Source organism: Hylobates moloch, unplaced genomic scaffold (genome assembly GCF_009828535.3).
Source record: "Hylobates moloch isolate HMO894 unplaced genomic scaffold, HMol_V3 SCAFFOLD_11, whole genome shotgun sequence".
In the NCBI taxonomy this organism is placed as follows: Eukaryota; Metazoa; Chordata; class Mammalia; order Primates; family Hylobatidae; genus Hylobates; species Hylobates moloch.
The window spans coordinates 98,275,561-98,345,323 of record NW_026652286.1 but is presented as its reverse complement, the minus strand read 5'-3'; the positions used below and the strand labels follow the sequence as shown (position 1 = coordinate 98,345,323).

The window sequence follows — 69,763 nt, the reverse complement described above, 5'->3', positions numbered from 1 at the left end:
AGTTTCTTAATCCTGAGTTCTAGTTTGATTGCACTGTGGTCTGAGAGTTTGTTATAATTTCTGTTCTTTTACATTTGCTGACGAGAGCTTTACTTCCAACTATGTGGTCAGTTTTGGAATAGATGTGTGGTGCTGAAAAAAATGTATATTCAGTTGATTTGGGGTGGAGAGTTCTGTAGATGTCTATTAGGTCCACTCTGTACAGAGCTGAGTTCAATTCCTGGATATCCTTGTCAACTTTCTGTCTTGTTGATCTGTCTAATGTTGACAGTGGGGTGTTAAAATCTCCCATTATTATTGTGTGGGAGTTTAAGTCCCTTTGTAGGTCACTGAGGACTTGCTTTATGAATCTGGGTGCATATATATTTAGGACAGTTAGTTCTTCTTGTTGAATTGATCCCTTTACCATTATGTAATAGTCTTCTTTGTCTCTTTTGATCTTTGTTGGTTTAAAGTCCATTTTATCAGAGACTAGGATTGCAACCCTTGCTTTTTTTGTTTTCCATTTGCTTGATAGATCTTCCTCCATCCCTTTATTTTGAGTCTCTGTGTGTCTCTGCACGTGAGAAGGGTTTCCTGAATACAGCACACTGATGGGTCTTGACTCCTTATCCAGTTTGCCAGTCTGTGTCTTTTAATTGGAGCATTTAGCCCATTTACATTTAAAGTTAATATTATGTGTGAATTTGATCCTGTCATTATGATGTTAGTTGGTTATTTTGCTTATTAGTTGATACAGTTTCTTCCTAGCCTCGATGGTGTTTACAATTTGGCATGTTTCTGCAGTGGCTGGTACCGGTTTTTCCTTTCCATGTTTAGTGCTTCCTTCAGGAGCTCTTTTAGGGCAGGCCTGGTGGTGACAAAATCACTCAGCATTTGCTTGTCTGTAAAGTATTTTATTTCTCCTTCACTTATGAAGCTTAGTTTAGCTGGATATGAAATTCTGGGTTGAAAATTCTTTTCTTTAAGAATGTTGAATATTGGCCCCCATTGTCTTCTGGCTTGTAGAGTTTCTGCCGAGAGATCAGCTGTTAGTCTGATGGGCTTCCCTTTGTGGGTAACCCGACCTTTCTCTCTGGCTGCCCTTAACATTTTTTCCTTCATTTCAACCTTGATGAATCTGACAATTATGTGTCTTGGAGTTGCTCTTCTCGAGGAGTATCTTTGTGGCATTCTCTGTATTTCCTGAATCTGAATGTTGGCCTGCCTTGCTAGATTGGGGAAGTTCTCCTGGATAATATCTTGCAGAGTGTTTTCCAGCTTGGTTCCATTCTCCCTGTCATTTTCAGGTACACCAATCAGACGTAGGTTTGGTCTTTTCACATAGTCCCAAATTTCTTGGAGGCTTTGTTCGTTTCTTTTTATTCTTTTTTCTCTAAACTTCCCTTCTCGCTTCATTTCATTCATTTCATCTTCCATCACTGATACCCTTTCTTCCAGTTGATCGCGTCGGCTACCGAGGCTTCTGCAATCTTCGCGTAGTTCTCGATACTTGGCTTTCAGCTCCATCAGCTCCTTTAAGCCCTTCTCTCCATTGATTATTCTAGTTATCCATTCGTCTAATTTTTTTTCAAAGTTTTTAACTTCTTTGCTATTGTTTTGAATTTCCTTCCATAGCTCGGAGTAGTTTGATCGTCTGAAGACTTCTTCTCTCAACTCATCAAAGTCATTCTCTGTCCAGCTTTGTTCCGTTGCTGGTGAGGAACTGCGTTCCTTTGGAGGAGGAGAGGTGCTCTGCTTTTTAGAGTTTCCAGTTTTTCCATTGTTTTTTCCCCATCTTTGTGGTTTTATCTACTTTTGGTCTTTGATGATGGTGATGTCCAGATGGGTTTTTGGTGTGGATGTCCTTTCTGTTTGTTAGTTTTCCTTCTGCCAGACAGGACCCTCAGCTGCAGGTCTGTTGGAGTTTGCTAGAGGTCCACTCCAGACCCTGTTTTGTTGGGTGTCAGCAGTGGTGGCTGCAGAATAGCGGATTTTCATGAGACCACAAATTCAGCTGTCTGATAGTTCCTCTGGAAGTTTTGTCTCAGAGGAGTACCTGGCCGAGTGAGGTGTCAGTCTGTCCCTACTGGGGGGTGCCTCCCAGTTAGGCTGCTCGGGGGTCAGGGACCCACTTTAGGAGGCAGTCTGTCCATTCTCAGATCTCCAGCTGCATGCTGGGAGAACCACTACTCTCTTCAAAGCTGTCAGTCAGACAGGGACATTTAAGTCTGCAGAGGTTCCTGCTGAATTTTTGTTTGTCTGTGCCCTGCCCCCAGATGTGGAGCCTACAGAGGCAGGCAGGCCTCCTTAAGCTGTGGTGGGCTCCATCCAGTTCGAGCTTCCTGGCTGCTTTGTTTGCCTAAGCAAGCCTGGGCAATGGCGGGTGCCCCTCCCCCAGCCTTGCTGCCACCTTGCAGTTTGATCTCAGACTGCTGTGCTAGCAATCAGTGAGACTCCATGGGCATAGGACCCTCTGAGCCAGGTGCGGGACACAATCTCCTGGTGTGCCGTTTTCCAAGCCTGTTGGAAAAGCACAGTATTAGGGTGGGACTGACCCGATTTTCCAGGTGCCGTCTGTTACCCCTTTCTTTGACTAGGAAAGGGAACTCCCTGACTCCTTGTGCTTCCCGAGTGAGGCAATGCCTCGCCCTGCTTCGGCTTGCGCACGGTGCACTGCACTGACTGTCCTGCACCCACTGTTTGGCACTCCCTAGTGAGATGAACCCAGTACCTCAAACAGAAATGCAGAAATCACCCATCTTCTGTGTCGCTCAGGCTGGGAGCTGTAGACCGGGGCTGTTCCTATTCGGCCATCTTGGCTCCACGGGCAATTCATTTTAAACACACTTACCAGATATCTGTTAGATCTGAGTTCCTATGCTGAAGAGGTCTGACAGGTTTCAGTGTCCTGAAGACAAGTTGGTCATCCACTTATTCCAGGTTACAAGTGCATGGGTTTAGCCCAGTTGTGCACTGGTAAATGTTCAGCAGCTGACTTCTGGGGAGCAGGGGGATGGGGAGAGTCCTGGTTTATAGCATTTGCAGACTCTTGAGGTCTAAATGGCAGCTTCGAGCTGCCACACTGACATCGCTGATGGGATCACCATGCAGGAGCACAGCATTCTCTAGTATTTAGAGCATATTTAGTATTTAGAGCACATGGTTCCACTAGCACTAAATAGCCCTCAGAGCAAGACAATAGTAAAATGCCACAAAATCATGAAGAACTGATGAGGATTTAGGGATTATCTTTGTTTCTAATACAATTTATTTGTCAGTTTCTGTAATTTAACTTTTAATAATTGCTATGCTCAGTCACCAGCTCATCAGATTCCTGAAACTGTCACAGGTGGCTCTCACAAGCTGGCACAGGCCAGGTCCACACACCACTGGTAGAGTCACAATTATGTGAATCTGGGCAAGGAAAAGTAGAAGCTGCTTTACCCCTTTATTCACACAATTCCTAGAGATATTACTCGTCCTATCCCTGACTTAATTTATCACAGAGAAACAAACCTATACAGACAGCCAAACAAGAAATTTCCCCACCTTTGAATAGGCTGTTTGTTCCCTTTCTGGGTTCATGAACCATGACAATGGAGAATGCATTGTCTCAAAAGCGCCGTGCAGGAGTGTCTCACCAGCTGTGTGCTTGCTGTGCAATTGGCAGGGATGGAAGGCAGTGAGAGCTTAGCTGGAGAAGCCCCGATCTTGGAGATCTGTATTTGGAGTTTCTGCAAAAGACTGAGAACTTTACTGCTCAGGATCCTTATGTAGACTCACTGTGAACAGTTAGATGTGACTCACAACCTCTCTGAATCTTCCCGCAGAGTAAGCTGAAGTGAATATGTCAGAACAGCTGGTGGGAATTTTATCCTGAGACCCACAGAAGCAACAGTGCAAAAGTATCCCTGTCCTCTACTCTGTGAAACATTGTTTCTAAACCCTCTGGTCCCACCTCTCTTGTGTTTATGTGATAGACTATCATTAAGATAAAGTTGTGGGAAACAAAAGTGTGGAGCAAGGTTCCTGATGCTTTCAGCTGAAAAAAAAATGGTTATTAAAAATCCGCTAGGCAAATGTGCTTCAAAATAACCTAAGGGGGAGTTTGCAGCAATGAGAGGGGAAAGGAGATAAAATAAGATTGGTCACGTCTGCATGACTGTTGAAGACAATCACGTAGTTGAAGCAGAGTTGTTGAAGCTGTGTGATGGGTACATGGGGGTACTCTGTACTTTTGTATGTTTGAAACTTCTGATATTGAAAAATTTGAGGGTGGAGGGCAGAAAAAAATCCCTATTTAACAGCCTAGATGATCAATGCCTTATTTAAAATGGCTTCGGGGAGGTGGAGAAGTCTTCTCTTTAATATGTGTGCACATTAGGGCCTAGATAGTAGCTTAACTGCTCCCTATTGTACAGGTCTCCTAGACCCAGGGCTGGCTTCCTGAGCAGGCACCCCTGGTTTCATGCTCTGCTACCAACCACTGGAAATTCTTCATTGCTTTCCAACAAAGGCACCTCGTTTTTGCTTTGCACTGGGTCCCACAAGTACTGTCTCCAGTCCTGCCTAGACCTCATTTTCCAGTCTCTTTAGGAGCATCACCATCTGGTGTTGGAAAACTTTGGCCTCTGAAACCAAGTTGAGGAAGTTTCCTTTTAGGAAGAGCTAGGGCACCCCTAAGTCCAGGCTGCTGGCTCCAAGTAGACAGTTCTTCCTCTTCTTGCACTCTTCCCTACTTGACGAATATGTTCCTCGATAAGTTTTTCCTAGTTAAGTTTCTTTGTGCTCGGATTTTTAGTAGATATAAGGATCTGAGTGAAGAACTGCAACCTGTGGCTGCAGCACAGGCAGCCTCTGCATCTGCCTCTGGCTGAGTCAGGACACTGGTAGCTGACAGTGACTCCCTGAGGTGCACTCGCAAGCATGCCACTTCTGCACAGCTAGGGCACAGACCTGGCCACTGGCAGGACCCTTATCATGGTGTCCCTGACTGGGTTTCCATGGGAGGAATCAGAATTTATTTGATCACACATTGAATCCACAATGACTTGGTGAAGCTGCTGTCTTGGAAAGCATTGAGGAGCAAGAAAAAACCCCCACTACATTTTTCCCTAGCAATGTTTGTCTCCACGTATTTGCCAGATGCGGAGGGTGGAGCGGGTGGCAGTGCAGCTTCCACATATGCAGAGAGCTGAACTTGGTGGTGTGCAGCCTCCTGATGTGTCCCTTCTGCCTCTGCATGCTTCTCTCAGGGCAATCCTGTGGCACAGGCACTGGCAGTGAAACCTTTCAGGATGTCACCTCTGGCTCCTCCTGATGTCTCTGCAGCTTCTTCCATGGGATTCGGCCTTGTCCATTTTTTGGCCTTTGTGTTCTTGGATGTAGTCACCACTTCTTCACTCTCTCAGCTGCAATGCAGAGCTCATGCTTGCCTGGGTATGGCCTCCTAGAGTACAGTTACAATCATTTTACTCTCCTGCTCAAAATGCTTTCCTGGTCCACCTGATGAAACAGCAACTCCTCGGTGTGGCATTCAAGAGTCTCCCCAAATGAGCCTCACCTCATACCCAGTCCTCCAGGATTGCACTCCAACGGCAGCTCATCCCCAACTTGTGCAACTGATGATCTCTCCAGACATTGCCAAATGTGCCCTGGAGGGGAATTCACTCCCAGAGGAGAGCCACTGCTGTAGTCCCACCCCCACGACAATTTTACACAAAATATTTGATACTCTTTTCTCCTACCTTTGCCTCCAATATTTCCTGTTTCCATTTTAACCTCCCTTATAATGCTGAATCCTATTCTGCCTTACCACGAACATTATCTGTAAATAGGTATTCCCTTTTCTTCCTTTTACAATGTTCTTCTGTCCCTAGGAGACCACAAGGCATAATTGAAAAAGAAATCTAAACAAGAATATCCCTTAGGCTCTGAAGTCAGCTGTCTGTGTATTTGAATCTCAGATCTACCACTTATTCACTGTATGGTCCTGGAGAGGATATTGAATCTCTCTAATCCTTTCTTTGCTTGTTAAAAGGGGATAAAATGTTAAGCTGAAGATGAAGAAATTAAGTTATCTCTTTTTGCACAGCACTGTCTCTGGCAGAAGTTGCTGCCGCAACAGGGTTTTAGCAGTGGAGGCCTCCGCATGCTCTGGGAAGACGGCACTTGCTCCTGTGCCCTGAGCTCTGAGGTTGTGAGGGCCAGGTGTGTGCTCAGGTTAGGGTGGGGAGCGGTGGGAGGAGGCTCACAGTGAGGAGCTGGCCTCAGGCCTGTGAAGAGAGGTTCTCAGAGTTCATAGACGCCTCCTCCCTCCCAGCCACCGCCCTGGTCATTCTCCCTGGAGCTGTGGCCCTGGAATGTGTTCAACACACATTATTACCAGTCATGGAGAATCATGCACTCCTGAGCACGATGGGATGTCAAGATAAATGGATCACATCCTATGTAGTTTCTCAGAATCTCCTCTATAAAATAGAGATAATATATGCTTGGCAGTATCACTGATATACAAGGTAAACTCTAAAGTGCCATGTGCAAAAGGAGTAAATTAAACAGTTATTATAATATCAGCAAAACGGAAACCCTCAAGGGAAGGAAAATCATACTCAGTGGCTACTCTGTGAATGCCTGCCTCGTGCCAGGCACTGTGCTGAGTATGTTCACCTACATGGTCTCATTTCATCCTCAGAAGTCTGAAACATGGAAATGGTATTATCTCAATTCTACAAATGAGGCCACGGAGGCTCAGAGAGGGTGATTCTCTTTCCAAGGTCACATAGCCAGAAACATTCAGAGCAGGTTCCAATTCAAGTCTGCATGGTGGCCCTTCCTTGGTGGCACCGTGCCAGTGCAGCCACATCAGTGGGGGCAGCACTGAAACACATGGAGGGATGCACACGAGACACAACTGTTGCTCTTTCTGTTCTCTTCCTCCCTCTCTGGTTGCTCTGGCTCCAAGTCAGCACAAACTTGAGAGGCCTCCTGGTGCCCATGTGGGCTTCACCAACCTCCAGGAAGGGATATTTCATGCAGAATGGACCAGTGGTCTGGGCCTGCGGAGGTCAGGAAGGGATTTCTGCGAGAGGCTAGTGGAATTGGAGCTCCTCTATGAAGCTTGTCCAGATTTCTCCGAGTTTCAAGTGGTTAAGTAACAGCACACATGCATGGACTGCTGCTTATTGAGAAGCTCGGCCATCCTCCCCCAATCTCCCATCCACTCCACCCAACACCCACACGCCCCCTCCCCAACCACAGTCAGCCCTGGGTGTAGGACACTTGTATAATAGGGAGCAATTAAGCTCCCATCTAGGTCTTAATGCACACACACATTAAAAAGACTTCTCCATCACCCCCTGAAGCTACTTAAATAAGGCATTGATTATCTAGGCTTTCCAAATAGGTATTTCTGCCCTCCACCCTGAAGATTTTTCAGTATAGAAAGTTTCAAACATATACAAAAGTAGAGAGTACCCCCATGTACCCATCACACAGCTTCAACAATCATGCACACAGGACCAATCTTATTTTATCTTCTTTTTTTTTTTTTTTTTGAGACAGTTTCTTTCTTGTTGCCCAGGCTGGAATGCAATGGCACAGTCTGAGGTCACTGAAACCTCCACCTCTCAGGTTCAAGCGATTCTCCTGCCTTCACCTCCCAAGTAGCTGGAATTACAGGTGCCCGCCACCATGCCCGACTAATTTTTTTTGTATTTTTAGTAGAGATGGGGTTTCACCATGTTAGCCAGGCTGGTCTTGAACTCCTGACCTCAGGTGATCCACCCACCTCAGCCTCCCAAAGTGCTAGGATTACAGGCATGAGCCACTGCGTCCAGTCTTATTTTATCTTCTTTCCCCGTTCATTGCTACAACCCCTCAGTTAGGTTATTTTGAAGCAAATTTACATAGGGAATTTTTAAAAACAATTGTTTTCAGCTGAAAGCATCAGCGCTCCAGAGCCCACTGTCTGTTTTTCTATGTTCTAAGTTAGGGTGGAATAGATAGCACCTCTTCCCTTCTACTAATTTCCACTGCTTCTGTCAACAAAAGTCAGACCCAAGGCTCATAGCTGTTCTTCCAAACTCATCCTGGAGGAAAAGAATTATTGATAGCATGCCCTTTCATACCTTTCTCTACTTTAAAGGAACCTGCCTGAGGCTCACAAATCCTAGTTTTATCCTCTAACTCAAGTCAAGTAACTTGATCCCTGGTGATCTTGCTATCTTCAACTGACCCAGAACCTTAATCCAGATTCTCTTCTATAGATTCTCTTACATGATTCTCTATAAATTCTCCTCTATGAGGCAGAGAGAGGCCCCAAAAGGTAATTCATTCATTCCTCCCTTCAGGAAAAGCTTAGCAGGCATGCTGCTAGGTACTAGGACTACAACAATAATCAAGACAGGGTCTCTGCGTTCAAGCTTAGAGTCCAATGGGGAGTACAAACATGAAACAAATAATTATAACAGTGATAAAGTGTTAGTCCAAACTGCACGATTTTGTAACCTTCCCTCTGCCCCCCCCGCCATTTTGCAGACCTTGGCTAAAGTGAAGCATTCCATAGGGGTTTGGGCCCTTGGAAACAGCCTGTCCAACTGCCTGCCTGACTTTAATCATATTCTGCTGGGAAAAAGTTCAAGGAACATCAGCATCACATTCTGCGGGAACAAGGTCCAAAATGCCTCATTATGGGAACATCTTCCCAGGCAGCAAGCCATACTGCCCAGACCTGTCCTGCTCATACCTACAAGTACCCCAGCCTGTAAGAAGCAGTGGGCACTGGCATTAAGCTAGTCCCCCTCCTCTGTAGGTCTTACGCTAGACAGAAAGTCTGGATTTGACGTACAGCCGCCACTCTCTAACCCTCACCTTCCTTTCAAAATGTAACAATAAGTACATCTATTCTAGATTTAGCATTCAGTGGTATATAAAACAAAGTTGTTCAAGAGAGCTGAGCAGACAAGCAGCGAGAAATGGAAGCTACCAGATCTTTGCCACTCAATCCCCCATAATTTCTAGCTTTGTATCAGGTGGATGCCTCACTGTAACCATCTTCTCAGCTTGGCCACCCCCTTGGTAGAAGTTGCAGCTCAAAACGCAGCTTTCTACTGTCTCTTGTTCTCTTTACTCTGCCCATATCTGTGTAAACTCTCCTCAGTTACGCATTTGAGTTTGCCACCTGTTTCCTGCTAAAACCATGGTTGATAAAGGTCTGTATGAAAAGACTGTTTACAGAAGTGGGCAAGGTTAAGGAAACAAAACAAAAAAAAAAAAAAAGGAAAGTTTGGGCATCCAGATTTTAGTAACAGCAGGAAACTATTATCATCCCTAGGCCTAAGAGGGCAGGGGGAGAGAAACATATTACCATAGCATGGATGAGAGCTGGAGCCATGGAAGAGAGGATACCCAACAGGAGCTCTGTCATGTAGACTCAGCCAGTGTCAACTGTGGCAGGAAGGGAATAGGAAGAACAAATATTCCAGTCTCTCTTTCTCCCCATTCCTTCCTTCCCTCTTCCTCTCTCTCTCTTCTCCCCTCCAATCCTGTATAAACCCAATCTGAAGCCAAATCCAGCTAGCATTCAGGTGATGAAGTCAACAGAGGTCAGCCTTCCAGGGTACAGATCAGAGCCAAGAAAGGCTGATTCAGAAAGCCAAACAGAAAATAATCAACAATCACACCTCATTGTCAAAAACACTTTTAAAAGAGAGTAGGTATCTTTTAAACTGTATTACAAAAAATATGTGCTTTTTGGTAATAAATACTTTTCTTTTTTTTTTTTTTTTTAAAGTTAGGGCAGATAGCCCCAACACACCACCCTGCACACAGAAAATACTCATTGGTCTTCGCTAGTGAAATAAGCAATGGGTTGCTAAGGGCCAACTTGCCTGAACAGGCTACACAAGAACCTCAGAGCCCAACCCATTGTGAAGAAACATGGGTTACTTCTGAGGTTCTAGAATTCCCAGCTCTGCTTCAGCACTGGGAGCTTTTGCTCGCAGTTTGCTTCATAGCTCTGTGAAGAAGCTGTGGCCCACACTGGGGTCCCCTCTTTTCCTAAATCCAGATGAACATGTTTCTCTTACTAATGAGTCTTTATCTGCTTGGATCTGCCAGAGGTGAGTGTTTGATCTAGGCTTCAGGTAAATACAAAAGGGGTCTCCCTTAAGACATTTCAGGCCTTGCAGAAGGAAGACCAGTCTCTCAGTCACCCAAACCAATCTGAGTCAGAATCAAGAGCAGCTGAACAAGTCCAACTCGGAGAGCTCCTGAACCAGTTGATTTCTCTAGTCACAGCTTTACAGTCAGAGGGTCCCACTGGCTTGACAGTCTTGTTTCTACTTATTTTAGCCACTCAACATGAGTGGCTGATGCTGCATGAGATGAAAAAGTAGGCGTAGGGGTTCTGTAGAAGCCCAATGAAGCTTTGTCCCATCAATTACATGTGAGGGATCCTTGTGTGGTTAATGTGCCAAGGAAAGACGGGAGATGGGAAGATGTGATGTGTTCAGAAAACAATATCAGAACACGACAGAGCTATAGGCCAGAGACTTCATAAGTCTCTTCTTCATGGCTGTGTTATATCAAATCAGGTTTTCTGTATCATCTCTTCTTTCGGGATCCCCCATTCATGGTGTGCTGTGTTCCCTCCTGCCTCCTACAGCAGAAAGAGGCCATGAGCTCTGAGCTTTTAGTGAAATAACAATGTATTTTCTATAATGTTTACTGTCAGAGGTTTTGCTTTTTGCTTTGTTAGACCTTCAAAAGTTGACGCAAAAACGCAGATACACAGCCACCAGGTGATAGTATGTGCCAGTCACATGGTGACACGAGTCATAAACTATAAGATCAAGAAATTAGCATGCTTTTTCATGCCTCCTTTCTATATCAGAAACATCTCTTTATCAAAACTTGTGTTAATTATTGAAAAACCAGTCAAGTAGATAGTATTTATGTAATAAGTTTAAAAAATAAAAACCTCCTAAAAGCTTTACTAAATCTTACCTTTCCTTTATCAACATATTCTCACCCTAGTCATTTAGAAAGTCATTGATTATAAGTACTGCACTGTGCCAAGAAAATATATCTATCGCAAGATTCTTTGAGTTCAACTCTGGGGTTTGAGTACTCTGGGGTTTTAGACTACCTCAGCCTCAAAGATCCAATAATTCCTCTCAGCTTTTGGCTAGAATTAAATAACTTGGTTGTTGTAGTCTATTTCTCCTCCTCTAGGTGGCTCAGTTTAATCAAAGAGTAATAATCAAATTATCTGTTTTGTGCTTCTGTTCACTTAAAATATACTTAAGGAATATTTGGCTGACAGTCGATGAGATGGATTGGCCAGACACAGTGGCTCATGCCTGTAATCCCAGCATTTTGGGAGGCCGAGGCGGGCAGATCACTTGAGGTCAGGAGTTCGAGACCAGCCTGGCCAACATGGCGAGACCCCGTCTCTACTAAAAATACAAAAATTAGCCGGGTATGGTGGCACGCACCTGTAATCCCAGCTACTCGGGAGGCTGAGGCAGGAGAATCACTTGAACCCGGGAGGTGGAGGTTGCAGTGAGCCAAGATTGTGCCACTGTACTCCAGCCTGGGCAACAGAGTGAGACTCTATCTTTGAAACAAACAAAAAAAAAGAGATGGATTAAAGGTAGAAGAGACTTGCCAGAAAAAAAAACCATGTAAGAGTTTTGTAATTCCCAGTGTAAGGTGGGAAGAAAAGAAAAATAAAATTGAGTACTAGGCAATGGTGCACTTCACAATTTATCTTATTAAGTACTCAGGACAACTCCATGAAGTGAATGTAAATGTTATGTCACAATAATACAATTCATATATGTGTGTCTATATATATATATATATATATATATATTAAATATGCCTAGACTTTTTTTTTTTTATCTTAATAGCTTATAGCAACTTTGCTCTCTGAATCCCCAACCCACATGGATTGGGGATTGACTGTGAGAAAATACTTGACATTACCAAATACAGGTGGCTTAATCCCTTCTGATAACTTGACATTACCAAATACAGGTGGCTCATACTTGTCATCCTTGTCCAAAGGTTAACTCTTCCACCCTTAATTTAGATTACAAATACTCAGGTATTGAAAACTACTTGCTTTCTCTCTCCCTCTTCTATCTCTACTCTTCTTGTCTTTCACCCATAGAGGAATGGGAGGGAGGGTTGGTGGTGAACTTCTGATTCTAACAGTGATGGTACATTGACTTCCTGATGCTGACTTTGTCAGGGAGGCACATTCATTTTCCTTCAGGTGCTTTTTGTACATGGATGAGTGGATTCTCCTACGTAGTTCTTAATATTGGGGAACTTAGGATTCTTCTCTTCAATCCCAGAGGTGGCCTCTGTTTGTTTCACTAAACACTTCTGTCCTCCATGGCCTTTTGGGATACTTAGTTGATTTTTCCCAACATCTGCAGTCTTCAGGTGCCCGATCTAGGCCCACAGGAAACCTAGGAGTCTCATAACATTAGCCTAACTCCACAGGAAGATAGTCTTTATCCCATTCTCTCTCTCAGCTTCACCATCTCTCTTCTGTTCCTTCTCCATCCCAGGAACATCAAGTCTGCCTGATGAGCTTTCTGGCTCCATAGATCATCAAACTTCAGTTCAGCAACTTCCAGGTGAGTTCTTTTCACTTCAAAACCCTTCTGATGCTGAGGCTTTATATGAGACTTCTTCAGGCCTGAACACTTTAAGCCAGCATGGTTCCAGTGAGCATGGTTCAAGGGAGCACACTGTGGCCGAGCACACTTCTGGAGAACATGCTGAGAGTGAACATGCTTCAGGTGAGCCCGCTGCGACTGAACATGCTGAAGGTGAGCATACTGTAGGTGAGCAGCCTTCAGGAGAACAGCCTTCAGGTGAGCACCTTTCCAGAGAACAGCCTTTGAGTGAGCATGAGTCAAGTGAACAGCCTTCAGATGAACAGCTTCCAGGTGAACATGCCTCCGGTGAACAGCCTTCAGGTGAGCACGCTTCAGGTGAACAGTCTTTGGGTGAGCGTGCTTTGAATGAAGAGCCTTCAGGGGAACAGGCTTCAGGTGCACCAATTTCAAGCACATCTACAGGTGAGCCATGTTTGGATGGGTGCCAGTCATTGACTTCAGGTGGGAAATGGGGACCACATCAAGAAAACCCAATTTTAGGGAAGGAGTGCAGAAGAATTGTTAACACTTCACAAACAGCTCTCTCAAAGACTCTCTAGTTCTCTTCACAATCATACCAAGAGGCATGTGGGAGCCTGAAAGCTAAACAATATGGAGGGCCCTCTATAAGAAAAATAAAACAAATACAAAATGCCAGTACCCTTCCAACTTCACTCTCCATAAGAAATTATGAATACACAGCCCTTCCGACTTCCCTAGAAGGGGGTCATGAAAGTGCAGAGTTCTGAAGACTAACCTTCATTAGCTTTATGCTAACCCTGCCTCTTAAACCATGTTAGAATGCTATAACCTTACGAATTCTGTAAAGAGATGTGTACAGCTGGTGGTTCCTTTTGTTTGAACATGGAAAGTAAAGCTATTTTCTTTTAGATCCAGAAATGAGTTCCTAGGACAACTGCTAGTCTGTGGCTCTTAATTAAAAGGGTTTGTTCTCGGAAAGAAAACAAGACCCAAAGTTTGATGCCTCAAGTTATTACCAGACGTAGTTCACATTTCACTCTATTGTATAAATATCATTATTCTAAATTTTCAGATGAAAGAAGTGAGACGAATGTAATATGTCCAATGTCACATGGCTAGAAAGTGGCAAACTTTGGATTCAAACTTAGGACTGTGCAAAGCCCATAATCTTTCCACTTCTTTAGGCTTCCCAAACTGGGAATTAGCAGTAGAGATAGTAAAAGAGGCAACATGGAAGTATTTCAAAGATAGTGCCGTTAGTGACCTTCAATAAGGTAAATTTGAAAATGGAGAAGGACACAGACTCTTCACAGGGTTTGCAATGTTAGAGCATTCTAGCATAGCTTATTAATCGGTCAAATATGACTCCAAGTGTTTGTGCCTTGTGGGTGAGAGCATGACGGGGAGTAGAAAAGGGAGATGAAAATCACACATACATTTTGCTCCTATGGTGTCACATGACAGAAGGGTATCTAATGATAAATGCCCAGGAAGTCAATGCGGATATGGACTGGAGTAAAAATATTAGAGAGAGAAATTTGGGATTCATCAGCAATGAAGGTCAGAGATGAAGAAGAATGAAGAATTTCCTCTGGCACAGGTCTATCAGACACAGGGCCCTCAGATCCCCAAAAAGAACTAAGAAATAAATGTGTAGTATCCATGCTACCTATTGCTCATTACCCCTCCCAGATGTGAATCAAGGCTACACATCTGGTCCACAAGGAAATGTCACATTGCAAACCCTGTGAAGAGTCTGTGTCCTTCTCCATTTTCAAATTTACCTTATTGAAGGCTTATCTTAAATTTTCAGGCACAATATTAAATTGCTACACATGTGCTTATATGGATGATCAAGGAAAATGTCTTCGTGGAGAGGGAACCTGCATCACTCAGAATTCCCAGCAGTGCATGTTAAAGAAGATCTTTGAAGGTATATGGGGACTTCATGAGGCAATTTCTGCCTGAGAACACATCAACTTACTTCTGGTAGGGGGCAGTTGGAGTGAGAGGGGCCCAAGAAGAATCAAGGAACTTGAAGATTCAGAACTTTATTTTTTCAAGGACTAAGAACAGAATCCCTTGCCGGGCGAGGTGGCTCACACCTGTAATCCCAGCACTTTGGGAGGCCAAGGCAGGTGGATCACTTGAGGTCAGGAGTTCCAAATCAGCCTGGCCAACATGGTAAAACCCCATCTCTACTAAAAATACAAAAACTAGCCAGGTGTGGTGGTGGGCACCTGTAATCCCAGCTACTTGGGAGGCTGAGGCAGGAGAATCACTTGAACCCAGGAGGCGGAGGTTGCAGTGAGCTGAGATTGTGCCATTGTACTCCAGCCTGGGAGACAAGAGTGAAACTCCATCTAAAAAAAGATAAAAAAAAAAAAGAAAGAAAATAAAGAATAGAATTCTTTATTCTATCACCAGGTACCGATGACGAGATACATGCCCTTCCCATTAGGCCTAAGAGAAGGCAGTGAGACTAGCTGTCTCTTCCTATTAAAGCAATGTGTCAATTGCCCCATGAGAAATTGAGACATTGACTGTAAGCTATAGCTATATATTCCTGGGACCTAGCACAATGTCAAGCATATGGTAGGCATTTAGTAAATATTGAATGGATAAACTAATAACTGTCTACAAGTCTGTGTTCACAGGTTACCAGACCTGTCTGAGTATATCCCCATACCTCTTTACCCTTACTCTCAGTTCCTCATCCCTAAAATAAGGGATACTGGTTATTTCCATCCCAGGAACCACACTGCCTGACTCTTCTTGTAGTTTTTCTTCTTCCTCACTAGAAATGTCATTTTCCTATTTCTACATGCAGGCATTCATCCACCACCACTCGGAAAACATTAATGACACATACCATGAACCCCTACAGAAAGATGACTCAAATATAAACTGTACAAAGAGATTATTATGTTCTAATGTAAGAAATAAGAAACAATATCACAAGGGAGAAAATTGTGTCTTAAGAAAGGTACATATAAAGTGCAGAGAGTTCACGGAAAGGAAAGATTAGAGGTGCGTATGGGGAGAAGGTGGTATTCAGAAAAGGCTTTGAGGGAACATTTATGATTTGGGCCAGTAGTTCTCAATTTTGTTTGCACATTACAATTACCTGAGCAGCTTTAAAAAATCCTAATATTCAGGCTGCACCAAAGCAATTAAACCAGAATCTCTGGGGATAGAATCCAGGCATCAGTATTTTTTTTTTTTTTTTTTTTTTGAGACGGAGTCTTGCTCAGTCGCCCAGGCTGGAGTGCAGTGGCGCGATCTCGGCTCACTGCAAGCTCCGCCTCCCGGGTTCACGCCATTCTCCTGCCTCAGCCTCTCCGAGTAGCTGGGACTACAGGCGCCCGCCACCGCGCCTGGCTAATTTTTTTGTATTTTTAGTAGAGACGGGGTTTCACCGTGGTCTCGATCTCCTGACCTCGTGATCCGCCCGCCTCGGCCTCCCAAAGTGCTGGGATTACAAGCGTGAACCACCGCGCCCAGCAGGCATCAGTATTTTTTTAAAGGCTCCTAGACAATTCCGATGTGCGGTCAAGATTAAAGAGATACTGATTTAGTCATACAGCAATGGTTGATGGGTATTCCAGAGACAGGGAATGAAAGCAAAAGTCAGAAAAGTGCAGGATGTAAATAGGAAAAAGAGCAAAGAATTTTTTGAGGATGGTGAACAGAGACATAGAAGATAAACTTGGAAAGGTTGACTGGAGCCAGCTGATACAAGAGCTTCAGTGTCAGTTAAAAAGAGTTTGAATTTAATAGTTCTCCTTTATTTATTGCTCCAGACAGTATGATATACATTTTAAAATACCCTTTATCATTTAATCCTCACAGAGTAGGAATTTTTTCTGTTAACAGAAAGGGAACAAATTTAGAAAAGAGAAATAGCTTGCCTAAAGACCTGTTACTAGGAAAAGGCAGAGCCAGTAGCCCATCCAGGTTGGTCAAAGCGCTTCTTCAGGAAGATTACCTTAGAAGCAAGTTACAGTGGACACAAGAGAACCTGTTAAAGGGCTATTGTAATATTTCAGTAAAAGGTAATAGGAGTGACTGATGGAAAGACTTATTAACATCTCTCCCATGTCTTTTCACTCATTCTGCATCCGTTTACACTCTACACTTACTCCAGCTACGCAAGTCACCATTTCCTGAACAGTTTCATGTTTTCATGTTTTTTTCTCCAGTTATGCTTCAGCCTGAAATTATCCTCTTTCCTTTCTAATCAAAATGCTACCAATTCTTCATAGCTTAGTTCAATCTCACTTCCTTCCTAAGAATTTCCTTGATACTATGCCCCCCTTAATCAAAATACCAAAATCATTTATTTGCCAGCATAGCATATAACATGGTTTTTCCATTTCATGTAATAATTGGCTATTTTTGTTTATCTCTCTCAGCTCTTGACATCAAATGATGTTATTAATCTTTGCATTCTCCAGAGTCTAGCATAGTTCCTTACTAGGTCAGTTAATTTTTTCTTTTGAGATGGAGTCTTGCTGGCACCCAGGCTGGAGTGCAGTGGCGCGATCTCGGCTCACTGCAACCTCTGCCCCCCAGGCTCAAGCAATTTTCCTGCCTCATCCTCCTGAGTAGCTGGGATCACAAGCGCCTGCCACCATGCCTGGCTAATTTCTGTATTTTTAGCAGAGATGGTGTTTCACCATTTTGGCCAGGCTGGTCTTGAACTCCTGGCCTCAAGTGATCCACCCACCTCGGCCTCCCAAAGTGCTAAGATTACAGGCGTGAGCCACTGTGCGCAGCCAAATGTTTGATAAATGGAAACCGAGCGACAGAAACAACCTAGATTACAAGTAGAACTGACAGACCTTCACAACAAATTGGATGGAAAAAGCAAAGGGGGCCGGGCGCGGTGGCTCACGCTTGTAATCCCAGCACTTTGGGAGGCTGAGGCGGGCGGATCACGAGGTCAGGAGATCGAGACCACGGTGAAACCCCGTCTCTACTAAAAATACAAAAAAATTAGCCGGGCGTGGTGGCGGGTGCCTGTAGTCCCAGCTACTCGGAGAGGCTGAGGCCGGAGAATGGCGTGAACCCGGGAGGCGGAGCTTGCAGTGAGCCGAGATTACGCCACTGCACTCCAGCCTGGGAGACAGAGCAAGACTCTGTCTCAAAAAAAAAAAAAAAAAAAAAAAAAAAAAAAAAAAAAAAAAAAAAAAAAAAAAAAAAAAAAAAAAAAAAAAAAAAAAAAAAAAAGCAAAGGGAAGAATCAGAGATGACAGAGGTTTTGAAAGAGCGGTACAGGAAGTATATAAAGGAAACTCACAAAAACAAGCAGGTTTGGGGAGGAAGGTAATGAGTTTCATTTTGGGCATAGTAAGTTTTAGATGCCCTTAGCATATTGGCATGGAGGTGATCATCAGTTAGTTGGTAATGTGACAGTTCAACTTGGGAGAGCAGAAATAATTGGATCCAGAGGAGTAGATGAGCAGTGGGGAAGACCTTGTCAGAAGCAGAGAGTATCAAAGTGTGTAGTTTCAGGCCAGGTGCAGTGGCTCATGCCTGTAATCCGAGCACTTTGGGAGGCCGAGGCGGGCAGATCACAAGGTCAGGAGATCGAGACCAGCCTGACCAACATGGTGAAACCCCGTCTCTAATAAAATTACAAAAATTAGCTGGGTGTGGTGGTGCGCCTGTAATCTCAGCTACTCAAGAGGCTGAGGGAGGACAATCGCTTGAACCTGGGAGGTGGAGGCTGCAGTGAGCTGAGGTTGCACCACTGCACTCCAGCCTAGGTGACAGAGCAAGACTGTCTCAAAAAAAAAAAAAAAAAAAAAAAAAAGAAAGGGTGTAGTCCACAGTATGATGTGCAAGCAAAGAGGTTAAAAAAGTCCTGAGAAAAGGATGCAGAATTTGATAAGTAGATCTCTATGACCTTTGAGAGAGGTTTCAGCATAGTAGGGTCATGACTGACTGTGAGGGGCCAAGGTGAGGAGGCTAGGCAGACTCTGGGAAGGCTGTAAGGAAAGGAAGGATAGTGCTAGCGGAGTAGCACAATTAAGAGAAAGTATTTTAAATTTGGGGTAACCTGAGCATCCTTGTAAACCAAAAAAGGAGTCCATAGAAACAGGCTGACAATATAAGAAAGGAGTGGGCAACTGATGGGGGGCAAGGTCCCAGAGGAAGCAAATAGAAGAGAGAGAAGGGATAATGTACAAGTGGAGGTCTTGACCATCCTGCATGGAGACACTGAGCATTACAGGTAAAGGCTAAGGTTGGAGGACGAAGCTTTCTGCTCACCAGTCTGTCTGTCTCTGCTCCTTCCAGGTGGAAAACTCCAATTCATGGTTCAAGGGTGTGAGAACATGTGCCCATCTATGAACCTCTTCTCCCATGGAACCAGGATGCAAATTATATGCTGTCGAAATCAGTCTTTCTGCAATAAGATCTAGAAGCCTGGGCCCTTGCTTGTATTGACTCAGGCAGTAAAAAGCCTCCGTCACTCTATTTGGCTCATTTTATATTTAGTTCCTTCCCCAGTCAAGAACTGACCACATCTCCCTCTGCCTGAGCATTAGGATGCTCAAACATCCTATATTTCTTCTTCTATTCATGCTTTTATCGATTCTTCTCTGTCCTGTCTTCCCTGCTCCAACTCTCTCAATATTCCTGATTTTTTTTCCAATAAATTTCACACGGTTAAAGCACACGGCTCAAGACAGACTTTTTTTTCCCCATTAATCTAGTTGCAGGGTCAACATGAGCTTCCTTCCATGCTGACACTAAAGTGGGTGCATTTTGTAAGCATTCTATATTTATGAAAGTAAACGAGTCTCCAAGGGCAGAGACAACAGAGGAATGCAAAGTAGGTATTAATCTTTTACAGGGTGTAAACGTTGCAGGTACTTCTGACACCCCCACTTTTCCATCCCTACATACTCTTCCATTTATTATGGCATACAAAAACTCAACTCTTTGGCTCTTGAGAGTTTCCAGTCTTCAGTAGTCCACTACTAACATAATGATAATTAATAGTATAATGATTCCTTATTTGCTATATATTGCAGCAGTTCATAATGCTTAAATCATTTTTTTCACACACAATGTTACTGAATCATCTATTCAGGATAGGAGGGCAAATGGAAATACTAAAAAGGCTCTCATATAAGTGTTACATTCTTCAAGGTGTTTTCACATACATGGTCTCATCTGATCCTCAGGAAAGAGCCCAGAGGGGTAGACAGAAAAGATGGCATCATGTTTTTTTGCAAATAAGGAAATGTGACACAGAGATGTTTTCTTTATTCATACTCCATGTTTTTCCAAATTTACCAAGGCTACAGAGCTAGAGGGAGCTATAGGCAGATTCCACAACCAAATCTGCAAGATCTAAATCTGAGCTGTTTCCACCACAATGAAAGTAGCCTGAATGGTTCTAAGAACTCTTAGAACAGTAAAACAAGAAGTAAAGTCAATTTTACCGTATATAAAATTTAAAATTTCAACATACATACACATCATGACCCCTTCCCCAAAATATATTGTCAACAAGCTCTTCACTGGCAATAATGGTAAGCTGGAAGAAAATGGAACATCTTTAAACTTCTGAATGAAAATTATTTTGAACTTATACTCATATCCCTAGATAAAATAGTACAGAAAAATAAAATCTCCAAACCAGGAACTAAAATCCTAAATGAATTTTCAGCTTGGCCAGAAGGGAAATGAAAGCCTGCCAACATTGTCAACACTAATTACTTTTTTTTTTTGAAGGGAGAAGATAGATAAATAATAGTCTATTAGGTATATGTGTTGAGGGAAAAATGTACGTTCAAATATGTTGTTAAAATTTAAGGAGCCAGCATCGCCAAGTCAGTCCTAAGCCAAAAGAACAAAGCTGGAGGCATCATGCTACCTGACTTCAAACTATACTACAAGGCTACACTATAACCAAAACAGCATGGTACTGGTACCAAAACAGATATATAGACCAATGGAACAGAAGGCCCTCAGAAATAATGCTGCATATCTACAACTATCTGATCTTTGACAAACCTGACAAAAACCAGCAATGGGGAAAGGATTCTCTATTTAATAAATGGTGCTGGGAAAACTGGCTAGCCATATGTAGAAAGATGAAACTGGATCCCTTCCTTACACTTTATGCAAAAATTAATTCAAGATGGATTAAAGACTTACATGTTAGACCTAAAACCATAAAAACCCTAGAAGAAAACCTAGGCAATACCATTCAGGACATAGGCATGGGCAAGGACTTCATGTCTAAAACACCAAAAGCAATGGCAACAAAAGCCAAAATTGATAAAAGGGATCTGATTAAACTAAAGAGCTTCTACACAGCCAAAGAAACTACCATCAGAGTGAACAGGCAACCTACAGAATGGGAGAAAATTTTTGCAACCTACTCATCTGACAAAGGGCTAATATCCAGAAACTACAATGAACTCAAATTTACAAGAAAAACACAACCCCATCAAAAAGTGGGTGAAGGATTATGAACAGACACTTCTCAAAAGAAGACATTTATGCAGCCAAAAAACATGAAAAAATGCTCATCATCACTGGCCATCAGAGAAATGCAAATCAAAACCACAATGAGATACCATCTCACACCAGTTAGAATGGCTATCATTAAAAAGTCAGGAAACAACAGGTGCTAGAAAGGATGTGGAGAAATAGGAACACTTTTACACTGTTGGTGGGACTGTAAACTAGTTCAACCATTGTGGAAGTCAGTGTGGCGATTCCTCAGGGATCTAGAACTAGAAATACCATTTGACCCAGCCATCCCATTACTGGGTATATACCAAAGGACTATAAATCATGCTGCTATAAAGACACATGCACACGTATGTTTATTGCAGCACTATTCACGATAGCAAAGACTTGGAACCAACCCAAATGTCCAACAACGATAGACTGGATTAAGAAAATGTGGCACATATACACCATGGAATACTATGCAGCCATAAAAAATGATGAGTTCATGTCCTTTGTAGGGACATGGATGAAACTGGAAATCATCATTCTCAGCAAACTCGCAAGGACAAAAAACCAAACACTGCATGTTCTCACTCATAGGTGGGAATTGAACAATGAGAACACATGGACACAGGAAGGGAAACATCACACTCCGGGGACTGTTGTGTGGTGGGGGGAGAGGGGAGGGACAGCATTAGGAGATATACCTAATGCTAAATGACGAGTTAATGGGTGCAGTACACCAACATGCACATGTATACATATGTAACAAACCTGCACATTGTGCACATGTATCCTAAAACTTAAAGTATTAAAAAAAAAAAATTTAAGGAGCCAGGCATGATGGCTCACACCTGTAATCCCAGTGCTTTGGGAGGCTGAGGCAGGAAAATCATTTGAGACCAGCTTGGGCAACACAGCAAGACCCCATCTCTACAAAAAGTTAAAAAATTAGCTGGGTATAATGGCTCATGTCTATAGGCCTACCTACTTGGGAGGCTGAGGTGGGATAATCACTTGAGCCCAGGAGTTCAAAGACAGCCTGGGCAACACAGTGAGACTCATCTTAAAAAAAAATTTAAGGGCAGGAAAATTCTGGCTTCCATTTATAGTGGAATAATTTGAAGTAACCCTCTCACAGATAACAATTATATGTTCTGGACGAAACATAAAAAAAAAGATTTGAAAGCTCCTCCAAAGGAACTGAAGAGAAGTTACCACTAAAAAGAGAGATTTGTGAGCTTATGCTTGAGGGTACTTCTCAATCCATGCATCACAGGCTGGCAAAAAGCCACAGGCTCATTGGTTTGAGGTTTCAGAGAACATAGGTTGGGACTAGCAGAGCAGCTGCAAAATTAGGGGGTACTCCTGAAAAGAAGACAGCCACAGAGAAGCCCCTAAATTTGAGGATAACCTCTGACCAAATTCTTGTCTGGTCACTGACTCCAGGAGGCTCAAAAACAACATCTGAAAGCTGAAAAAACAGGGCAGAGATTTTAGCTTCTGTCCACTTTGAAGGAGACAGACCTAATAGAACAAAAGTCAATACTCTTCAGAGGAACAGAGAGAGTCCAGAATCTCTACAATTCCTCATTTACTATGTCTGCTATGTAATAAAAAATTATTACACATAGAAAAAGCAGGGAATTGTGACCCATAGCCAAGAAAAAAAAGCAGTCTATAGACCTTGACCCCCAAATAATCACAGATATTGGAATAAAGTGAACAAAAGGCAATAAACAGCTATTACAGATATATTTAAGAATGTAAAGGAAAATAGTGCCGTATGAATAAACAGACAACGAATCTTACACAGATACTGAAACTATAAAAATGAACCAATAGAAATTATTGTATTTATTGTACTAAGAAGTGCAGTAATTGAGAAAAATCCCTACATGGTTTAATAGCATATTGGAGACCATGTTTAGTCACCAAATCTGAAGACACATCAATAGTAATTATCAAATCGGAAGAACACAGGAAAAGAATTAAAATAAAGCTTCAATGAACTGTGGAACATAACAAATAATATGTAAGATATTGCAGTTGAGAATAGGAAAGAGATGAGACAGAAAAAGGCATTTAAATAAATAACTAAATTTTGCCAAATTGGGTGAAAAACATAAACTTATAAATCTAGGAAGCTCAATAAACCCAAGGCAGGATAAATACAAAGAAATATGCCTAGGCATGGCCGGGCACAGTGGCTCATGCCTGTAATCCCAGCACTTTGGGAGGCCGAGGCAGGCGGATCACGAGATCAGCAGTTCAAGACTAGCGTGGCCAACATGGTGAAATCCCGTCTCTACTAAAAAAATACAAAATTAGCCAAGTGTGGTGGTGGGCGCCTGTAATCCCAGCTACTTGGGAGGCTGAGGCAGGAGAATTGCTTAAACCCGGGAGGTGGAGGTTGCAGTGAGCCGAGATCACACCACTGCACTCCAGCCTGGGTGACAGAGCAAGACTTCATCTCAAAAAAAAAAGAAAAGGAAAAAAGAAAAAAAAAGAAAAGAAAGAAATATACCTAGGCACATAATAAGCAAATTACTGAAATTCAAAGACAAAGAGAAAAATTCAAAACTGGTCTAAAGAAAAGATACATTACATATAGTGGAACACTGATACAAATGTTGACTGATTTCTCATCAGAAACAATGGAAAGCAGAAAACAAGAGGAGATACTTCAAAGTAATGAAGGGAAAATACTGTCAGCAGAATGTTATCTCCAAGATAATAACCCTTGGAAAGCGACAGTAACACATTTTCATATAAACCAAAGCTAAGAGAATTCACAACCAGCAGATGTACACAAGCTAAAAGAACTTCAGGCTAAAGAGAAACAATACCACGTGGAAACCGTGACCTACAGGGAGAAATGAACAGTCCCAGATATAGTAAAGATGTGGGCAAATTTAAGACATACATACTATTTTTCTGAATTTTAAAAGCCATGCCTGCTTAAAGCAGACTTTTTTTTTAATGTAAGTAGATATATGTGACAATAATAGCACAAAGGATGAGGAGATAAGTGGACCTATACTTCTGAAAGGTTTTTATTTTTAAGTGAAGTAGTACAATATTAACTTTAAACTGTGATAAGATATGATAATCCTTGGAAAAAAGAATTTAAAAAAATACAGAAAGGTACAGTTAAAAAGCTAATAAATAAAATGAAGGCTGGGGATGGTGGCTTATACCTGTAATCTCAGAACTTTGGGAGGCTGACATGGGAGGATTGCTTAAGCCCTGAAGTTCAAGACCAGCCTGGGCAACATAGCAAGACCCCCTCTCTAAAAACTATTTTTTAAAAAATTATCCGGGCATGGTGACGTGCGCCTATAGTCCCAGCTACCCAGAGACTAAGGCAGGAGAATTCCTTGAGCCCAGGGATTTGAGGCTGCAGTGAGCTATGATTGTGCTACTGCACTATACCCTGGACAACAGACAAGGTCTGTTTTTGAGACAACAGACCTTGTCTCAAAAATAAATAAATAATTAATTAAAAAAGAGAAATTAAAATGAAATTTTAAAAACCCCAACAATTAGCTGGGTCAAAGAAAAATGTTAAACAACAAAAAAAATGGCAAAAATCCCAACATAAATAATTGAGTATACATCATCACTACAGTGGTCTTGTGAAAATGCATAATTTGAACCCAATAATGTGAGAACATGAGATAAAACAAAATTTAGGGAAATTATACAAAATAGCTGGTTTGTATTTTTCTAAAGTATCAAGGTCAAGAAATATAAACATCAAGGAACTATTCCAAATGAAAGGAGACTAAGGGGACATGAAAACCATGCATGATCTCGGTCTGAACACAGGCAAGGGGAAAAACATTTTTTTATAAAAGACATTATTAGAACTGATAAAATTTGAATGCAGACCTTGAACTAGACAATAGTGTTATATCAATGTTAAATACCCTCATTTCTGTTAACAAAACCAGGTTGTCTGTGAGAAGGCCTTTATTCTAAGGAAATACATAATCAATTAGAGGAAAAATACTAGCAACTGAGACTTAATGATGGGATACATTATTTGGACTAATCCTTACAATGAAGATAGTAACTAAAACTTACTGGAAACTCTTTTAAAAATCAGCCGGGTGTGGTGGCTCATGCCTGTAATCCCAGCACTTTTTGGGAGGCTGATGTGGGTGGATCACTTGAGGTCAGGAGATTGAGACCAGCTTGGCCAACATGGTGAAACCCCATCTCTACCAAAAATACAAAAATCAGCCAGGCATGGTGGCACGCATCTGTAATTCCAGCTACTTGGGAGGCTGAGACACAAGAATTTCTTAAACCCGGGAGGCAGAGGTTGCAGTGAACTGAGATCGTGCCACTGCCCTCCAGCCTGGGTGACAGAGCAAGACTTTGTCTCAGAAACAAAAAACTTAGTACTGGAAGTCCTAGCCAGAGCAATGAGGCAAGAAAAAGAAATGAAAGAAATTCAAATAGGAAAAGAAGTCAAACTATCTCTCTTTACTGACGATATGAGTCCATACATAAAAAACCCTAAAGAATCTGACACAAGGCTCCTGGAATTGACAAAATCAATGTACAATGATCACTAGCATTTTTATAAACCAACAGTGTTCCAGCTGAGAACCAATTCAAGAGCACAAGTTCATTTACAATGGAGAGGAATCATTTACAAGGAATAGTATTTAGCCATGAAAAAGAATGAAATAATGACCTTTGCAGCAACATGGATGGAGCAGGAGGCCTTTATCCTGAGTGACCTAATGCAAGAAGAGAAAACCAAATACAACATGTTCTCATTTATAAGTGGAAGCTAAATATGGAGTATACGTGAATGTAAAGATGAGAACAATAGTGGGGATCAATAGCAGGGAGAGAGAGCAGGGGAAACGGACTGAAGAACCATCTGTTGGGTACTATGGTTACTGCCTTGGTGACAGAATCACTGGGACCCCAAGCCTCAGCATCATGAAATTATCCCATGTAATAAACCAGCATGTGTACCCTTTAATCTATAACAAAGGTAAATTTTTCTTTAAAAAAAAACAAAAACAAAAACAAAACAACAACAACAACAAAAGTTGGCTGAATGGATTGAAAAAAGAAATCAAGATTCAACTATATTCTGCCCACAAGAAACTCACTTTACGAAGATACATATAAACTGAAAGTGAAGGGTTGGAAAAATATATTCCAAGTAAACAGAAAGCAAAAAAGACCAGGAGTACCTGTATTTATATCAAATAGACTTTAAGCCAAAACTGTAAAAGGAAATAACATCCTTATAGATTGTTAAAGAGGTCAATGTAGCGAGAGAAAAATAGTAAATACACATGTACCCAGCACCATAGCACCTAAATAAATAAAGCAAATATTACTAGATCTCAAGGAAGAGACCGACTGCAATACAGTAACATTAGGGGTCTTCAACAACCCTCTTTGGCAGTGAACAGATCATCCAGATCATCAAAGAAACATCAGAGGTAAACTACACTTTAGACCAAACAGATCTAACAGAAATTTATAGAACATTTCATCCAACTACTGCAGAATACATGTTCTTGTCATCACATATGGAACACTTTTCAAGTCAGACCATATGAGAGGCCACAAAACAAGTCTCAACAAATTCAAAAAGGTCAAAATCATATCAAGTATATTGCCCAACCACACTGGAATAAAACTAGAAATCAATAATAAGAGGAACTTTGGAAGTTGTACAAATACATGAAAATTAAAAAATGTGCTTCTGAAAGACCAATAAGTAAAAAGAAAAAAAAATTAGAAGTAAAATTAAAAATTTCTTAAATGAAAATGGAAACACAATATATATCAAAATCTATGGGATCCAGCAAAAGTAGTGCTAAAAAGGAAATTTGTAGCAATAAATGCTTACATAAAAAAATAGAAAAAAAATAAACAACCTAAAAATGCACCTCAATGAACTAAAACAAAGAACTAAACTTTTTTTTAAAAATCAAATCCAAAGTTAAGCAAAGAAATAAAGATCAATGTAGAAATAAATAAATTTAGACAAAAGTGCAATAAGATAAATGAAACAAAAAGTTGTTTTTTGGAAAAGATCAACAAGATTCAAGAAATCTTTACCTAGACTACAAAAAAAAAAGGGGGGTGGGTGGGAGTGAAGACCCAAATAAATAAAATCAGAGACGAAAAAGGAAAAATGACAAGTGGTACCACAGAAACACAAAAGATCATTAGAGACTATCATGAACAACTATATGCCAAAAAATTGGAAAAGCTAGAAGACATGGATAAATTCCTGGATACAAACAACCTATCAAGATTGAACCATGAAGAAATAGAAAACCTGAACATATCAATAATGAGTAGCAAGATCAAAGCAGTAATAAAAAGTCTTCCATCAAAGAAAATCTCAGGACCTAATGGATTCACTGCTGAAGTCTATCAAACATTTAAAGAACAACTAATATCAATTCTACTCAAACTACTCAAAAAAGTGAAGAGGAAGGAATACTATCAAACTGATTTTAGCAGGCCAGCATTACCATAATATCAAAATCAGGCAAAGATGTAACATAAAAAGAAAATTACAGACCAATATCCCTGATAAATATAGATGCAAAAATCGTCAACAAAATACTCTAAAACAGAATCCAAAAAACACATTAAAAAGATCTTTCCCATGATCAGGTAGAATTCATCCCAGGGGTGTAAAGATAGTTCAACATATGCAAATCAATAAACATGACATATCAACATCAATAGAATCAAGGACAGAAACCAAAAAAAAAACCCAAAAAAACAAAGCTGGAGACATCGTACCACCTGACTTCAAATTATACTACAAAGCTACAGTAACCAAAACAGACCAATACTAGAATACAGATACACATGTAGACCAATGAAACAGAATAGAGAACCCAGAGATAAATCCACATTTTTATAGCCAACTCATTTTCAACAAAGATGCCAAGAACCTACACTGGGGACAGTCTCTTCAATAAATGATTCTAGAAAAACTGGATATCCATAAGCAAAAGAATGAAACTAGATCCGTATCTTTCACCATATACACACAAAAAAATCAACTGAAAGTGGATTAAAAGATCTAAATGTGGGCCGGGTGTGGTGGCTCACGCCTGTAATCCCAGCACTTTGGGTGGCCGAGGCAGGTGGATCACGAGGTCAGGAGATCAAGACCATCCTGGCTAACATGGTGAAACCCTGTCTCTACTAAAAATACAAAAAATTAGCCAGGCATGGTGGTGGGCGCCTGTAGTCCCAGCTACTCAGGAGGCTGAGGCAGGAGAATGGCATGAACCCGGGAGGTGGAGCTTGCAGTGAGCCGAGATCGCGCCACTGCACTCCTCCAGCCTGGGCAACAGAGCAAGACTCCGTCTCAATAAAAAAAAAAAAAAAAAAAAAAGATCTAAATGTAGGACCTGCAACTATAAAACTACTAGAAGAAAACATCTGGAAAACACTAAGAGGACACAGGTCTGGGCAAAGGTTTTTCTGTGGAAGACATCACAAGTACAGGAAACAAAAGCAAAAACAGACATAGTATTACATCAAGCTAAAACATTTCTGCACAGCAAAAAAAAAAAAAAAAAATCGGAATGAAGAGACAACCTACAGAATGGGAGAAAATATTTGCAAAGTATCCATCTGACAAGGGATTAATAACCAGAATTCATATGAAACTCAGACAGCTCAATAGGAAATAAAACAAAACAAATCTGATTTTAAAATGGGCAAAAGAACTGAACAGACATTTCTCAAAAGACATACAAATGGCCAATAGGTATATGAAAAAATGTTTGGCCAGGCATGGTGGCTCACACCTGTAATCCCTGCACTTGGGGAGGCTGAGATGGGTGGATCACTTGAGGTCAGGAGTTCGAGACCAGCCTGGCCAACATGGTAAAACCCTGTCTTTACCAAAAATACAAAAAATTAGCCAGGTGTAGTGGCAGGCGACTGTAATCCCAGCTACTTGGGAGGCTGAGGTAGGAGAACTGCTTGAACCCAGGAGGTGGAAGTTGCAGTGAGCCAAGATCGCACCATTGCACTCCAGCCTGGGCAACAGAGTGAGACTGTGTCTCAAAACAAAAAAACAAACAAAAAATAGTTCAACATGACTAATCAGCAGGGAAATGCATATCAATACCACATTGAGATATCTCTCGTGTTAAAATGGCTATTATCCTGGAGGCATCATACTACCTCACTTCAAACTATACTGCAAGGCTGCAGTAACCAAAACAGCATAGCACTAAGTACAAAAGCAGACACATAGACTTGTGGAACAGGATAGAGAGCACAGAAGTAATGCTGCACACCTACAACCATCTGATCTTTGACCAAGTTGACAAAAACAAGCAAGGGGAAAAGGACTCAAATGGAAAGTGGATTCAAACAAGCAATGGAAAAAGGACTCAATAAATGATGCTGTGATAACTGACTACCCATATGCAGAAGACTGAAGGTGGACTCCTTTCCTGTACCACAAACAAAAATCAAGTCAAGATGGATTAAAGACTTAAACGTAAAACTAAAACTATAAAAACCCTGGAAGATAACCCAGGAAATACCATTTTGACATAGGCCCTGGAAAAGATTTTATCATGAAGACATCAAAAGCAATTGCAACAAAAACAAAAATTGACAAATGATACCTAATTAAACTAAAGAGCTTCTGCACGGCAAAAGAAACTATCAACAGAGTAAAGAGACAATCTATGGAAAGGAAGAAAATATTTGCAAACCACGTATCCAACAAAGGTCTGATATCCAGAATCTACAAGGAACTTATAAACAAAAATAAATATATAAAAATAAACAAATAAAAATAAAAACTGCTCTCTAATATTAAATTTTAAAAAGCAATTCAGTGGAGGAAAGATAGCCTTTTCAACAAATGGTGGAACAACTTAAGATTCAGAGGCAAAAAAATGAAATTCAATCTAAGGTTCACACCTATATGAAAATTAATTTGAAGTGCTTCAGTTTTAAACTAAAAATTTAAGAAAAAACACTGGAAAAAATCTTCAGAATCTAGGCTTATTCTAGGATAGACAACAGAAACATGATCCATATAAGAAAAAATTGGTAAATTGGATTTCATTGAAATTAAAAACTTCTGCCCTATAAAGCACCCTGTTAACAGGATGAAAAGATAAGCAACAGAATGGGAGACTATATTTACAAATGACATATTTGACAAAGGACTAGTATCTAGACTACATAAGTAACTTTAAAAACTCAATGTATATAAATCTAATTGGAACACGAACAAAAGACATGAAGAGATATTTCATCAAAGATACATAGATGACAAATGAGTACATGAAAAGATGTTCAACATCATTACCCACTAGGGAAATGCAAATTCAACTCACAATGAGATATTACTACATACCTATCAGAATGGCTAAAATATGGCTAAAATAAAAAATAGTGACAACATTGGTGAGGATGTGAAGAAACTGCATTACTCATATATTGGTGGTGAGAATATAAAACAGTACAGCCATTCTGGAAATGAGTGGCAGTTTTTTCAAAAACTAAACATATGACTACCATATAATTCAGTAGTGCCACTCCAGTACATTTATCCCAGAGAAAAAAAGACTATATTCACACAAAAGCCTGTAGATATTTATAGCACCTTTAGTCACAATAGCAAAAAAGTAGATACAACAAAGACGTCCTTCAGCAGGTGAATGGTTAAACAATACCATGGGTACCACATAGCAATAAAAAGGAATGAACTTGATACAGGCTAACAACCTGGATGATCTCCAGAGAATTATGTTGAATGAAAAAAGCCAGTTCCAGTTCCAAAAGGTACAATACTATATGATTTTATTTATGTAACTGCTGTGGTCTGAATGCTCGTATTCCCCTCCAGACAAATTAATATACTGAAACCTAGTTCCCAATGTGATAGTATTGGGAAGTGGGGACTTTGGGAAGTGATTAGGTTATGGGGCAGGACCTTCCTGAATGGAATTGGTGCCCTTAAAAAAGAGGCCCCAGAGAGCTGCTTTGCCCCTTCCACTATGTGGGGACACAGTAAAAAGGTGACATCTATGGGGAAGAGGCCCTCACCAGACACTGAATCTGCTGGCACCTGGAACTTGGACTTCCCAGACTCCAGAATTGTTAGAAATAGATGTTTGTTGTTTATAAGCCACACAGTTTACAGTGTATTTGTTCTAGAAGCCTAAACAGGCTAAGATACCATTCTTATAATGACAAAATTACAGGAACAGAGAAAAGATTAGTAGTTGTCAGGAAGTGGGAGGAAAGTGAATGTTGCTATAAAAGGGTATCATGAGGAATTCTGGTGGTGATGGAAATGCTCTATCTTGACCTTATCAATGCCAATATCCTGGTTATATTATTTTATTGGATATCAGTGGGGAAAACTGAGTAAAAGGTGCACAGGATATCTCAGTATTAACTCTTACAACTACATGCAAATCTACTATCTCTTCAAAGATATGTATGTACACATATTTACATAGAAAAACACATATATATTATCAAAATAGACAATTGTATATAAATTATAAAAGCGTAAAGATCTTTGATTGTCAGAAAGAGGACAAGAGACTGACTTCAGACTATAACAAGTATGTGTATTGTAATAAGTTAGAGTAACCCTCAAAAAAAAAAGCATATAGATTCCAAAGTAGGAGAGGAGGATAAATAAAATGATTTTTAAAAAATACTAAGCAAGGTTGGGCGTGGTGGCTCACGCCTGTAATCTCAATACTTTAGGAGGCCAAGGTGGGCAGATAACTTGAGGCCAAGAGTTTGAGACCAGCCTGGAAAACATGGTGAAACCCTGTCTCTACTAAAAATACAAAAATTAGCCAGACATGACGGCACACGCCTATAATCCCAGCTACTGGGGAGGCTGAGGCACAAGAATCACTTGCACCCAGGAGGCAGAGGTGGCAGTGAGCTGAGATGGCACCACTGCACTCTAGCCTGGGTGACAGAGTGAGACCCTGTCTCAAAAATAAATTACAAAGCAAGACAAAAAAATTTTTAAGGCAAAAAAATGGTAGAAAAGAATGCAAATCCAGTGGAACCAAAGTAAGATGATAGAAATAAACCCGAATATATCAGTAATTACGGTGAAAGCAAATGGAATAAATGGTCTATTGAAAAACAAACACTGTCAGATTGGATTTTAAAAATAATTAAAAGAGGGACATTTTACACGATTTAGAAAGGTAAAAGTAAAAAGATAAAAAGTTATGCCAGGCCAGGTGCGGTGGCTCATGCCTGTAATCCCAGCACTTGGGGAGGTCGAGGTGGGCAGATCACCTGAGGTCAGGAGTTCGAGACCAGCCTGACCAACATGGAGAAACCCTGTCTCTACTAAAAATACAAAAATTAGCCAGGCATAGTGGCACATGCCTGTAATCCCAGCTACTCGGGGGGGCTGAGGCAGGAGAATCGCTTGATCCCAGGAGGCGGAGGTTGCAGTGAGCCGAGATCGCGCCATTGCACTCCAGCCTGGGCAACAAGAGTGAAACTCCGTCTCAAAAAAGTTATGCCATGCAAACTTTTTCTTTTTTTTTTTTGTTAATAAATCCTTCATGGAAATCATATAAATATTAGCCAAAAGAAAGCAAGTGGGGCTAGATTAATATCAGATAAAGAATATTTAAGGCAAAAGTATTATTATATCTATAAAGAAGTTACTTCTAAATAAATAAATGGTTTAATTCACTAAGAAGATATGACAAGTATGTATCAGTATATAACCTAAGGAAATAGTCCCAAAATGTATAAAGCAAAATTAACAGAACCTAGCCAGGCATGGTGGCGTATACCTGTAGTCCCAGCTAGTTGGGAGACTGAGGCAGGAAGATCGCTTGAGCCTAGGAGCTTGAGTGTAGCCTAGGCAATATAGTGAGACCCTGTCTCTTAAAAAAAAAAATGAGAACCACAAGTAAAAATACACAAATCCAAATCATAGTAAATTTTAACATGCTTCTCTAGTAATTCACTGAATAAGCAGTAAGGATATACAAGATCCGAATATGATTAACTCAGTTGATTACATGGAGATATATCGAAGCCTGTACCCAACAATTGTAAAAACTATCACTATCAAGCAATTCTACCCCTAGGTACATACCCAAGAAAACTGAAAATGTGTGGACACACACCAAGCTGTAAAAGAATGTGCACAGCAGCCTTATTCATAATAACCAAGAAGTAAAAAGAACTCAAATGTCCGCATAATGAACAGAATGTACAATACACACACGAAAATTATTCAGCCATAAGGAGTCCTGATACATGCTACAACATGGAGAATCTTGAAACCATTAAGTGAAAGAAGCCACACATGTGTTATACAATTCTATTTAGATGAAATGTCTGGAATAAGCAAATCCATAGAGACAAAAAGTAGGTTAGTATTTTCCAGAGACTGGAGGAAGAAAAAGTGGGGAGTGACTGCTAGTGAGTAGGGAGGTTCTTTCTGAAGTGATGGAATTGTTTTAGAATTTGAGAATGGTGATGGTTGCATACCTTTATGAACATAGTAAAAACCACAGAAGTGCACTTTAAAGGGGGTACAACACTTTAAAAAGTGAATTTTAAGGTATGTGACTATCTCAATAAAAACAATTCTCAAAGGCCTGGAAATTCAGAAACATAATTCTAAATAATGTATGGATCAAAAAATAAATCATAAAAAGATCTGAGAACTACAATGTAAAAATATAGAAAAAAGTCATAACAATATTAGAAAAAAAATTTGAGCTGGATAACAAAAATAGTACACATAAAAATTTGTGGCATGAAGAAAAATGGTACTTAGGAAATTTATAAAATGTCTATATGCAACATATACTTGACACAGGACTAGTATCTCAAATGTATTTATAAGATACGCAGAAAATAGAAGAAAGATCTGAAACTATCATAGCAATCAAACCCACAAATCTAGACTTAAGAAAATCATAGAGTAAACCAGCTGGATTCTTCAACCAATAAACTGCAAGAGAAAAAAAGGGAATAAAGAGGGAACTTACAGACTAAAAGCAGTGAGTTGTGTTTGTACCACTGCTCTCCAGCCTGGGCAGCAAAGTGAGGCCCTGTCTCAAAGGAAAAAAAAAATAACAAAAACAAAAACAACTTATACTGACCACACCAACTGTAGGTGAAAATTTGGAATACTAGAAACACATACTGTTGCTATGAACATTCTTATACTTTAGATCATTCCAAACTGTTTTTCCAGTAACTGTACACTTTTCTCCTATGGAAACACTAATTGGTACAATCACTTTAGAAAATAGTTTGTCATTATTCTATCCTAACACCCAGCTATTCCTCTTCTGGATATATACCTTAGATTCTAGGACCTAGCAAAACAAATGAACATGTACAAGAATGTTCTTAGAAGAATTTTATAATAGCATCAAACTGTACACAACCCAAATATCAATTAGCAGCAGAATAGTTAGTGGGATGTTCATAAATACCATCCTATATAAAAATTAAAATTAATGAATTCAATATGCACAAAAGCATAGCTACAAAGTTTAAACTTTATTTGGATCTGATTCAATACAAAGTATAAAAATAATTAAAACATTTGAACACTTGATTGGATATCAATGAAGACTAGTGAAAAAATAATGATCTTTTCAATAACCAGTGCTAAACTGGATAGCCATATGAAGGGAAAAAATGAAACCTAATCTCTACCTCACATTCTACACAAAAGCCAATTTCAGATGAATTATAGACCTAAATCAGCCAAAAAACAGGCCAGGCAGGCATGGTGGCTCACACCTGTAATCCCAGCACTCTGGGAGGCCAAGGCAGGATGATCACTTGAGCCCAGGCATTCGAAACCAGCCTTGGCAACACAGTGAAATCTGATCTCTTCAAAAAAATAAAAAATTTGCTGGGCATGGTGGTGCATGGCTATAGTCCCAGCTCAGAAGGCTGAGGTGGAAGGATCACTTGGGCCAGGGAGGCTGAGGCTGCAGTGAGCTGTGATTGTGCCACTGCCCTCCAGCTTTGGAGACACAACAAGACTCTTAAAAAAAAAAAAAAAAAAAAAAAAGCAAAAGCCATAAAGCTTTTAAGAAGATTGCATGATTACGTACAAGAAAATCTTCATGATCTTGGAGTAGTGAATGACTCCTTTAATACAAAATATAAAACACTAGACAGAGAAAAGGTCTAACTAGGACATTAAAATTACAAATGTCCATGAAGGATGGAACAATAAGCCACAGAATGGGAGGGTATATATATTCAACACATGTAAATTGACAAAGGACTAGTATGCTGAACATATGAAGAACTGAAATTATTAAGAAAAAGAAAAGGCAATTAGAACAATAAGGAAAAGACTAGAACAGGCATGTCATAAAATGCTCAACCTCATTTAAACTTAGGAACAAGCAAATTAACACCTACTTGGGAGGCTGAAACAGGAGGATTGCTTGAGCCTGGGAGGGTAAGGCTGCAGTGAGTTGTGTTTGTACCACTGCTCTCCAGCCTGGGCAGCAAAGTGAGGCCCTGTCTCAAAGGAAAAAAAAACATAACAAAAACAAAAACAACAACTTATACTGACCACACCAACTGTAGGTGAAAATTTGGAATACTAGAAACACATTCTGTTGCTATGAACATTCTTATACTTTAGATCATTCCAAACTGTTTTTCCAGTAACTGTACACTTTTCTCCTATGGAAACACTAATTGGTACAATCACTTTAGAAAATAGTTTGTCATTATTCTATCCTAATACCCAGCTATTCCTCTTCTGGATATATACCTTAGATTCTAGGACCTAGCAAAACGAATGTGTACAAGAATGTTCTTAGAAGAATTTTATAATAGCATCAAACTGTACACAACCCAAATATCAATTAGCAGCAGAATAGTTAGTGGGATGTTCATAAATACCATCCTATATAAAAATTAAAATTAATGAATTCAATATGCACAAAAGCATGGCTATAAAGAAAAATCAACACATGAAAAATACAGCAAAATTTATATAAAGTTCATTAATAAAACCATATTAATTAAAAATACATAAACTAAATGATATTATTTGCATAAATAGTTGAGAACACTCTAAAACACACCAAGGAAAGGATTATCGCCAAAGTCTATTTTGTGATTATTTCTGGGGGAAGGAAGTGGGTTGTGACTGGGAGACTGTATATAGGAAGTTCTTAAGGGTCTGTAAATGATCTTTCTACAATTGAGTTGTGGTTAAGTGAATGTTAACTTTACAACTGCACATTGAACTGTACATATTTTATGTATTATTATGTAATTATGCTTATCTCGACGACCACACACACTGTACACATTACACACACACACATACACACACACACACACACACACACAAGCATAGGTTGATTTTTCCACCAAATTTGAACTGTTATCTTCAGGTAGTAAATTTTACACATTTTTATTTTTAATAATAGGAGTAAATACCTTCCCACAACAATATAATGAACATTACAGGAAAATTAAGGCAACTTATTATTTACAGAATGCCTTTCTGTGCAAAACAGGACACTATACTCTTCCTGCACATTAAAGCATTAAAGATTAAAATAACTCTAAAAGGTATTTATTATCAGTGTCTTTACTGAGGCAATTACCAGTGTTCAGATAAATAAATGTCAGAGCTAATCCAAATATGAAACTTGAAATTTTCCCACCATTCTATACAAATTCCCACAGCAAACAGAGGAGGTTATTATTTTAGGTAAGTCAGGGAAACACTTTGCAGAGGAAGTGACATTTCTGAGATGGAGAAAACTAGGAGAGGAACAGGTTGGAGAACAGGAATCAAAAGCTGTTTTTGGTCATGAGATGCCTACTAGACATTCAAGTGGAAATGTAAAGTAGGTAAAAGGCTAGAGCTCACAGAAGAGGTTCAAGTCAGTGAGAGCTGTTTTTGAAAGATACTAATGACTCAGATAATTCTCAAGAACAAAATTTCTCCCATATTTGAGAATTTATACTGACTCAATTCTTAGGCATACCCTAAATAGGTTCAAATAAATAAAACAGGTTCAAATTTATTCCTCCTATGGGTATACTCCAGTAACACAATTTGCCAGTATACATTAATATGTGATAAACTCTAATCATAACATTCTACATGTTCTTGGCTTCAGATTAAAATAACTGATTAATTTTATAATGTTTTATAATTTTAAAAATTTTTATTAGAGGCAGGGTCTCACTCTGTCATCCAAGCTGGAGTGCACTGGTGCAATCACAGCTCACTACAGCCTCAAACTTCTAGGTTCATGCAATCCTCCTCTCTCAGCCTCCTAAGTAGCTGGGACTACAGGCAGGAGCCAAGGCCTCAACCTAATATGCCCCAAAGTTAATACAAATTTTATTAGAAAAACAAAGTTTTTGTAAGTCTAATAGGTAAAGGAACAAAGAATCAGATCTATTTTTCTTATAGCTTCCTTACTATTCCCTTCCCTTTTATTCTTTATCACCTAAAAGCTTGGTCACCAGTAAGTTCAAAAGGTTAAAATATGGCTATGAAAGTAGAAAATATAGAAAAATATTTAAGATGTTCAACAGTAATTTTTAGAGTAAAGTTAGTTAAGCACTAGAGTTTATGCAATACTGTAAAATACAAATATTTTACTAACTACACTGGAAAAAACACCTACTTGCAATTTTAATCATTATAATTCAAAAACAGGTTTATATAACTGGCCAGGCCCTTTTGAAAATATAAGTACAAATCTTGGGGATATGTTTTGAAGCTGGCTTCGCTTTAAAGACTGATAAATCTACTGTCCAAAATCACAAGAATTATGTCTTTATTGGTTCATCTTATAATTAAATCAACATGGAAGAATATATACTTTTTGGATTAAACAAAATGTTTTGATAAAAATGAGATACGTGTGTATAAAAGCTGGAAAACTCATGTCCCCTGAAACTTGGTTTCCACCAGATGAGTTTCAAATTCAGATACTAAACACACATGAAGAAATAATCAAATGAATTCTATTCATCCTTTCCCCAAAGTTTTGCTTACAATTAAGATATAGGTATTATTTGTATGCAGAACAAACAAAATAAATTGGAAGATGTTTGGATAAACAGGGAAGTGAACACTTCAGGAACTACTGTTTGCAGTTTGCAGAACAGGATAATCTTCTCTAGGAAGAATAATGTCAACATAGCAGCACTATATTCACCAGGATTCCCCAGAGCCAATGGTCCGATCATGTGGCAGGAAGCCAAACCTTCTGGCTGCTCACAATATCAATCAGCTTCCCTTTAATCTTCAGGAAGTGTCTCTTGAACTCCAATCCATCACCCTATATTAGAAATAATATTAAAAAATAATGTCAAAACAAAAACAAAATTCTGCCCTAAAATCAATCTCTTTTTAATGGTAACAACAGACAAACATCCTTAGATAAGTCTAGCTGCAATTTTCTTTTAGGTCTGTTTATGAAGACCAAATATCCTGGCAGAGAAAATTGTTACACAAATAATTCTGATGTGGTTTCATGCCCATCACTGTTCCTACTGCACTGAGCTCAGAGAGCAGATAAACATGACATCCTATCTGTTTCAGGTGTTGGTATATCTGGACCTAAGTCATTACATTCCATAGGCAGTGAGGGTTTGGAAACTAATGATAAGCTATACAACTAAACTGAAGTCTTGTTGTCATAACACTATTGACCAAAATCAATAGATTTAGTTATGAGAATTTCATTATACTACGATCTTAATTTAATTCTGTAGCAAGCATCTGAAAAACAGTATTGCAGCAAATCTCTAATACAAAGAGTACTGCAGCAAATGCTCCAACACAGCAGCTACCCCTCCAACCCTCTTTAGAGCCACATACTATCTCTCAGAAAATAGAGAAAAATGTTATTTTGGTTTTATGTATCAAGGGCTGTAATACTATCATCTTAGAATCAATGATTTCTAAAGAAATCATCAGAAATATGAACAAAAAAATCTATGCATAAAATAGCAATCACAGAATTATTATAACAGGTAAAGGTTCATTAAATTATAATGAAATATTTGTAACAAATCATAATTTTTATTAAAAGACATAAATTAAGAAAAATATTAAAATGCTTCAAAATATTAATGTGATCACTGAAAATTTAGAATTATTTTTATTTTCTCATTTTTTGCTTATCTACATTTTTCACAAAAGCAGAAACTTTTTTTTTTTTTTTTTTTTGAGACCGAGTCTCTCGTATTGTCACCCAGGCTGGAGTGCAGTGGTGCCATCTCGGCTCACTGCAACCTCTGCCTCCCAGGTTCAAATGATTCTCCTGCCTCAGCCTCCCAAGTAGCTGGGATTACAGGCACCTGCCACCACGCCTGGCTGATTTTTTGTATTTTTAGTAAAGATGGGGTTTCACTATGTTGGCCAGGCTGGTCTCAAACTCCTGACCTCGAGATCCACCCGTCTCGGACTCCCAAAGTGCTGGGATTACAGGCATGAGCCACCATGCCTGGCAAAATCTTTTATAATAAGGAAAATGTCATTTGAAAAAAACAATATTTGGTAAATAGATAACAAAAACACATGCTCATAATATTAAATGAAAAAAGCAAGTAACCTATTTACAAAATGCCACATATATACAAACATAATGCCATTAAAAAAATGCACATAGAAATATTTCCATAGAAAGAATACAATAAAACATAAAAATACCTTAGAAAGCCGGAAGTCAACCAATATTTTATCATCCATTTCTAACAAATTCACTTTGAAAATGAGTTTATTGTTTCTCCTATCAGTTGTTGATACAGTAACCTAAGGCAACAAAAATAAGGTTAAGCCACATGGGTGAGTAGATAATAAACTAGTAAACCCACTATGAAGAACAGAATGGAAGTTTCTCAAAAAACTACAAATAAAACTACCTATATGTTCCAGCAATCCCACTACTGAGATGTTATCCAAAGGAAAGGAAATTATACGGAAGAGACATTTGCATCCCTACAGCATTATTCACAATAGCCAAGATACGGAATCAACCTAGGTATCCAACAACAGATGAGAGCAGGCCAGGCACTGTGGCTCACGCCTGTAACCCAGAACTTTGGGAGGCCAAAGCAGAAGGATCGCTTGAGACCAGGCTGGGCAACATATCGATACCTCATCTCTACTAAAATTCCCAAAAAATTAGCGGGCATGGTGGTGCATGCCTACAGGCCCAGCTACTCAGGGGGCTGAGGCAGAAGAGTCACTTGAGCCCAGGAGGTTGAAGCTGCAGTGAGCTATGATTGTGTCACTGCACTCTAGCATCGGCGACAGAGCGAGACCCTGTCTCAAAAAAACAAAACAAAAAGCCAAGCAAACAGATGAGGATAATATGATATATATACACAATGAAATACTACTCAGCCATATAAAGGAATGAAATCCTGTCATTTGCAGCAACATGGGTGGAACTGGAGGACGATATGTAAAGTGAAATAAGCCAGGAACAGAAAATTAAACATCGCATATTCTCACTCATATGTGGAAACAAAAAAAACAGTTAATTTCATGGAAGCAGAAGGCAGAACAGAGGACACTAGAGTCTAGGAAGGGGAGAGAGAAGGGAAAGATAGAGATTCGTGAAAGAATACAAAATTACAGCTAGATAGGAGTAAGTTCTAGACCACTGTAGGATGACTATACTTAACAATAACAGAGTTTCAAATAGCTAGAAGGATACTGAACATTCCCATCACAAAGAAACGACCAATGTTTGAGATTATGAATATGCTAATTATCCTGATCTGATCACTATACATTATATGAATCAAAACATCACTACATACCCCATGAATACAATTATTTTATCAATTAAAAAATAAAATTAAAAAAATTTGCTGGCTACCTCCATAACAGGAGTAATATTAAGTATGCTGATAATCTCACTCATTCCAGAGTCTCTCTTCTCCTAATGGGTATGTGTGTCCCTAACCCAATCTATCCACAGGGGTGCAGCTCCTAGGGATTGAGTGTATATGAACTTACAGCAACAAAACTTACTGTATTTTACCAAAATACCACTGAAAGAAGAAACAATCAAAGATGAAAACATAATGGGAGGAAAAACAAGATTATTAAAACATAAGAAAGGAAAAGGCCTGACTTGTGGCTGAAAAGCTAGAGCGGCAATTAGAAGATGGCAAAGGTCTTGAGAGGCCTTCAACTTCCACTTTCAGTCTTTTAGAATGTTCCTATGGCATGTAAAGACGCTCAGCCTAGCTGAATGATGTGGAAAGAAGGGCTCAGCTAATAGCCAGTGCCAAGACTCCAAACATGGGAGTAAGGATGTTTTAGACCACCAGCCACAGTAAAGACATCAGATGAATACAGCTGGATGAGTTAAGCCCGAGCAAGATCAGCAGATGTGCCTGAAAAACACAGCCCAAATTACAAAAGTATTTGTAATAATTCTTACTTCAAGAAACTATGAAAACACACAACTATACCACGACTGTGCAGCACTGAAATAACCCACTATGTTCTGGGAAAATTAATACAAGATATTCAACTCAACACATCTGAATTAAGCTCTTAAACTTCAAAGACAAAGAAAATACTTCAAGAAATGAGAGACAGAGTGAATCAAGGAGTGATGTCACTGAAAATGGCAGAGAAAAGAACTCCAGAAGTCCATTACTCCACAAAAGCAATTTTAAAAACCTGCCAAAACCTGTCAGAATCACCTTTTTCAGAACATTGTAAACTAACTAAAAGCTTGCAGCAACTTATTCAAAACAAGTGAAACGCAGTAAGAACAGTGAGCTTTCTGGCATTGTAACTTACCCTGTTCTCATCCCCTGCTCCTCACTCAGTAGCAGCCTTGAAAATAACAGTCCATATTTAAGGTATAGGTCCAGGTGGGAGCAGAATAAACCTCATTTACAAACTATCTTAAGCCGATCTGATCCTCTAAAATGACCTGATCAAAAGGCTTGTCCTAGCCAGGCACAGTGGCTCATGCCTGTAATCCCAATACTTGGGGAGGCCGAGGTGGGTGGATCACCTGAGGTCAGGAGTTCAAGACCAGCCTGACCAACATGGTGAAACCCTGTCTCTACTAAAAATACAAAAATTAGTAGGGTGTGGTGACAGGTGCCTGTAATCCCAGCTACTTGGGAGGCTGAGGCAGGAGAATCGCTTGAACCCGGGATGTGGAGGTTGCAGTGGGCTGAGATTGCACCATTGCACTCCAGACTGGGCAACAGTGCAAGACTCCATCTCAAAAAAAAAAAAAAAAAAAAAGAGGCTTGTCTTTATTTCACCTTTGTAACTCTAACTCACCTTGTGCTAAAGCTGCTCCTGAGTAGCGTTTGTTGAAAACACTTACAGGAAAATGCTTTAGTCTCTGTTGCCTGAAGCAATGAAAGCAACTGGTGCAAATAGACTACCCAAGAAGTTTAGAAGAGGTTACGGAGTGAGATGTTTCTGGGGAATAGGACTCTGAAAAGGTCCAACATATACCTGGGAATCTACTGCCCATGACCAGGGCAGTACATATGGTTAGGAAAGAGCTGAGAAGGCCCCTAAGCTCTACATGTGCCCTAACTTTGTATTTTGCACAAGCAGATAGTGAAGGCTGAAGCAACATTGTAAACTTCTTGGTTGAGTATTGCAGGTGTGCCCCAACACAAATACAGAACTACTCTGCAGATTTTTTGTTTTTGGTACAAAGAATTTAAGGAAATCTCTGTCCAATCATTAGCTGACCACTAACTAATGGGACAGAAACTGTACAGCCATGCATGACAAACAATACCAACTTTAAAAAATTATATCAGAAAAATCACTAGGGCCGGGCACGGTAGCTCACACCTGTAATCCCAGTACTTTGCAGGCTGAGGCGGATGAATCACCTGAGGTCAGGAGTTCGAGACCAGCCTGGCCAACATGATGAAACCCCATCTCTAATAAAAATACAAAAAGTTAGCCGGGCACGGTGGCAGGTGCCTGTAATCCCAGCTACTTGGAAGGCTGAGGCAGGAGACTCACTTGAACCCAGGAGGTGGAGGTTGCAGTGAGCCAAGATCACACCACTGCACTCCAGCCTGGGCAACAAGAGCAAAACTCCATCTCAAAAACAAAAAACAAACAAAAAAAAACACTAAAAAAAACAAACAACTACATCAAGCAGTAACAAACACTGGCAAGAGGGGAAAATCTGACTTCTAGAGTTGCCACATATTGCCACAATATGTCCAGTTTTCAACAAAAAATTACAAAGCATATAAGGAAACAAAGTATGGCCCACATAAAGGAAAAACAGCAACCAAAACTGTCCCTGAGAAACATAAAGAAAGAAGAATAAAGAAAAATGAACAGTCTAAGAACTGTGGTACATCAAGTATACCAACAATAAACATAATGAGTCCAAGAGGGAGAGGAGAGTTAGTTACAAAAAAAAAAATCTGAAGAAATAGCGGCCAAAAACTTCCCAAGTGTGATTAAAAACATTAATTTACATATCCAAGAAGCTCAATGAACTCCAAATAGAATGAACAAAGAAATCCACACCAAGATACATCATAGTCAAACTGTGGTCAACAGAGAAACATAAAAGCAGCAAGAGAGCAGCAACGTCTCACATAAAAGAGATCCTCAGTAAGATTAACAGCTGATTTCTCATCAGAAACCACAAAGGCTAGAAGGCAGCAGTGGCATAATCAAAGTACTCAAAGACAAAAGCTAATAAGAATTCTATATCCAGCAAAACTACCTGTCCAAAAAGTGGAAGAGAAATTAAGGCACTTCAAACTGATAGGAATAGATAACTACACTTGATCTTAGCCAAAAGGCTAAGAAGCGATTTTTTTTTTTTTTGAGACAGTCTTGCTCTGTCACCCAGGCTGGAGAGCAGTCATGCAATCAGATCACGACTCACTGCAGCCTTGATCTCCCATGGCTCAGGCTATCCTCCCACCTAAAGCCTCCCCAGTAGCTGGCATTACAGGTGCACACCACAATGCCCAACTAATTTTTAAAATATTTTTAGTAGAGATGGGGTTTCACCATGTTGGCCAGGCTGGTCTAAAACTCCTGGCTTCAAGTGATCTGCCCGCCTCAGCCTCCTAAAGTGCTGGAATTACAGGTGTGAGCCATGACACCTGGCTAAGGCACTTTAGAGTCAAAGACACAAATAGGTTAAAAGGAAAAGGAAAAAAAAATAGACCATGGAAACAATAACCAAAAGAGAGCTGGTAGCTGGGTATGGTGGCGTAAGCCTGCAGTCCCACCTACTTGGGAGGCCAAGGCAGGAGGGTCACTTGAGCCCAGGAATTTGAGGCTGCACTGCACTATGATCGTGCCTGTAAGTAGCCACTACACTCTAGCCTAGGCAACATAGTGAGACTCCAACTAAAAAAAGGAAAATACACAAGATAGCTGGTGAGCTGATGTGGATATACTAACATTAGACAAAATAAACAGACTGATGAAAACTGTCAATTTAGCTGGGCATGGTGGTGCACACCTGTAGTACCTAATACTTAGGAGGATCACTTGAGCCCAGAAAGTCAAGGCCAGCCTGGTAAACACACAGAGACTGCATCTCTACAAAGGCATTTTTAAAAAGTTAGCTGGGTAGGATAGTGTACACCTGTAGTCCCAGCTACTTAGGAGGCTGAGATGAGAGGATTACTTGGGCACAGGAGGTCAAGGTATTAATATACTATATTAATAATGGGAAAAAGAATCCCACATGATTATCTCAATAGACGGAGAAAACATTGGACAAAATCCAATACTCTTTCATCATAAAAACAAAAACCCGACAGCTAACATCATACTTAATGCTGAAAGACTCGAAACTTTCCCCTAAGATCAAGAACAAGACAAAGACTCTATTTCCGTTCAACATAATGTTGGAAGTCCTAGCCAGGACAACTGAACAAAAAGAATTAAAAGGCATCTGGGTTTAAAAAAAAAAAAAGTAAAACAATTTCCTGTATCTCTATTGATAAACAATGTAATTTTTTTTTTTGGGGGGGGATGGAGTCTTGCCCTGTCCCCCAGGCTGGAGTGCAGTGGCGCGATCTCGGCTCACTGCAACCTCCGCCTCCCAGGTTCAAGCAATTCTCCGGCCTCAGCCTCCTGAGTAGCTGGGATTACCGGCACCCGCCACCACGCCCAGCTAATTTTTTGTATTTTTAGTAGAGACGGGGTTTCACTATGTGGGCCAGGCAGGTCTTCAACGCTTGACCTCATGATCCACCCGCATCGGCCTCCCAAAGTGCTGGGATTACAGGCATGAGCCACCACGCCCTGCCAAATAATGTAATCTTAATATATTAAAAAGCCTAAAGAACTTGTCAAAAAAACTACTGGAGTTAATGAATTCAGCAAATTTTCAGGATACAAGATCAATACACAAAATTCATTTGCATATATACTAGCAATGAACAATTTGAAAAAAAAATTTTTTTAAATTCCATTTACATCAGCATCAGGATAAAAAAAAGAATAAACAGGATTACATTTAACCTAGGAAGTGCAAGACTTGAACACTGAAAACTACAAAATATTCTTGAAAGAAATTAAAGACCCTAAAAAAATGGAAAAAAAAAAAAAGGCCCCATGTTATTGGATTGGAAGAGTTACTATTAGAGGTTTAGCATCCTTAATCTAAAATCTGAAATCCAAAATGTTCCAAACTCCAAAACTTTTCAGGTGCTGACATCATGCGACAAATTGAAAATTTCATACCTGATAGGTTTGCTTTCTGATAGTTCAATGTACAAACTTTGTTTCATGCACAAAATTATTTAAAATATTGTATAAAATTACTTTCAGGCTATCTGTATCAGGTATATATGAAGCATAAATAAAATTACTCATGTTTCAACCTGAGTCCCATCTGTAAGTTATCTCAATATGCATATGCAAATATTCCAAAATCCAAACAAATGTAAAATCCACAAAACTTTTGGTCCCAAGCACCTGAATAAGGAATACTCAATATGTACTAAAATGGAAATACTCCCCAATGTAATCTCTTTTAAAATTCCAAATTTTTTTCTTGCAGGAATAAGATAATCCTAAAAGACAGAAAAACAAGGGGCCACAAATAACCAAAATACCTTGAAAAAAAGAACAAACTTGGACAACTCATACTTTCTAATGTCAAAATTCACTATAAAGCTACAGTAATCAAAATAGTGTGGTAATGGCATAGCATAGACATACAGATCCACGAAATAAAGAATTGAGTCCACGGGGGAAGAAAAATAAAAGGAAAAAAAAAAAAGAATTGAGAGTCCAGAAATAAACCTATACATCTATGACCTATTTATTTTCAACAAAGGTGCCAAGACCATCTAATAGGAAAAGATATCTTCAACAAATGGTGCTGGAAAAACTGAATATTCACATACAAACATTTGAATTTGCACCCTACCTCATACTATATACAAATATTAACTCAAAATGGACAAAGACCTAAATATAAGAGCTAAACTTTAAGACTGTAGTCCCAGCTACTTAGGAGGCTGGGACTCCTAAAAGAAAAAATAAAATATAAATCTTTACAATCTTATGTTAGGCAACAGTTTCTTAAATTGACACTAAAAGCATAGGCAACAGAAGAGAAATTATAGATCCACTGGAATTCATCAAAATCTAAAACTTGTGTACATCAAACGACACTAACAAGAAAACAAAAGAATGGGGGAATTTTCTCCCACAGAATGGGATAAAATATTTGCAAATCAGGTAACTGAGAAGGTTCTAGTGTCCAGAATGTACAAAGAACTTTAACAACTCAACAATAAAAACAATCCAGTTAAAGTATGGACAAATATCCGGATACTATTATAAAGAAATGGCCAATAAGCATATAAGAATATGCTCAAGATCATTAGTCTTTAGAGAAATGAAAATCAAAAGCAAAATGAGATAACACTTCATACACACTAGGATGGCTATAGTAAAAAGGGGAGGCAGTTAAGTGTTGGCAAGGATGTACAGAAATTGGAACCCTCTCACATTACTGATGGGAACGTAAAATGGTACAGGTGCTTTGGAAAAATCATTTCACAGTTTCTCAAAAAGTTAAATGAAGAGTTACCATATGCTCCAACAATTCTACTCCTCCATATATATCTAAGAAATTGAAAACATATGGTCACACAAAAACTGGTACAAGATTGTTCATAGCAGTATTATTCATAATGACCAAAAAGTAGAAACAACCCAAATGTCCATCAATGGATGAATGGATAAACAAAATGTAACACATACACACAATGGAATATTATTCAGCCATAAAAAGGAATAAAGTACTGATAAATGCTATGAACCTTGAAAACATTATGCTAAATGAAAGCAAACAGACCCAAAGGACTACATGTCATATGATTCCATTTATATAAAATGTCCAAAAAGGCAATCCCTAAAGACAGAAAGTAGATTCGAGGTTGCCTGGGAATGGAGCAAGAAAGGAATAAAGAGTGACTCTAGGTGGTACAGAGGTTTTTTGTTTTGTTTTTTTTTCCCCTGTGGTGATGCAACGTTCTGGAATTAGAGGCAATGGTTGCACAACCTTGTGAATATACTAAAAAGCACTGAATTTTACATTTTAAAATGGTTATGCAAATTTTATCTCTGGGTCTACCTGAAAGAAAGTGAATCACCTATGTGAGTGAGAAGACTATCAGGCTGACCTCAGATTTCTACACAGTAACAGTTCCCCCTAACTTTTAATTTTGAAAACTCAAATCTACAGAAAAACTGAAAGAAGAGTATAATAAATAACCACATACTCTTCATTGGCCTTATCTACCAGATATATGTGTGTTTATTTGCCTTTATGTAGTTGTTTGCCTTTTTTTTTTAATTTTAAGCTGAAAGAAGATATCACTTCACTTCAACTTTGCTTTGACACGTTTCTCCTTTGAACAAGGGCATTCTCCTACAAACCACAGTATTATCACACCCAAGAAATCTGACACTGATACAAAAACATTACCTAATTAATATACAGTCCATATTCAGATTTCCCCAATTGTTCCAATAATGTCTGTTATAGTTTTGATTCAAACACATGATCTAGTGAAAGATCATGCATTGCACTTAGTTATCAGGCCTCTTTAGTCTCCTTCAATATAAAACAGCTCCCCTATTTGTCTTTCATTGACATTAACATTTTTTTGAAAACCCTTAAAGGCAGTTTAGAATACCAATGTTATAACTATGCTCTAATAATATAAACAATAAAAATTGACGGGTGCAATCAAGGGAGATGGGAGAAAGTGTGGGATTGCTAATGTATTCGTCTGTCATAACAGGCAGTAAACTGTTATGGTCTACAGTGCAAGTATACATAGTTTTTAAGAAGATAATGATTCCAGCTCCCTACTATTTTTAATAACAATAAAAAGGTCATTTAAGAAATATTATTTCTTAGGCCAGGCACAGTGGCTAAAAATTAAAAAATAATAATAAACAAAACTTAAAAGAAAAAAATATGTATTATTTCTTAAGGTAAAGAACATTTTACTTAGTTTCTTTTTCAAACTAACTAATTACTTTGTATTTTTATGTTTGTTTGGTTTTTTTTGAGACAGTCTCACTCTGTTGGCTACGCAGGAGTGCACTGGCAGGATCTCAGCTCACTGCAACTTCCGTCTTCCAGGTTCAAGCAATTCTCCTGCCTCAGCCTCCTGAGAAGCTGGGATTACAGCCATGCACCACCAGGCCGGCTAATTTTTGTACTTTTAGTAGAGACAGGGTTTCACCATGTTGGCCAGGCTGGTCTCGAACTCCTGACCTCAGGTGATCCGCCCACCCCGGCCTCCCAAAAAGCTGGGATTACAGGTGTGAGCCACAGCCTATATTTAAACAATATACTAATGATAGCTTTTACTCAAATATTTAAAGTCTTCTTCAGGAAAAGGTATAATGAAAATCAATGAACACACCTGATTCATACAACTCTTCTTCCATTGATAGCCCAACTTCTCACAAGTCTCTTTCAGGCACTGATAAGATTTGTCTGCATCCAATTTGGTAAAGAATCGTGTCATTCTTTTGACCAACCGCTGCCAGGGGTTCTACGTGTCAAACAGAAGACAACTGAATAAATCCATTATGACTAAAGACAGTAATATCATAGCTATTTAGTCTGACTTAAAATTATTTTGCATGAAGGCCTCCCTCCTCTCTTTCTTCCTTGACCAAAAAAAATACATGTGATTTAAAAGTTATATATCTAAGATTTACACATTAAAAAAGGACTTTAAGACAATAAAAAAATACAGAGCTGCCATTACTTTTAAAAAATTAAATTCCCTCACCTGTGAGGATCCTGGGGTGCCAAGTAACTGACTATTCAGAAGCATATGATCAGGACATGTGGGCTGGGAAAAGCTGATCCCTTGTACCAATTTATCAATGTATGAGGGGCTGGTATCCCATAAGGAAAGACCTGTGCGGGGTTCTGGCTGAGAACTGGAGTACTTCACATTTTCTTCACTGAGGCATTAAGACAGAAAGAAACATACATTTAATAAAATAAAATCTATCAGGCCTTTCTTATATCAGGTGAGAACAAAAGTTCTCACGCTTACAGTATTATGTTAATGTCGATTATTATGAAAAAACACATGTATTATTCTTCATGGGGAATACTACAATCAAAAACTACTCAATGTTTATCAGTCTTACCTAGAAGCACTGTTTACTGGAGAGAAGTCCAAATTTGACTGAATGTGCTTAGAGAATCCACTGGGAGACTCTGACACACCACCTGAAGTGACTCGGGGCCTTTTTGCCCCTAAAAAAGAAAACAAATACAAATGCTTTCAAGTCTTCTATGCAAGTATGTTTTTAAATTAACCCAACTGGCAACTTGAAGAAGTAAAACTATGTCTAAATCTATTTATTTAACACAAAATTTTTGTAAGATATAAAACAAAGTCTTCCTATATGATTTTATAAAAAATATGGCCAAGTTATAAAATTACTAAGACTCATTTGTCAAATTAGGTATTTTATAATACCTAAGTATGATCTGTAGACATGTTCAAAGTGTGGACCACAATCTTATTTTTTTCTTTTTTTGAGACAGATTCTCGCTCTCTCACCCAGGCTGGAGTGCAGTGGTGCGATCTTGGCTCACTACAAGCTCCGTCTCCCGGGTTCATGCCATTCTCCTGCCTCAGCCTCCCGAGTAGCTGGGACTACAGGTGCCCGCCAACACGCCCAGCTAATTTTTTTGTGTGTGTGTGTATTTTTAGGAGAGACGGGGTTTCACCGTGTTAGCCAGGATGGTGTTGATTCCTGACCTCGTGATCCGCCTGCCTCGGCCTCCCAAAGTGCTGGGATTACAGGCGTGAGCCACCGCGCCTGGCCCAGGCCACAATCTTAATGGCATCTTTTATGGGTAACAGAACAATGTTCTATGAAGATGACAGACCTGGCTAAAGGACTAGAACTTTTTAAAATAAAAAATAATTTATGATAATAGCAATAAACATTATGAATCTGCTATAGCCAATATTCTTTGATTCCTTGGAAAAGCTTTATAAAGAAGAATATTATATGGAAAATGACGCCCCTGTAAATTTATGGTTACAATCCCTAGCCAAACCTCAATACTGCTAGATAATATTTGTTTCTCTAGTTTCCTTTCCCTTTCTCCACAAGGATCATTTCAAAACTACACTTTTCTGTAATTCCCAAGACTACCATCCAGTACCTATACTACCACCTCCCATTTCAGAGAGAAAATAAAGCCATTAGACAGAAACTATATCAACTTATCCCTACCAAAGCTAAATTATTTGTATTATTATACATCCTTTCATCCCTTCCATTCTCCTATTGAATGTTCATCTTTCTACTCATGCTCTGGAGCCCATACCCTTCTACCTCCTTAGGGATCTTGATCTCTGTTATTTATTTCCTTTCTCTTAGACTGTCAGCCTCTTCCTCTCTACAGGATCTGTACCCAAACCACTTAAACATGCTTAAGTTTTTTTTTTTTTTTTAAACATGCTCAAGTTTTTTTTTAAACCTGCTTTTTATTTATTAATCCATTCATTCAAATATTTTATTAGGTCTACTTTGTGCCAGGCATTATTCTAGGTATCAGGTACTCAGCAGTGAGCAAAATAGAAAAAAAACTCTTGACCTCTTAAATCCTACATTCTACTGAGGAGAGACAAAATAACATAAAATAAATTCAAATACAGTTAAAAATCAATAAGCAGGCTGGGCGCGGTGGCTCACGCTTGTAATCCCAGCACTTTGGGAGGCCGAGGCGGGCGGATCACAAGGTCAAGAGATCGAGACCACGGTGAAACCCCGTCTCCACTAAAAATACAAAAAATCAGCCGGGCGTGGTGGCGGCCGCCTGTAGTCCCAGCTACTCGGAGAGGCTGAGGCAGGAGAACGGCATGAACCCGGGAGGCGGAGCTTGCAGTGAGCCAAGATTGCGCCACTGCACTCCAGCCTGGGTGACAGAGCGAGACTCCGTCTCAAAAAAAAAAAAAAAATCAATAAGCTAAATGGTGGTAAGTACAATGGAGGAAAATAAAATGAAGAAATGTGTTGGATTGCATATGTCCACAAGATAGTAAAAATTTTAAAAATTTAAGAAATGTGTTAGAGGAAAGAGGATACCGTTTTAAATAGCATGGCCAGGCAAGGCTTATTGGAAAGATGACATTGAAGTCAATATCCAAAGAAAGTGAGAGAATAAGACATGCAAATAAGTCCCATGGGAAAAAGCATTTTCAGGCATAGGAACAGTCATTACAAAAACAGTGAGGTAGAAGTGTGCCTAGAGCACTTGGGGAACAATGAGAAGACCAACAATATGACCAAGGGGGAGCAAAGCAGAATTGAGGTTTGAGAGGTAATGTAAGGGACAAAATTGTGTAAGAACTCACAGGTCATGAACTGATTTTAGCTTACACTATGGGTGAGAACTAAAGCTTTGGAGGATTTGGGTAGAACAGTGATATATTCTAATTTACTTTTAAATCAGAACATTTTGGAAAGATATCATGGTAGTTTGGAATGATAGGGTAGCAGTAGAGGTAAAAAAAAAGGTAATCAGATTCTAAGATTTTTTTAAAGATAGAGGTTAACAGAATTACCTGGTGGACTGGATGTGAAGTAAAAGAGAATGAGAAAAATGAAGGATGATTCCAAAGTTTCTGATACGCATAATAAGAATAATGCAGTTGCCATTAACCAACATGGGAAAGACTGAAAAGGAATGGGTTTGAAAGGAAAAGATCAGTAACTCAGTTTAGAATTCATCAAGTTTGAGATGCCTCTTAATATTCAAGTGAAATTTCAGAAGGCAGTTAAGACATGTAAGTTTGGAATTCAGAGGAAAGGTCTAGGTTGATATAAATGTGACTATCAACATATAGTTTTATTTAGAGCCATGACACCAAGTAATATCACTAATGGAGCGAGTGTGGAGAAGAAAACAAAGGAGATCCATAGATTCAGCCCTGGAGAACTCCAATAGTAGGAGGCTGAGAAGATGAAAGAAAAACCACCAAAAGAGACTGAAAAGAGCAACTAGTGAGAAGGACGAAAATCAGAAGAGTGTAATGCCTGGAAGCCAAATGAAGAAAGTGTTTAAAGGAGGAGGGCATGATCAACTGTATGAAATACTGATGAGATAAAACAAGAGGTCTGAGAACTGACTACAGCAGTACCCCCTTATCCACGGAGGGATATGTTCAAGTGGATGCCTGAAAGTACAAATAGTACCAAACCCTATATATGTTCTTTCAATCTAATAACCAAAACAGCTACTAAGTGAGTTACAAGCAGGTGGCACATGGAACGTGAATACACTGGAAAAAGGAATGAGTCACATCCCAAGTGAGATGAAGTAGGACAGCACAAGATTTTATCATGCTACTCAGAATAGCACACAATTTAAAACCTATGGCAGGGCATCGTGGCTCATGCCTATAATCCCAGTACTTTGGGAGGCTGGGGTGGGTGGATTGCTTAAGCCCAGGAGTTTGAGAACAGCTGGGATTACAGGCGTAAACCACCACACCTGGCTAATTTTTGTATTTTTGGTAGAACAGCATAGGCAACATGGCGAGACCTCATCTCTACCAAAAATACAAAAATTAGCCAGGCATAGTGGCTCACACCTGTAGTCCCAGCTACTCGGGAAGCTGAAATAGGAGGATCATTTAAGCTCAGGAGGTAGAGGTTTCAGTAAGCCAAGACCATGCCACTGCACTCCAGTGTGGGCAACAGAGCGAGATCCTGTCTCAAATTAAATAAATAAAATCCATGAATTGTTTACTTCTGGTACTTTCCATTTAATCTTTTCAGACCTCGGTTGACCACAGTGGACTATTACACTGAACTTGGCAACATGTTCCAAAAATCACTGTGACTTTTGGCAACAAAATAGATGAAATTGAAAACTAGTTTTGAGGTGTCAGAAATGAGAAACAATTTTAGGAATGTTCAATTGTGAAGAAGATGGAATGGTAGGGAAAAGTGGAGTTAAGAGAAATTTTATTACCATTATGATTTGATTTTAAAATGGAAGAAAACGCATGTAGGTATGCTGATGAGAAAGACCCGGTAGAGAAGGAAAAATTAATAATGTAGGAGAGAGAGAAAAATTGCTAGACAAAGTCCTTGACTGGGTAAGAGAAAGACCTGGCTTACACCCGGAGCAATCTATCCACAGCAATACAGGATGAACGAGAACACATGAGCATAGAGGCAGTTAGTGTGGGGTAGATGGTGGTGGGAGCTTGCATAAGTTCTCTTGTGGCTTTCATTTCCCAGTGACACAGGAAGCAAAGAGAATAACTGAGAGTGAGGATGGGGAGGAAGATAATAAAAGTTAGGGGACCAGGCACAGTGGCTCACACCTATAAACCTAGCACTTTGGGAGGCCGAGGCAGGGGGATCACTTGAGGCTAGGAGTTTGAGATCAGCCTGGCCAGCATGGCAAAACCTCTACTAAAAATATAAAAATTAGCCAGGTGTGGTGGTTCACACCTGTAATCCCAGCTACTCGGGTGGCTAAGGCACGAGAATCGCTTGAACCTGAGAGGCAGAGGTTGAAGTGAGCCGAGATGGCGCCACTGCACTCCAGCCTAGGTGAATGTAAGACCGTCTCGAAAAAAAAAAAAAAAAAAAAGGAGAAAAGTATTATAAAAACATGATTAGGCCGGGCGCGGTGGCTCACACCTGTAATCCCAGCACTTTGGGAGGCCGAGGCGGGCGGATCACAAGGTCAGGAGATCGAGACCATCCTGGCTAACACGGTGAAACCCCGTCTCTACTAAAAATACAAAAAAAAAATTAGCCGAGCAAGGTGGCAGGCGCCTGTAGTCCCAGCTACGCAGGAGGCTGAGGCAGGAGAATGGCGTGAACCCCGGGGGGCGGAGCCTGCAGTGAGCCGAGATCGCGCCACTGCACTCCAGCCTGGGTGAAAGAGCGAGACTCCGTCTCAAAAAAAAAAAAAAAAACATGATTTAGGAGAACAGGATAGAAAAAGATGTGGGGAAATGAAGGCCAAATGCCAGGAAGCATTAAGGGCCCACTTGAGATTAGTAATCCTGAATTTAAAGAGAGCATTTTTGGGTATTTTTCTCCTGCTGCAATCTGTTGTGCAGGTACAAGTGTGGAGTACGTAGAAAACTACTAGATTAAACCCAGAAACTACTTACTTGGTTTTACCCACTAAGTATGATGAAGAGAGAAGGAGACAAGGAAGTTGAAGATGATGAACGCAAAGCAGTCATTTATAATGACTAACCTAAAGATTTAAGATAGGTAAAGTTGAAATCAAGGACCTAGAGAGGAAGCAGGTAAGAGACTGAAGAGATAGAATTAATAAATTGCAAGTCCAGATACAAAAGACTGTTTAAGTTAGAATATTAAGGGAGGAAGCCAGAAAAAATTATACTGGTGATCACTACAGAGTGATCACTACAGGAGAGAGGATGAAGTAACAGTGAAGTCAGGATATCAGGAGGATGATCCAAATAAATATTTAAATCACCAAGAATCATGACGAAAATAACATCAAGAGTCATTTTGGAGACTGTGATAGTATGGCACAAATTTTAATTTGGGGTTCAAAAGTTAGAGGGGAGAGACATACAGGAAGATGGGAGAAAGTAACAATGAAGAATAAGGAGGACACCTGTACCAGATCAAAGGACATGAGGGTATGGGAAAGAAAACACCTACCACTTCAGAGGAAGCAGTGTCCTCAGGAGAGAATTGGACTTTAAGTTAGAACCAGGAGAAAGAAACATGCAGAGAGGTATTAAAGAAAAGTGAATGTTTAAACATTAACTCTTTTCTATCCATGAGGACAGAGTTAAACATTAATTATTCTTTAATAACTCTCTGAATGTTTTTCGTTCATCATCTCTAGTCATTGTCCTCTCTCCTCCCATCCACAGCCTAACAGTCCTATCAATACTAGTTCTTAAATTTCTTTGGAATAATCTCATTTCTCCAATACCATTGCCCTAACCTATTCCAAGCCACCATCCTCCCACATCTAGACAACTAGCAGAAAAACCTACAGCACCCTGAATATTTCCCTATTCATAAAAAACAATGGAAAAAAAAAAAAGTCAGATATTTTTAAACCAAAGATATGACTATGTCATATTCTTGCTTAAAATCTCTCAAAGGTCTCCCCAATGGTCTTAAGTTAAAGCCCCAAATCCTTAACATGGCTTACACGGTCTTCTTCCACAAATTGGCCACTAGCGACTTCTCTGGCCTTATCTCAAACCTCTCTTCCTCTCCCACTTCCCTGTTCACTCATTCACTCAACAAATATTTAATGAGTGCCTATGGTGCACCATATATTGTGCTAAGCACTGATGATACCATGATGAACACAACAGACATGGCTCGTGCCATACTGATCTTTCAAGTTTCTCAAAAGCATCAGACTTTCTAAAATCTAAGATTTTTCAAATACTGCTTCCCCTGTTCAGAATCAAATCTGCCACTTACTTTGCCTGGCTAGCTTCACTTTAATCTTCAAATCTTAGATTTAATGTAATTTCTTCCAGAAGAAAAGTCTTCCCTGTCCCTTAGACTTCGTCAAACACTTAGCTATAGTACCCTGACTTTCCCCTTTATAATTCTTAATAAAAAAAATTTTTATATTTTTTTCTCCTAGACATTATAATCTCCATGAGGACAGAGATCATAGCTATCATGTGTTGTTGACTTGTGATAATGACTTTGCAATTACCTTTTCTTCCACAGAAAAACAAACTTGTAGTTTAAGGATATTACCTTTCTTGAGGGGTTTGTTGTACCATCTATCTTTTTTGATGTCTGGAATGGTAATTCTTGCTGATGGATTCTCAACTAGGATTTTATGCAGCAGAGCTAAAAACAAACATTAAGACAACATTCACGAAAGAGTCATGTTAGAGAAGCCTATGGCTTGTGGTAAGAAACACATTTTCTGTTAGCCTACTTATGTCTAAATATTATTTCTGGGGAAGAGAAAGAATTAAAGCTACTAAATTACTGCTTTAATTTCATGCAGTTTTTCTCTGCTGCTGTCTGTATCTTGGAATAGTCTTCCCTGATCTGATTCTCAATTGTTTGCAACTGAGAACAAGAGCTAGATGGAAATGTTTCTCCTCATGTGACAAGATTAACAAAAAGATACAGAAACCCCTCTTATCCATTTTCAAAACCGAATTTCATTACTTCAATGTCATGTTCTCACGTGACCTCCTTATTTACACAGTTTTATAATGAACATTTACTTACCAATAACTTAAGAGACAGTAATCTAACTAACCATCCTAAGGTATCTTGATTTTCTTGAGAAAAAATTCATGTATCTTCCTATGTGAAAATTATTTCCTAATGGACCGAAGATTTAAAGGTAAAAATGAAGTCATTAAAACACTAAATGAAAACATAAGGAACTTTTAAATAGTAGAGGTAGAAGATCTTTCCAAAGACATTATAGTCAGGGACCACAAAGGACAAGATAATAGATTTGAATGTCAATATAGCAAAACAAAATGAAAATAAATGATAAATTGTGAAAAGTATTTGTAACAAGTGCAAAGGTCAATGTGTTATCAAGGAAAAAAAAACTTCAAAGTGGTAAGAAAAACAATAATATCCTTGACAAAAATGAGCAAAATAGACACAAAACTAATACCTATATAAAGGGTATACAACTTCATTAGTATTAAATTTAAAATGAAAATGAAAAACTATTATTTAAAGGCCTGTTAGTTTTTTTCCTTAATGTAAATTGATGAGACTGTGATGAAATGGTTCGAAATTTTGGGAAGCAATTTGACAAAATAAGCCATAATAATAAAAACTACATCCTTGATCCTGCAATTTTGCTTCTGGGGATTTCAATGAACAATTTAAGGGTATGTGTCATGATTAAGTTACACAGATACTTGTATCTCTTTTGTATCTGTGAAAATTTAGAAAAATCTCCAAGAAAGTGATTAACAGAGAATAGTAAGGCATGTGCACGTGGCAGAATATTATCACAGCCTTTGAAACAATGATGTAGACCTACAATTATAGTCACGGAAGAATGTTCACTGCGCATTAAAACCAAAAACAGTTACAAAATATTATTAGTGTGATCTCATTTTGTATAAAAACACATATAAATAATATACATATATTCATTTTACATACTCATGGGCCACATTAATGATGTTTCAGTCAAGAACGGACCACATGTATAACAGACAGTCCCATTAGATTATAATACTGTATTTTTACTATACTTTTTCTATATTTAGATACACGAATACCATTATGTTACAATTCCTTACAGTGCTCAGTATAGTAACATGCTGTACAGGTTTGCAGCCTGAGCCTGAGACCAATAGGCTATACCAAATAGCCTAGATTTATAGTAAGCTATACTATCTAGATTTATGTAAATATACTCTATGATGTTCACACAATGATGAAATCACCTAATGAAACATTTGTTAGAGTGTATCCCTATAATTAAGCAACAAACGAGTGTATTTGCAACAAAGTATAGCACATATGAAAACTTTTTTTTAAGTAAAAAGCCACCTAAGAGCACAGATTGAAGTTGCTGTGAATATACACTCCCCAAAATATTTTTAAAAATCTATTGAAGAGTTGTGGGACTAAAGAGTTATTTTTTCCTTAATTTTTACTTATAGTTACTATTTTGTCTACAAGGATCATGAATTATTTGTAAGTTTAAAACAAAAAAAAGTAAGAAAAAATTCAAATAGCACAAGACTTCATATCCAAGAAATCAGTACTCTTTCACTCAAGATAATTCAGTTACCTAGAGGAGCAGAATCGATTTTTTTCCAAGGGTTGAGGTATGTTTTTTTTTCTTTCCAGTCAGAATATTCCTGACAGCTGTCACTGGGTTGGTCCCATGGCAATTCTAAAAACAAAGCAAGTCCCAGTTTTTTTAGTGTTCTTATTATAAAGATTTCAAGGAAAAATAATAATATAAATCCATGAAAAGTTTCTTTTGAATTAATTCAATATGGTTTTCACACTAAGAATCCCAACTTGGAAACTTTAGAGGCACTTCAAAGACAGATGAATCAGGACAGGCACGGCAGCTCAAGCCTGTAATCACAGCACTTTGGGAGGCTGAGGCAGAAGGACTGCTTGAGCCCAAGGGTTCAAGACCAGCCTGGGCAACATAGTGAGACCCCATCTCTACAAAAAATAAATAAAATTAGCTGGGTGTGATGGTGTGCATCTGTAGTCCTGGCTCCTCAGGAGGCTAAAGTGAGAGGATCACTTGAACCAAAGAGGTCAAGGCTGCAGTGAGCCAAGATCACACCACTGCACTGCAGCCTGGGCGACAGAGCAAGACTTTGTCTCAAAAAATAAAATAATAATAAAAAAAAACCAGATGAATCATTTCTTGCTCTAGTCTTGTTTTCACAAATGTTTACATGATTCACAGGAGAGTTAAGTGTTGTGATATTTAGTAACTATGCATGCCTCATCGTAAAAAATCTTTGGGATTATAAATAAGTTACTATTTGCAATGTGCTAAATATTTGTATCCCCCTCAAAAGTCATGTTGAAATCCTAACTCATAATGCAATGGCATTCGGAGGTGGGGCCTTTGAGATGTAATTAGGTCCTGGTGATCGGACCCCTCAAAAAATGGTATTAGTGCTCTTATTAAGAGCTTACTAATGTCTGATAAGGGCTCGTGTGCCCAGCCAATATTGTGTCTTTATAGGGCACTACTTATATAATCCCAGCACTTTGGGAAGCCGAGGTAGGCAGATTACTTGAGCCCAGGAGTTTAAGACCAGCCTAGATAACATGGAGAGACCATCTCTGAAAAAAAACAAAAACAAAAACAAAAACAAAAACAAACAAACAAAAAAACCCCACAAAAAATTAGCCAGGCGTGGTGGTGCACGCCTGTAGTCCCAGATACTGAGGGGACTGAGGCAGGAGGATCGCTTGAGCCTGGGAGCTCAAGGCTGCAGTGAGCCTTGAATTGTGCCACTGCACTCCAGCCTGGGCAAAAGAGTGAGACCCTGTCTCAAAAAAAAAACCACAAAAAACAAAAAAACAGACACAATATCTCACAACATCTGGTCATTTAAAAAAAAAAAACAAAACCAAAAAACAGCACTTTGGGAGGCTGAGGTTGGGGGATCACTTGAGATCAGGAGTTTGAGACCAGTCTGGCCAACATGGTGAAACCCTGTCTCTCTACTCAAAATACAAAAATTAGCCAGGTGTGATGATACATGCCTGTAATCCCAGCTACATGGGAGCCTGGGATAGAATTGCTAGAACCTGGGAGGCAGAGGTTGCAGTGAGCTGAGATTGCACCACTGCACTCCAGCCTGGGTGACAGAGCAAGACTCTGGTCTTAAAAAAAAAAAAAAAAAAAAAAAAAAACAACCAATAGAGCTTGCTTCTGCTCTCTTGGCTGTCCACCATGAGAGAGCACAGCAAGACAGCCATCTGCAAATCACGAAGAGGGCCCTCACTGAAACATGACCAGGCTGGCACCCCTAATATCACACTTTCAGCCTCCAGAACTGTGAGAAATAAATTTGCTGTTTATAAGCTATGCAGTCTATGATACTTTGTTACAGCAGTTACCAAACTGATCTAAAATACTACTATAGAAGCTGGGTAGCATGGCTCATGCCTTTAATCCTAACAGTTTGGAGGCCAAGACAGAAGGCTTGCTTGAGACCAGGTGTTTAAGACCAGCCTGGACAACACGGCAAGATCCCATCTCTACAATAAATTTTTAAAACTTAGCCAGATGTCTTGTGGCAGGCATCACTGGTCCTACCTACTTGGAAGAGCGAGGCCAGAGGATTGCTTGAGCCTAGAAGTTTGAGGCTGCAGTGAGCTATAATAGCTCACTGTACTCCAGTCTGGCCAAGAGTGAGACCCTGTCTCTTAAAGAAGAAAACAAAAACTATTATATAAATATGAATTCCTTGGTTTATTTCATTTATTTCAGTATAACTAATCTGACTTTTTATAGGAGTTTTACCATGATTAAATATCTCTTACCTCCAGCGAGCATTGCAGTAAGTACTATTCCACAGGACCAAACATCAACTGGTTCTGCATGAAATTCTCTTCTCTTCAGAAGTTCTGGAGCAACATATGGTAAAGTACCACACATCTTGTTCAACAAACGCTCACGATTATTATACCGAAATACTGTTGCCAAGCCAAAGTCTGAGATTTTGAGGTTATCTAAACCAAAAGAAAAAAAGATGGCACTGAATAAAAATGTTTTGCAAATAGATATACTTACAGGAATTAAGTTTTATTGAAAAAAAATCACTGGTGTTTCTTAAGGTTTGTAGAACTTCTCTTAAAATAAGCAAAATAGACAAAAAGAAATTTAAAAAAATAAAGTAAATCATCATCTATGCTAAAAGTAGAAAAAGGCCTCACCTCTTCTATTAATTTAAAAGAAGTATTATCAACACGCAGAACAGTCTGGACCAGATTAAAGAAAGAGGCTGGAGTCAGAAGGTGCTGCCCTTCTGGAAAAGAGCACTCTAAACCTGAGCTGAAAGTAAAGCAAGGGCCCTCATCAGGTAGGGTGGAGGGCAGGAAGGAAACATCAGTAATAGGTTAGGCACAACTTTCTCAGCAGCAAACAAACCCAGTTAGCAGAAGAAAATATGTGAAGACACACCAAAATTCAACAAACCACAGTAATTTTTTTCTTCAAAGTAGGGAGTCTGAGAAAAAGAGGAAAAACTCTGTACAAAAAAAAAAAAAATCAGAAGACCAAACTTCCACCCTAACTTCCCATTTTCAACATACAAAAACTGCAGGAAGGACTTAACTTGTATTTAGTGAATATCTACTGTAACTTAGTGACAGACACTATGCCAGCCAACGCAGGTAACAGATAAATTAGTGAAGACTGACAATAGAAAACTGTTATGAAGGTTATAAAAATATTGAGCACTACAGGATCTTACAGCAAAGGAATCTAACCCAGTCTTAAGAGTTAGAAAAGGCCCTCTATTATCAGAGGGCAATTTGGCAAAACTTACTAAACTGTGAAACACTCACTCTTTGAAATAGCAATTCCCACTTCTATATCCATAGAAATAATCCCACAAATTCACAAACATAAGAATATTCATAGCAAAATTATTTGTAAATAAATGTCCAAATTTGTACAATGGAAAATGTGGAGGAAGGTTTTGAAAACAATCAACAAGGTATATCTATAAATACTGACATGAAATAGTGTGTAAGTGGCACAAAAAGGCTAATGGCATAAAAAATATTATAGCATGACGCAATTTTTACATTGGCCTTTTACACAAATTGATAAAAGTCATCACTGTCCTATTGTATTTTTTAAGTTAGAAACAACTTAAATGTCTCAAAATAGGGGACTGATTTCTTTAAAAATCAAGTACATTCACACAATATGTAAACCAACGAAATGTTTACCTCTATCTGACTTAGGAAGTAGCTACTATGATTATCCTTTTTTTTTTTTTTTTTGAGCAAGTGTCTCACTCTGCTGCCCAGACTAGAGTGTAATGACGTGATCACAGCTTACTGCCGCCTTGACCTCCTAGGCTGAAGTGATCAATCCCCCTGCTTCAGCCTTCCAAGTAGCTGGGACTCCAGGTGTGCACCACCATGTCTAGCTAATTTTTTCTTTTAATTTTTCATAAAGACAGGGTCTATGTTGTCCAGGCTGGTCTCAAACTCCTAGGATCACTCAATCTTCCCGCCTCAGCCTCCCGAAATGCTGGGATTACAGGCATGAGCTACTGCACTCAGTTGATTATCTTTTCAATAGTTAAATATGACACTATTGGACAAACCACTGAGACTGAGTTCCAAATTACTTATGAGTAGTAATCACTTAAAATACTAATGGATAACTATAATATTCCTTGGACTTTGTTACATTTGCAACATAATACTCAGCTATGTTAGAGAACTGCACATAATAAAATTTAAATTTAGGAATGTGTTTAGCTCTTAGAAAAACAAAGGAAGAATATATTTGTGATGAAATAAACAGGAGGACATTAAATACTGGTAACATTTTATTTCTTTTTTTAAAGACTCCATTATATCTTGTATATTAATACAAGATATAAAGAATAACAATGTAATAAACACCCACTCACTTTAGAAAAACAATGTTCTATTTCCTTTGAAATCTGTAAATACTTCCTTAAATACATTCCCTCCCCTACTTTCTTAGACCATTCTGAATTTGGTTTTATTATACCCTTGCTTTCTGCGTGTTTTTTTCTCCATGTTTACATCCTTGAACAATACACTAGGTTTTACATATTTTTGAACTTTGTATAAACAGAATCAGACCATATGAATTCTTTTGCAACTGTCTCTTTTTGCTCTACATCATTATATACCTGAAATTCATCCATGTCACTGCTTGTGACATGGCTTGAAAAGTCATGCATTTCATAAATTTATTGTTGACAGACATTTGGGTTAGTTTTCTGCTATATTAAAAACATCACCACTGTGAGCATTCTTATATACGAATAATGTTGTATTTTTAAACCAGGTGGGTTGATATATATGTATTTACATTTCATTATAATATTATATATAAGAATTTTTGTGTACCTGAATTTTTAAAGTTTTAAATAAAAATAAAGATTTTTATGTTATATAAGCTCAATTTAAAGGGGCAAAAAGTAAAATCCATATGCACATAAGAAAAAAGCATGTATAGGCTGGGTGCGGTGGCTCACACCTATAATCTCAGCACTCTGGGAGGCCAAGGGAGGGCAGATCACTTGAGGCCAGGAGCTCGAGACCAGCCTGACCAACATGACAAAACCCCGTCTCTACTAAAAATATAAAAATTAGCCAGGTGTGGTGGCTCAGGCTTGTAATCCCAGCGACTCAGGGGCCTAAGGCACAAGAATCACCTAAACCAGGGAGGTAGAGGTCACAGTGAGCCGAGATCATGTCACTGGGCAACAGATCAAGATCAAGCCTGGGCAACAGAGCAAGACTCTGTTTAAAAAAAAAAAAAAGAAAAGCCCACCATTTGTTAAGCACTATTCTAATACTAAGAATAAAGCATTAAACCAGAAAAACTACTGCCTCATACAGCTGACATTTCTTTTTTGATTCTGACCCTGTAAGCTAAAGCTGCTTTCACTATCCATCCTTCTCAATTTGATGACATTCAGAAAATATAACTAAATTTCTTACATATTTATCCAAGTCATACATAAAAAAAGAGTGAACAGGACAAGACTAAGGTCCAGGGTATTCCACAGGAACTTCACTTTATTAATCCATTAAAGAATTATTTTAAACTATTCTTGGCCAGGCATGGTGGCTCATGTCTATAATCCCAACACTCTGGGAGGCTAAGGCCGGTAAACTGCTTGAGTCCAGGAGTTCAAGACTAGCCTGAGCAACACAAGAAGACTCCATCTCTACAAAAAATTAAAAATTAGCCAGGTATGGTGGCACCTGCCTGTGGTTAGTCCTAGCTACTCGGGAAGCTGAGATGGTAGGATCGCTTGAGCCTAGGAGATCAAGGCTACAGTGAGCCGTGATAATACAGTACACCCCAGACTGGATAACAGAGTGAGACCCTGTATCAAAAAAAAAAAAAAAAAAATTATTCTTATACATATAGTGAGCTAGGCTTGCACCTAGGTCAGATTTCTCTACCTCATCCACAATTGTATTGCCAAATGAGACTTGTGATTTCCAAATATACGAAGTCTCCAAAATTTCCTTGATTTTTCAGATTTTGTCTTGAAATGCCAGTAATGCAAAAAGACTTGATTTTGCCTTGTATGGCTATATTAAAATAATTAGGTAATTAAAATAATTTAGGTAATTATTTTGTTTTATTTTAGGTAGTGATAAAATGCTAAACTTACCCCTTTCATCCAACAGAAGATTTTCTGGTTTAATATCCCTGTGAGTTATTCCAATACCATGCAGATAAACCTAAGAGGGATGCAGAGAGAAACACACTAGAATTTGGTAATGTAATGTATTCATACTAATTTTAAGTAAAAGGGAAATAGACAACTATACTTACCACCCCTGCCATGAGTTGATGGAAGAACCTCTGAGCATCTGGTTCAGGCATGCCTATGTCTGGCTCTAAAACAAATATGAATGTAAGTTTATTGACTAAATATAATCAGGTAGCAACCACATAGCTTCTTAATTTGAAGCTTAGACATTTACAAATGTGCTTAGGCAAACAGAAGCAAATGCCAACAGACGATTCAGGAGTCCACTAACACATACAGGGCTTAACTCACATTTACCTCTGTTAGATGGCAAAAGGAGTCATTACAGAAAAATTATAAAGAGAAAACCAATATCCAAATCAAGAATGCAAGCCATGCCTTGAAAGCCTCTGCTTCCTCTTATACTAACCCTGATTTATTTAGTAACCTTCAAATTCCCCCCTTTTCTTCTAAGTGCTACGCTAATTATTTTTCTCATTCCTGAAATATAATGCCAAAGGGGAAGTCTGGGCAAATCTAAGCCAATTTCACTAAATATTTTACAGATTATACTTCTTTTATTATTTAACTTTTTTTTAGATAGGGTCTTGTTCTTTCACCCAGGCTGGAGTACCCTAGCGTGAGATCATAACTCACTGTAACCTGGAACTCTTGAGCTCAAGCAATCCTCCTGCCTCCTGAGTAGCTAGGATTACAGGCATGTACCACCACACCTGGCTCAGATTTAAACTTCATATTGTCTCACAGTACAAAACCACGAATGCCTGTGAGGTCCTTCATCAAACAGAGTTTTATTATGAAAGTTCTTTTATCTTTTTATTTTGATCTCTCTCATTAACTCCATTTCTTTTACCCTCAACTCTCCCCTGAGTCACAATGGAGATCCTAATACCTGTTTATCAGTTTTTAACTGATAAACTTATTTAATACAATAGCTTTAAATTATAAATTTAGATCAAGATTTTACGGACTTCTCAGTGTTCTGAAATATCAATCCTTTGATTCTACATAGAATGTTTAAGTATTAATAGCAAACATATAATTTACTTAATACACAAAAAGCAATCCTAGAAAATTCTCAATTATTTCATGTAAACCAAGAGGAAACAGCATGCTATTTTAGATCTGTAAATGTATACAATGATTTCATGTAACTAGAATGTCTACAAAGAAAAAATTGTGTAGGCAATACATTGCATTTAGGATACATTGCATTTATGATGTACCAAAAAACTTGTTTGTCACTCTTAAATTCTGTAAGACACCAATCTTAAATCAAAATCACTTACATAACTTGGGAAGGAAGTTTTCTTTCATTGACTCTATATATGCGTTTATGTTATTAACACCAGGTGGAAACATTTTTTAAAGATAATTTATTCCAATTTCACTGTTGCATGAGCAATTTTGAAAGGACAACGACCAAATAGCATGCCCGATTTAAAAAACAAATTTAAAAACTTGTTTAAAATAATTATCTTAAATTTCTTCCATACCTATTCTGTCAAAAAGCTCTCCTCCACTACAGTACTCCAGAAATAAATATTGGATATTGCCTTCTCTCCTGTGACCATAGAATTTTACTACATTTTCATGATTTAGCATTTTATTGATACAGATCTCTTTCTTAATATTTTCTGGACAGTCTACGGCACGCTTCATATCTACAATCTTCACTGCGACTGCTTCTTCAGTTACTCTATTCACCGCAAGTTGAACTCTAAAAAGGAAAAGAGTTTTAACATTACAGAATTCCATTTCTTCTAAAACTTCCAAAGATTAAACATGACTCATTCAATACTATTTTACCTTTATTACTTTTTCCACAAAGGAGAAACCAAGGAAGTGGTTTCTGCTATGTTCTCAACACACGCTACTCCTTTCTAAAATGTGAAATACAATAGCTAACCCTCCAAAGACGTCATTATGCTGTCACACAAGTCATTTAATAAACACTTCACAAAATAGATTGAGATAATTCTAAGCCACATCACATATATACATATTCTACTCATATACTTTTAAGAGCATTAATCCCATACTATATGTGCTTGTGTAACTGACTGTCCTAAGCTCCTATAGGGTAGATATTATTATTGCCATCCTAAAAGGTAGTGAAGGAGAGGTACACAATGACATTAAGAAGCTTGCCTAAGATCACAAAACAATGACAGTATGTGATAGAGTAAGGATCTGAAACCAGGCAGGCAATCTCCAGAGTCTGCTCATTTGCTCATTAACCTCGATGCTTAAACCCTGAGAAGCAATGTGTGGGCACGGAAACAATAACTTCGTGTCCCTTCCAGCTCGTTACAAAGAAAACTTTTTTTTTTTTTAAAGAGAAGGAAAAATTTTTAACCCTAGCAAAAGGCTGTGTAACTTCAGTTGCCAAAACCCTTGAATCTCAAACATTTACTTTCTAAATCACCAGAGTATGAGACTCCAAAACAATGAATATGCACTCAGAAGAAAACGAAGGCAAGCTTAAAAGAACTCACTCTCCATAGGCACCTTCTCCCAGGGTTTGCACCAAGTCCCAGTCTTCCACAAAGGGCACTGCCATGACTCCACCGAGCACTTCGGCTGTAAAAGGTAGGAATCCAGAAAAGATGGAGAGCGAGTGTAAGATCACCTGTGAAGCCACTGCGCCCCGCCTCTCCCCAGGATTCCCCACGAAAAATAACAGCTCTTGCCTTCCCCTTATATCTCATCCACATTTATCCAAGTCTTTCAATCACGAACAACTATTCTAAACTTGGCCATTTTGTCGTGTAAATCACAATCGCCACTCCCACGCACACCGAAGGTTGAAATTCTGCCCTCCTCAGGCCTCAGAGGGAATTAATTGTTGTGATGAAGAGGTGGGAGATAAATGCTTTCCGGTGAACGACTGGGGAAGGAGGAGGGAGAGGTGGGGGTCTGGGGAAGAGAGGAAGGGAATATAGGGAGCGGAATGGGGCAGAAGACGCCTGCGGCAGCGCCTCCTCCCAATTGCTCAATTCCAATTCCCATCCCTATCCACAGCCCCACCCGTCCCAAAGGCCGGGGCGGGGCCAAACTGCCCCCAGAGGCGGAAGGAAGGGCTGGGACCCTTCTTTGGGGTTCTTAGCTAGCAGCGGGTTAGTCCCTCCTGCCCACCCCCACCCTCTACAACGGGAACCTCCTGGTACCATCCCTCCACCCTCCGAAACCGCCCCTCCGCAGGAGTCTCTCCAATCCCCTGCGCTAGTCAATGCTAACTTTCTCCCACCGTACCCTCCCTCACTAATCTAGACCCTGAACTCCTTCTTTAGAAGCCTTTCCTACTCTACCGGCCGCCCCTCCTCACCGGACTGTCCTTTGCCCACCGCTGCAGGAATCCAAATGCAGCGCTTTTCCCGCCAAAACTTGCTGGCGTCACGCTGCCGCAAACTCGCGCACTCGCGCCGTAAAGCAAGACAGCGCGCATTCCCGTGTCCTGCCCCTCTCAATGTCGGCGGCTCCAAAAGACTGACGCGGAGAGGTTGCTGCTCCCGCTCAGGGTTGCTTTGCAGTCGGGGAGAGATCTTGGCTGAAGTGATTTAAGGACGGCGGACCGCATCGGCGCGAATTGAGCTCTGGGCCCAAATATGAAGTGGCATCCGGTGTGAGGCTCGACTGAGCGGTGCTCGAGCGCTGCTGGGCGAAGCCCGGGCCTCCAGGCCGCGGGAGCGCGCGACCGACCGCGCTGCGCTTCCAGGCAGGTCTGCGGGCTTCGCTCCTGGCCGCTCGGCCTGAAAGGCAGCACCGCCACGTGCGTGAGGCCACCGGACAGTAATCTGAGGATCACAGTCGGTGCTGTAAAGTGCTTTGTAAATTTCAGAGTGCGGTACCCGTGGTGCTGGAGCCGAGAAACCAGCAGCAGCTGCTGAGAGCCGACTGAAGAAATGAGAGGAACTCCATGTTGGGAGCGAGAGGCTTCGAAAGGACTGGCCACGCAGTCAAGTGTGTGTGGCGGGGGAAGTTTCCCGGAGAAAGCAAGCAGTTTATTTTGGAGCTTGAAGTCAGGATAACCGATTTTGCCTTTTTTCTGTGAACCGGCTCCAAAACAATGCTTTACTTCAGCCTAATCTTTTTGCAGGAAGACCATCTGCTTAGCTCAGTTCTACAAACTTTTTCATTTTTAATGTGCAAAAAACAGGCGGGGAGAGCCAAAATAAATTTTACAGTGCAAATTTAAAAGCTGCGTACGTCATTTAAACGGAAAAGTAAATTCTGAGGGAAGAGACTCAACAAAATAGGAAAAATGGAAATAAGTATTCTCCGACGGTAAACTAGACTGGAAAAGGATAGGCAGGATCATCTCCATTACATTCTCCAGCACTGGCCGGGCGCAGTGGCTCCTGCCTGTAATTCCAGCACTTTGGGAAGGCGAGGCAGGAGAATGGCTTGAGGCCAGGAGTTCAGGACCAGCCTGGGGAACATAGGGAGACCCCTATCTCTACAAATAAAAAAATTTAGGAATTAGTTCGGCTTGGTGGTGTGTCCCTGTAGCCCTAGCTACTTGGGAGGCCTAGGCAGAATAAACGTTTGAGTCCAGCGTTAGAGGTTAGTGAGCACTACTGCACTCCAGCCTGGGCAACAGCATGATTCTGTAGGAAAAGAACATATATATATTTTTTATTTTTATATTCATATATTTTATATATATACATATATATTTTATTAGTCCTTAAGACTGGGCCGCATACAAACACTAAGCATAACTGGCTATTATGATAATAGTAAAGTGAAACAAGTATAAAATGTTATTCAAGGCCGGGGCCTGGTGGCTCACGCCTGTAATCCCAACACTTTGGGAAGCTGAGGCGGGTGGATCACCTGAGGTCAGCAGTTCAAGACCAGCCTGGCCAACATGGTGAAACCCCCGTCTCTATTAAAAATACAAAAATTAGCCGGGCATGATGGCGAGTGCCTGTAATCCCAGCTACCCAGGAGGCGGAGGCTGCAGTGAGCAGAGATTGTGCCACTGCACTCCAGCCTGGGCGACAGAGCAAGACTCCGTCTCAAAAACAACCAACCAACAACAAAAACACATTTCTTTTAAAGAAGCAAAGTCCGGA

At 39.4% G+C, this 69,763-nt stretch overlaps 2 protein-coding genes across 7 annotated transcripts; one reads left to right on the top strand and one right to left on the bottom strand.

The window, feature by feature from the left end:
• The first annotated feature begins 9,984 nt into the window (after positions 1 to 9,984).
• Positions 9,985 to 19,324, top strand: ACRV1 (acrosomal vesicle protein 1). 5 transcript variants are annotated; one of them, XM_032167829.1, is made up of 5 exons: positions 9,985 to 10,103; positions 12,567 to 12,635; positions 12,846 to 13,082; positions 14,455 to 14,574; positions 18,945 to 19,324. In XM_032167829.1, the coding sequence occupies exons 1-5, from the start codon at positions 10,052 to 10,054 to the stop codon at positions 19,067 to 19,069; spliced, it is 603 nt and encodes a 200-aa protein (XP_032023720.1). In that variant the 5' UTR covers positions 9,985 to 10,051; the 3' UTR covers positions 19,070 to 19,324. The 5 variants fall into 5 exon arrangements, with proteins under 5 accessions (XP_032023720.1, XP_032023719.1, XP_032023718.1 ...); XM_032167828.1 differs by having other exon boundaries at positions 12,801 to 13,082; XM_058446804.1 differs by having other exon boundaries at positions 9,991 to 10,103; positions 12,567 to 12,800; positions 12,894 to 13,082.
• A 17,230-nt stretch (positions 19,325 to 36,554) lies between these two features.
• On the bottom strand, positions 36,555 to 68,883 carry CHEK1 (checkpoint kinase 1). Of its 2 annotated transcripts, XM_032167826.2 has the most exons (14): positions 68,011 to 68,026; positions 67,376 to 67,601; positions 67,181 to 67,265; positions 66,179 to 66,402; positions 64,745 to 64,809; positions 64,581 to 64,650; positions 60,718 to 60,906; positions 58,481 to 58,585; positions 56,449 to 56,544; positions 49,837 to 49,945; positions 49,467 to 49,644; positions 49,092 to 49,223; positions 39,850 to 39,951; positions 36,555 to 38,473 (listed from the first exon to the last, which is right to left on the bottom strand). In XM_032167826.2, exons 3-14 carry the CDS (start codon positions 67,243 to 67,245, stop codon positions 38,378 to 38,380), a joined length of 1,431 nt encoding a protein of 476 aa, XP_032023717.1. In that variant the 5' UTR covers positions 67,246 to 67,265; positions 67,376 to 67,601; positions 68,011 to 68,026; the 3' UTR covers positions 36,555 to 38,377. The 2 variants fall into 2 exon arrangements, with proteins under 2 accessions (XP_032023717.1, XP_032023716.1); XM_032167825.2 differs by lacking the exon at positions 67,376 to 67,601 and having other exon boundaries at positions 68,011 to 68,883.
• Positions 68,884 to 69,763: the final 880 nt, after the last annotated feature.

Coding starts and splice junctions, on each gene's coding strand:
- ACRV1 (XM_032167827.1), top strand. CDS start 10,052: ATGAACATGTTTCTCTTACTAATGAGTCTTTATCTGCTTGGATCTGCC. Junction 10,104..12,566: donor TCTGCTTGGATCTGCCAGAG/GTGAGTGTTTGA, acceptor TCTCCATCCCAG/GAACATCAAGTCTGCCTGAT. Junction 14,575..18,944: donor GTTAAAGAAGATCTTTGAAG/GTATATGGGGAC, acceptor TGCTCCTTCCAG/GTGGAAAACTCCAATTCATG.
- CHEK1 (XM_032167825.2), bottom strand. CDS start 67,245: ATGGCAGTGCCCTTTGTGGAAGACTGGGACTTGGTGCAAACCCTGGGA. Junction 66,403..67,180: donor GGAGAAGGTGCCTATGGAGA/GTGAGTTCTTTT, acceptor TTTCCTTTTTAG/AGTTCAACTTGCGGTGAATA. Junction 64,810..66,178: donor AGAGCTTTTTGACAGAATAG/GTATGGAAGAAA, acceptor TATTTGTTTTAG/AGCCAGACATAGGCATGCCT.